This window comes from Ipomoea nil, unplaced genomic scaffold (assembly GCF_001879475.1).
Source record: "Ipomoea nil cultivar Tokyo-kokei standard unplaced genomic scaffold, Asagao_1.1 scaffold3251, whole genome shotgun sequence".
Classification (NCBI taxonomy): Eukaryota; Viridiplantae; Streptophyta; class Magnoliopsida; order Solanales; family Convolvulaceae; genus Ipomoea; species Ipomoea nil.
The window spans coordinates 982,025-1,054,113 of NW_017619679.1; the positions used below are offsets into that span (position 1 = coordinate 982,025).

General features: G+C 37.9%; 5 protein-coding genes and 2 non-coding genes across 7 annotated transcripts; 4 read left to right on the forward strand and 3 right to left on the reverse strand.

Moving 5' to 3' along the window:
* Positions 1 to 11,058: 11,058 nt before the first annotated feature.
* On the forward strand, positions 11,059 to 13,609 carry LOC109169134 (protein disulfide isomerase-like 1-4). Its single transcript, XM_019318009.1, has 6 exons — positions 11,059 to 11,306; positions 11,400 to 11,544; positions 11,678 to 11,758; positions 12,765 to 12,851; positions 12,958 to 13,032; positions 13,314 to 13,609. The coding sequence occupies exons 1-6, from the start codon at positions 11,059 to 11,061 to the stop codon at positions 13,479 to 13,481; spliced, it is 804 nt and encodes a 267-aa protein (XP_019173554.1). The 3' UTR covers positions 13,482 to 13,609.
* Positions 13,610 to 16,194: 2,585 nt separating this feature from the next.
* LOC109169135 (ankyrin repeat-containing protein NPR4-like) lies at positions 16,195 to 17,777 on the reverse strand. The gene is made up of 2 exons (XM_019318010.1): positions 17,109 to 17,777; positions 16,195 to 17,022 (listed from the first exon to the last, which is right to left on the reverse strand). Exons 1-2 carry the CDS (start codon positions 17,718 to 17,720, stop codon positions 16,195 to 16,197), a joined length of 1,440 nt encoding a protein of 479 aa, XP_019173555.1. The 5' UTR covers positions 17,721 to 17,777.
* A 5,817-nt stretch (positions 17,778 to 23,594) lies between these two features.
* Positions 23,595 to 34,227, reverse strand: LOC109169136. Its single transcript, XM_019318012.1, has 5 exons — positions 34,221 to 34,227; positions 33,913 to 34,122; positions 25,232 to 25,980; positions 24,471 to 24,847; positions 23,595 to 23,853 (listed from the first exon to the last, which is right to left on the reverse strand). The coding sequence occupies exons 1-5, from the start codon at positions 34,225 to 34,227 to the stop codon at positions 23,595 to 23,597; spliced, it is 1,602 nt and encodes a 533-aa protein (XP_019173557.1).
* Positions 34,228 to 38,461: 4,234 nt separating this feature from the next.
* Positions 38,462 to 40,649, forward strand: LOC109169137. The gene is made up of 4 exons (XM_019318013.1): positions 38,462 to 39,128; positions 39,223 to 39,489; positions 39,572 to 40,220; positions 40,346 to 40,649. The coding sequence occupies exons 1-4, from the start codon at positions 38,462 to 38,464 to the stop codon at positions 40,647 to 40,649; spliced, it is 1,887 nt and encodes a 628-aa protein (XP_019173558.1).
* Positions 40,650 to 41,246: 597 nt separating this feature from the next.
* Positions 41,247 to 43,107, reverse strand: LOC109169158 (ankyrin repeat-containing protein NPR4-like). Its single transcript, XM_019318029.1, has 2 exons — positions 42,397 to 43,107; positions 41,247 to 42,325 (listed from the first exon to the last, which is right to left on the reverse strand). Exons 1-2 carry the CDS (start codon positions 43,009 to 43,011, stop codon positions 41,345 to 41,347), a joined length of 1,596 nt encoding a protein of 531 aa, XP_019173574.1. The 5' UTR covers positions 43,012 to 43,107; the 3' UTR covers positions 41,247 to 41,344.
* A 9,643-nt stretch (positions 43,108 to 52,750) lies between these two features.
* On the forward strand, positions 52,751 to 52,823 carry TRNAA-AGC. The gene has a single exon. It is a non-coding gene; the product is annotated as a tRNA-Ala (tRNA).
* Positions 52,824 to 59,665: 6,842 nt separating this feature from the next.
* On the forward strand, positions 59,666 to 59,738 carry TRNAA-UGC. The gene has a single exon. It is a non-coding gene; the product is annotated as a tRNA-Ala (tRNA).
* The last annotated feature ends 12,351 nt before the right edge of the window (positions 59,739 to 72,089 follow it).

The following is a 72,089-nucleotide window of genomic DNA, read 5'->3' on the forward strand; positions in this document are numbered from 1 at the left end:
ACCATAATACTATTACTCACTTAACAAAGCCCACTCTCTAATTTAACAAAACTCAATAATAATTAGAGAATAAACAAAATTAATTAAATATTACCTTATTAATTATAATAAAGTTTATTTAAAATAACAAAATAATTAATGTTCATCATTGTGTGCCAACCCATTCACGATGGCGAGAACCCTTTGCAGGTACCGTTGAACACGCTCGATTACTAGGTTCATGTTTTTGACCTACCAATTGGCTTCTGTACTGACCGAGTCCTTGAAAGGGTGGGGGACTACCTCGGTGTATTGGTATGATTGGATGATAGGAATTTCCAAGGCCCTCTGAAGACTTTCCACAGAGTTAGGGTTACTTTGGATGTGACTAAGCCCCTGAAGAGGCACATGAAGTTGATAAACTGAGACGAATCATGGACCTGGGTGAACTTTAAATACGAGAGGCCGCACTTGTTTTGCTTCTTTTGCGGCTTGCTTAGGCATGCTGATAAATTTTGCTTGAAAGCACGTGCTGCTGCAGTTCCCCTTGATAGGACTGATGGTGGTCGTGGGGGGAGTGTTGTAGGCGACCGTTGGCTCTAGTTGGGGGAGAGTATGTGGTGGAATTTGGAGGCTGGCTCGCCTATCGCAGGAGGTCAGCAGCTGGGAGGTTCCTTGTTGGAATTGGGAGTAGGGGGCTCAGGCGGCGTGATAGGTGCCTCGAGTGGAGCTGGACAACAGCCGGATATTCGGCCCAGTCTGGACAGTTCTGTGCGGCCGGAGAGGGAAGAGGGTGTGCATATTGACCCCAAGAAGAGGAGGATGGGAGGTGGTGGGGAAACGAGTGGTACTGGTGTTATGATGGTTGATTCTTCTTCGTTGTGTCTGGCGTGACCTGGTACCCAGGCCCGCCCATCACAATGAGTAACTTAGCTTCGAACTGCCGTGGCTTGGGCAATCCACGGATATTTCGAGAGATTGTGGACCTGGTGTCCAAGAAGAAACGCGATTTTGTGTTTTTTATGGAGACGAAGGTGTCACGAATTCATGTGGAGGGTCTTCGTGTGAAGTTAGATTTTGATGGTTGTTTTTTTGTAGATAATGTGGGTTTGAGTGGTGGTCTTTATTTGCTTTAGTCTAAGAATAGCAGTGTTCGTTTGATTAGCTACTCTCGTAATCATATCGATCTCGTAGTAACCCTGCCTAGCAGGCTACATTGGAGACTAACATGTTATTATGGTTTTCCTAAACGGTCAAGAAGGAGGAGGCTTGGGATTTTCTATATCGCTTAAGGGAGCTTCTGATTTACCTTGGGTTGTCTTAGGGGATTTCAATGACCTACTGTCCCCGATGGAGAAGAGAGGGAGGCATCCGCATCCGCCTGGTTTGTTGGAAGGGTTTAGGGAGGCTCTTGATGATTGTGGTCTTTCGACTCTTCGCATGTCTGGCTACCCCTATACATGGGAACGAGGTAGAGGGATAGTGGACTGGGTGGAGGAGATGTTGGATAGGGTAGTTGCCAGCTCAGCATGGACTTCTATTAATGACAAAGCAAGAGTGTATAATTTACGAACCTATTCGTCTGACCACTCGACTTTGTTGTTAGACACTTATGGGAGAGGCGTTTCGATGCACCCTCGAAGCTTCAGATTTGATAATGCATGGCTGCAAGATGAGGGTTGTAGGGAGGTGGTGGAGATTGTAACACCCCGTGGTACGACCTTTAATCCTGGATTAATTATTTAATTAATTCCATAATAATAATTAAAAATGATTTAATTTAGTTAGGATTCCCTTTAAGTAATTAATGTGGTCCACCATGGATCGTGGACTTGAGTCTTAAGCCTATCATGAATAAAGAGCGTAAACCATTCACTAGTCAAATTCTAATTAGGAAACCTAGATCTATAAACCTGTTAGGAATAGAACATAGGTCTTTACTATTCAGACTCTGATTAGGATTCCTAACTCTATAAATAGGGGATTAGAAAGCAATTAGAACCCTGACCACCCATAGTTGCATTACACGAGATTATTCCCAGGAGATTCCCCACCACCGAGCCTAGGGAGATCGATCGGAGGGAAATCTTAGAGAAGAACCTTAATAGCCAAGGGAGGATTAATTAGGGTTAAGAGGTAACCTATGTCTTACAAAACCTATTTTCCTTGCTATATCTTATTTATTGGCTCCTTTGATGAATGATTATGTGATTGAGTCTTGATAGAGCCTTACCTAGGATTTATATTGTGTTTATGTGATAATATTGATATTCTTGATATTATGATCAATTATATGAATGATATTGTATTTTGATTATATCTAGAGCCCTAGGGTTTATATTGTGAATTTCGTATTATGATGTTATTGGTATATTTGGGTGGGATTGTGCATGATCGGGTGTTGAGTCTAGCCTATGACTTGTGTTTAGGACTTTGCATATAGATTTCTTGATGTTCTTGAGGTTCCGGATGCTCCTGAACCATTATATGATTTAATGTTAGGTCTTGGCCTGTTTAGGAATCATGTTAGAACGTTTTTGGTGTGATTCTTGATTTAATTCCGTTAATTGAATATGTGGTGTTGTCGTTATGTGTTTGAATGTGTTTGGACATGGTTTCGGGTTCCACGAGAAATCCCGGGACCGAAAGTTTCCTGTGAGTCAGTAGGGGGTAGGGGGGGCCGCCACTTACCCGCTGCCCCGCTGGAACTGTAGACCGTCGCCGGCGGGTGGTCCTCCACCCGCTGCCCACCCGTTGGAAAGTTGGTATGGTCCGTGGTGTTTTTTCCCGTTTGATGTTTCCCCATTTCCCGTTGTGTCCTGTTGTACCCCGTTTATGTGTATGAGTCTCGTTTGGTGTTTTGGGTATCGTTTTAGGAATTTATGTGTAATACGTGTCGTTGTTGTTGTGTCTTGATTGTTATTTGATTATGTGTTGCTTGATTGAATGGTGATGAGTATCGTGGTCATTGCGCAATGGCCGGTGTGACTGATGATGATGATAATGATGAGATTGTGATTGGTGAAAAAGAATTGTTGGAGATTGGCATCACTTGTGCCCGGTCATTGTACTAAAGGTACAGGTCATAGCGGTGATTGTGCTGAAGGCACACACCCACCTTCGACTAGCTTGTCGTTGAGCATGGGTCAGGTTATAAGTGCTGCGGTGTCATGTCTGAGCTATATGCGCTAACCCCTTGATATTGGCACTAGAGGTGCGGATCATGTGAATGGCACTGCAGCACCATCTTGATATGTTGGTGGTTGATAGCTGGTTTGTCGGTAGGGGCATGTAGTTGCCCGGAAGAATAAGGGGTGGTGATATAAGGGTGGCCTGGAGGAATAGGTTGGAACTGATATAAGGACGGAAGGGAGCTACAAGGTTGGAACTTGGTATAAGGTTGGAAGATGGATTGTGTGCTTTGATGACTACTTGCTAATTGATTGTCTTAAGTGACTTCGTTGCATCTAGTTGTTTATATGCTTATCTGCCTGTTATGCCTGGTATTGCGTTCTTAGGATGCATGTTAGTCCTTTTGATTATTCTATGCTGTTGAGTCTATTATTGTGTCTTGAGTCTTGATCTTGGATTTAAATTAGAGTCTCGTAAGTATATATGTATTCCAATTTCAAAATGAGTTTTCTTATATCTACCTATATGGTACTTAACGCGTTGGAGTGAGTTACTAGCATTATTCGCTGACGGTTGTTATACCGAATGTTTTCAGGTGATGAGCATTAGCTTCGAAGAGCACTAGTCAGGACCTTGGACTTAGCTTAAATAGCCTTAGCTCAGTAGTTGGTCTGTGTGCCTTGGGGTTGTATTTGAATATTGACTTGTGGATTCATTATGCTTGGTTAGTTTAGCCTGTGCATCTAGGTTCTCAAACCTAGGTGTGGCATAGCACCCCGACACTTATGGATAGCTTTGTGCTCTGTTTGGGATTTAATTGTTAGATTCGCCTTTATTTTATAAGTTTTAAATATCTCAAAATTTAGGGGTGTTACAGAGATTGAGTGGTCTAATTCAATGAACTACACGTTACCAGACATATTGACGAGGTTTGGTAGCGGTTTGAAGAAGTGGGGGTGACAGTTTTAACAAGTTTGGATCCAAATTTGATGCCTTGAGGAGCGAGATGAATGTGTTGAGAGGTTACTATGATGAATGCGCTACTGGCTCAAGAGGAGGCTTTCTAGAGGCAAAGGACGAAACAACATTGGCTGCAAGGAGCTGACAGAAATACTAAATTTTTCAATAGGTATGCTTCCTACCGAAGGAAGAAGAACAGTATTCTAAAGCTCAAGGATGGTAATGGAACATGGGTGGAGGGGAACGGTTTATTAGTATTGGTGGCTGGGTACTTTGAGCATATCTTTACTACAGCTAGGGACCTAAGTGTTTTCCATGTTGATACTTTACAGCAGCGTGTTACCACCTCGCAGAATGAGGATCTCCTCCGTCCCTTTGAACCTTGGGAGGTGAGGAAGGCTTTGTTATCTATGGGAAAAGCTAAATCACCTGGACCAGATGACATGAACCCGGGCTTCTATAAGCACTTCTGGGATGTGGTTGGTAAGGATGTTACTTCCTTTACTCTTGATTGTCTTTCTCAAGTTTATTTCCCACAAAGTCTGAATGATGCTAATATTGTGCTGATCCCCAAGAAAGTGGCCCCGGAATCTGTTTCTGAATTGAGGCCTATTGCCTTGTGTAATGTATTGTATAAAATCATAGCTAAGATGATTGCTAATCGTATGAAACCCCTATTGGAAACTGTTATTTCAGATTCGCAGAGTGCTTTCCTTCCAGGCCGGCTGATCTCAGACAATATCTTGATTGCTTCTAAGGTAGGCCACTATCTTAGAACGAAACAGTTGGGTAATGTTGGTTGGGCAGCACTTAAATTAGATATGGCAAAGGCCTATGACAGAATGCAGTGGACTTTTGTAAGACAAATGATGTTGGGTCTGGGGTTTGATGAAAGATGGGTCAACCTGGTTATGATGTGTGTGGAAACTATGAACTATAGGGTACTGATCAGTGGGAATCCTAGTCGTGTCATCACTCCTATTAGGGGATTGATACAGGGGGACTCATTATCTCCCTATTTGTTTATTATCTGTGCTGAAGGGTTATCATTGCTGTTAAAACATGCACAATCTAAAGGCATAATTCATGGATGTAGAGTGGCTCGCGGGGCACCACCTATTTCTCATATATTCTTTGTAGATGACAATCTCTTCTTTTCTAAAGCCAATATGTAGGAAACAATGGAGGTAAAGAGGTGTTTACAGGTGTATGAGGCCTTTTCAGGTTAGAGAGTAAACTTTCATAAGTCTAATATTTCCTATAGCCGAAATACAGGGGCAGAAAAGAAAGATGAGATTGCGTTGGCCTTGGGTGTCAACTAGGCTGAGGACTTTGGGAAGTATTTGGGTCTACCATCTGTCATTGGGAGAAACAGAAGAGTCATTTTTTCTTATATTGAGCAAAAGTTAAGACAAAGATTTGGCTCAAGGAATAAGCTCCTTCTCTCTAAGGCTGGCAAGGAAGTTTTGTTGAAAAGTGTGGCTCAGGCTATGCCGACATATACGATGAGTATTTTTCTCCTTCTAGAAACTCTGTGTATTGCATTGGAGAGATTGATGGGGGGAGAATGGCACAGTGGATAGCATTCATTAGATTTCATGGGATAAGATGTGTGTTCCTAAAAAGTTTGGTGGCTTGAGCTTTAAACTATTGCATGAATTTAATTTGGCTTTGTTGGGCAAGCAGGGGTGGCGTTTGTTGACTAGTCCCAATTCCCTAGTGGCTCGACTTCTTAAGGCTAGATACTATCCTAGAACATCCTTCATTGAGGCCTCATTAGGTGAAAATCCAAGCTATGTATGGAGGAGTATTATGGTTAGTCAGAATCTGATTAGGGCGGAAGTTTAGGCGTAGAATTGGGAATGACAGTGATACAAATATTTGGTTACCTCCATGGCTCCTGGATCCCCATGACCCATTTGTTCATACGGTTCCTGCTTTAGGGAGCCCAAATCTTTTGGTTATGGGTCTCATTAATCCCATTACACAAAGATGGGACATTTACTTGGTCTACCAACTTTTTGAGAATAGAGATGCTAATTTAATCATTCAGACCCCAGTAAGATTTGATGGAGAAGATATCTAGTATTGGCATGGTGATATTAGGGGATGCTATATGGTTAAGAATAGCTATAGGAAATTATGTGAAGTATCCGCCCTATCTAATGAAGTTTGGAACAACCTATGGAGTCTCCATATTCCCCCTAAATGGAAATCCTTCTTACGGAGGGCCCTGTCTTCTATCCTTCCCCGACAAACAATCTTATTAGAAGAAGGGTGGAAATTCCAAGTTTATGCCCAGCCTGTGGCTTATTTGATGAAGACACCAAGCATATATTGTGTGAATGTCTATATGCACAGCAGGTTTGGAGCTTGTCCAATCTGCTTATCCCGCAGGTTGACGGCCAAGATTTCATGTAGTGGACGGTCTCTTGGCTGGGGTCTTCAGCAGCTAATTTGCATGACATGGAAAGCTTGGCTTGTGGAACTATTCACGCAATCTGGACGGCCAAGAATCATGCGGTATGGGATGGATTCCTTCCGGCTCCAACTGTGGAATGGCGCAAGCTCCAGATACAGTGGGAGGCGTGGAATTCTTTAGGCAGACAGTAGCTACCAATGCCATCCGTTCCGGCCACAAACCAATTTATCCCCCCTCCGGAACGTCTCGTGGATGCTGGTCGTTTTTGTTACATTGATGCGGGATTTAATGGCACAAATAACCAGGCTGCTTTTGGTTTCCTTTTGATTAATGGTGACAGATCATTTGAGGCGGCGACGAACGGTCCTCTTAATTAGATTATTCGGGTGTCATTATTTATTCAGATGCAAATAACTAGGCTGAAGCTATGGCGGTACGGGAAGCTTTATCTTGGCTAAAGGAGCACGATTATTCGGGTGTCATTGTCTATTCAGACTGCCAGACTCTATGCTTACATCTATGTCATGAAGTTTTTGTTTAGTTGCCATGTCGTTCAGTCTTGTATTTGTTTAATTTGTTCTATTTTGGGTTGTTTTGTTAGCTTTATTAGTAGGGATGACAATCAGGCCACCCATTCTTTAGCGAAGGTTGTTAGTGTTTATGCCTATCGCTATGTCTGGAGAGGTGCTCCTCCGTTGTTTCTGAACAGTTTGTACGTTGTCTAAACTTATGTTGGTGTCAGGAGTCCTTGATAGGTGTGCCCAACAACTCTTTTCCACAAAGATCAAACTTCATTCCTAGTGTTATTAGATTATAGAACATCTACTGAAAGACCTTAACTCATGAATGATAATGGTCTACTCTTGTTGATTTTATTGGGCAATGTTGATGTCGGGTTGCAGCTTGGAGAAACCGAGTCCAACATCATGTCATTGAACCATGACGATGTCTGCTAGATGAGTATAAGAAAATAAAACTAGCTATTGCTTGAGGAATCCTGTCAAAGAACCGTCCATGCATATTTTCTTTTAATCCAAGTTGCTAGACATGTTCCTTTCTATTAACATATTATGATTTTCTTTTTATGCTTTTAATCCAATGCTTTTTATGCTAGTTGCGGTTCAGGGGACCGAATTGGGAGTAGTTATGCTGTGCATCCGTATGCACCATGCATGGTGCATACGGATGCAAAAACGACGTCGTTTTATTAAAAACGCGCGTCTCCCCTTAAAAAAGAAAAATTCAGGTTCGATTCCCAGCAACAGCATTATGTTGTTCATTCATTCTGGAATTTTAGTTCATAGATTATGGAATTATAGTTCATTGATTCTGGAATTATAGTTCATCGATTCTGGAATTGTAGTTCATCGATTCTGAAATTGTAGTTCATCGATTCTGGAATTTTAGTTCATTCATTCTGGAATTTTTAGTTCATAAATTAGATTCTGGAATTTTAGTTCATCGATTATGGAATTATAGTTCATCGAGTATGGAATTATAGTTCATCGATTCTGGAATTTTAGTTCATATGTTGTTGCTGGGAATCGAACCTGAATTTTTTTTTTAAGGGGAGACACGCGTTTTTAATAAAACAACGTCGTTTGCATGGTGCATACGGATGCACAACATAATTTGCCTCGAATTGTACAGTTTTGGGATTTGGAAACTTTTGAAATGATTGGATCTGTGAGATGTGAGGTATGCGAGACCTTCTTTTCACTTTGATCTGTATCTAAGATAACTATGAATTGAACTTCATGATGGCTGTCGAAACCAACAAATAATAAATTACTTACTCTATAATTTGCAATAGTGATGAGTAAGGTCGTACCCACAGAGATTGGTCAGACTTATTTTTAATCAAAGATTTAATAAAGAAAGAGATAAGATTTGGAAATTAAATAACAACCATAAAAGCCAAACAATATGAAATATCAAATAATATTAATAATCAATAGTAACTAGTATCCAACTTAAGGCATAATATCAGATCAATACTAACAAGACAGATCATTGATTTCCAAGAATAAATTATTCTACTCTTTACCAAATTGGTTATGGTTATTAACAAGCTCTAATAACCTATCCTTCCTTACTCTGTCGATAATCAAAACAAGCTCTTTGATTACTTCCCTAGTTAATAAATAATCCTAAACAGGCTCTTAGGATTTAATTTACTAACATCATTAAAAGAATTAGAAAGATTACCAATTCTAACCAACAAACTCAAAAGCATGGTTCATTTAAACTAGGCTATATATCTTCATAACACAAAATTGAAAATCCATATATAATCAAATTGTGCTGTTTGCTACCAATTTTAGAACACATAAACAATTACGGATTCAAGGTTCTAATTAGCAACTTAATAACTTGACAATTGAACAATGGCCCCGTTGCAACAATTAATCAAGCAATAATTAAAACTCATATAACAGGAGATATATAAATAATAAAGTGCAAAGAATAAAATTAAGCTAAATAAATCTCACTGGTCTTGTAGAATCAAACTTCAATAATCCTTGAGTTGGAAAATCAATACTCAACAGTACATTGCAGATAGTGTTTACAGTAAAATAAAGTGATTATGAAAAACCGACCATCCTCTAGTGAAAAATCCAGCACTATTTAAACTAGTTCAGGCTCCCAAATAACAGCCCTAATTTTCCTAACATCCACAAATAAAATCAATTTCTTCAACCACATAAAATCTAGAAAATAAATAATATTTATTTTCCTAATTTCTAAGAAACACAGAAACTCAGTAGAACAAGCTCCAACCTCTAATTCACTTCGTAGGAATTTGTGGATGTTGTCCGTAGAAGCTGTCTCAACCGTGGAGTGGAAGACGCCTGAAGCTGATGCACAAATGAGTCTATGGTCCGCAGCAGTCCGAGGAAGCCACTCGCGGTTCGCCAACAAAGTTGTCAACGTAGCAATCGCATAAGCCGATGCCGTCGCTGCAAATCAGGGACGTAGAAGCCGTCTGAAGTGAAGCTACTCTCTGGACCTCTATTTTGCGTCAATCAATTCACAGAAAAAAAAAAAAGAGGCAAATTAAGTTTATAGGGAGCGTTATGCCATGGAACCGTGTTCACCATTCATGGTGAACACGGTTCCAACGGTGTTAGTACACCGTTATCTTTTTTTTTTTTTTTTTTTTTATTAATTAATTGCGTGAGTTTTCTTCTTTCATTTTCACATTTTGCGGTTTCACTTTAATTTGAAGTGAACAATGATTTCGGACATTCATAAATTATCAATTCATGCCTGCACATTCACGTTGGAACCATGCCTACACATTCCCGTCCGAAATCACGGACATTCATAAATTATGAATCCATGCTTGCACATTCACTCTGGAACCATGCCTACACATTCACTTTGGAACCATGAGATTATGAATTTTCTGTTATAAGATTATGAATTTTCTGTTATAAGATTATGAATTTTCTGGAACCAAAGTTAATATTGACTATGTTTGATCAATTTTTCAATGATATTAAAGAAGTGCTAAATTCATCTAACGAATTCAGCTTCAAATTTGTGAAACAGTCTGCGATTCAAGTTCTTTGTAGTATTGCTCGGGAAGTTGTTTCTATGTCTGACTGTAAGGAATGATATACCATTCCGTCAATCCTATTTGTAATCGCTTCACCTTATGATTAAATATGAATGGTGATGGAAGAGCCAGAGGAGCTTAACAGATATGAGAATGGTGAAGTTGCATTGTAGAGAGAGAAAAGTGTTTCATCTTATTTGTCAATGGAAGCAGAGATCAGAGAAATATATATACAGAGGGAAGCAAAGAGATAAGGCACCAAAGTTGGTTACAACAAAAAAAAAAAAAAAAAAAAAAAAAAAAAAAAAAAAAAAGAGGGAGATAAAACACTAAGACACCCCTGAGGCTATCTTCTTCATTGAACTGCTTAGCCGGCTTCTGCTTCATTTTCTAATAAATGAGCTTCTTTATTAAAAAAAAAAAAAAAAAAAAAAAAAACTCCCTAATGAGAGCATAGGGCTTAGTTTGTAATGTTTACGCATAGTTTAATTTGATCATAATACCCAGAGCTTTATACGGATGGCTTTGTTTGTGTTTATCGATCATAAGTTAAAAACTGTTGTTTATGTGCATGACTTTTAACAACACCGGTTTCAACAATATTTAATAAACAACGGTTCAAAAACAGTTATCGTTTCTAGAAAAGACAACCGTTATCGATGCGCGAGACTTATAACAACGGTGAAAAACAATTGCTAGTACAAAAAACATCAATAAAATCAAATAATTCGCGTCCAAAGTTTGAACTTTGGACGCCAAAAATGTAGTGCGGTGACATTTTTGCAATTAAAATGTAACTATATAATTTATTTTTTATTTTTTTTTAAATTAAAAAAAATAGGCGTTCAAAGTTATATCCGTCAAAACTGTAAAATAATAGGCGTCCAAAATTATAGAACTTTGGACGCCTAGTATTAGGGTTAAAAATTAAAACCGTTCTTCTTCTTCTTATTCGTCGCAACTTCTCCAGAGCCCCAAAACCCTCGCTGGTCGTCTCCTCGTCATGTTGCCTTTCTCCAGCCCCGTTGTCGCCGCCGTCACTCGTCTGAGTCCTCGCCGCTGCCGCCACCGGTCTCCAAGGTCGTCGTCATCTTCTTCCTCCATTGCCACCGTTCTCCAGCCCCGCCGCCGCCACTCGTATGCAGTTCTCTTTGGTCGCGATGCAGATGATCCTAATATCGCGAAACTTTTCCACATTGAACCAGTGCAAAACGCCCCTCTTTGGTCTTACTTAAAAAGGAAGCAGAGAAAGTGACCCATTATGGTTAGTTTATCTTTTATTTTTTTCAATTAGATGCTAAAATTGGATCCTCTTAAATTTACGAAGTCTTGAAAGTTTTAAAGAAAAAGAGATGACTCATTTGATTCATTGGGTATCTTCACAACGTCTGCTATTGTTGGATTTATTTCTGCTAACAAGCTTCCTTTGGTGACAACATTTACTAGAGAAAGTGCACCTTCAATCTTTGAAAGTCAAATTAAGAAACAGGTAAATGTTTTTCAGGATTTTAGACTAAGTTTTAGTTGTGGTCATCAAGTGTAGAGATATCTTTCTTATGAAGGAATTCAGATGGCATAAATTGTCTTGCATATTGAACTGACTCAGACCATTGTATTCTCAGGTGATGCTATTTACCACATCGAATGATACAGAAAAGTTTTTCCCAGTCTTCCAAGATGCTGCGAGATACTTCAAGGAAAAGGTACTACAACACAATCTTGCCATCATACTACCTGTATAGAAAATTTATTCTTGATCTAGAAAAGATGTTCTTAAGAGATAAATTGTGTTAATGTTTTTTCTTCCTTCCTCCTATTTTCAGGATATCAAGACACATCACATCATTAGAAAGCCTGTTCGATTTATTTTCTTTTCCTTCTACTGCATAGGAGTTTGATATAAACATCATAAAGTAGTGCAACTTAAATCTGGAAAATACTTCTGCATTTCTTTCTTGCATTTAAGATTTTTAGGGAACTCTTAGGATTTTTTTTTTTTTTTTTTTTTTTTCTTCAGTACAGGGCATTGGGATTCATTTGCTTACTATTGAGTGTTCTACCGGATTATGTGTATTTCCATACCATTTAAGCAATACAGTGTAACTTTTAACATTCTGTAAGTGAAAATTATGTAACGTTCTTTTTTGCATGTAATTATAGTTAGGGAAATGATTTGTTCCCCTCCTGACATGGCTTATAACCATTGGGTGCCATGAATTGGTTGACCCCGCTAACTTGTTATCAAGGACTAAACCTTAGCCATCCAATAAAAAAGTGTCATGTCAGGGGGACAATTTTGGAGGTGTGTGTAGCATTACTCTTTAGTTAGTATGCAAATTAGATTAAAATTTAAAAAGACAATGACTAAGACAAGCTTTCCCATTTGAAAGATGTTGGTTACAAGGCCTGCTTCTAGAATGATGCAAATCCAACAAATGGAAATTGCATGAGTAATTGTTTATTTGTAATCTGGTTTGATCAGTTATGGCCAAATAAAATCCAACCATAAGCCACTTCAGTTTTTTTTTTTTTTTTTTTTTTTTCTATAATGGAACTCAAATTGCTGGTGCTTAGATGTCTATAAGCCCTTGCTTCAGTTCTGATTTTTTTTTTTTTTTATGATATTTTTGTAAGTTGAAAATTGCTGAAAGCAAAATATGCAAATTCTATTAACTAACATCATTCTTTTGTTTTCCTGACTAAATTCAGCTTATACTTGTGTATATCAAAATTGATGATGAAGATCTTGGTTGGCCTGTAGCAAATTACTTTGGAGTTGAAGGGGATACTGCAAAGGTTACACTTCTCACAAAACTTCATTTCCTATCCTTTGTTGCATGATTGTAAGGGTGGAAAAAAGGAGGCAGTAAGTGCATCTCTAATTTCAGTTTCTTTATTCTAGATAATTGAATACTCAGGACTTGAAGATGCTAAGAAATATATCTTTGATGGGGAGATTACAGTCGAGAAGATTAAGGTTTTAAGTGTCCACTCTCTTGCTCGTGTCTTAATCATTTGATCAACATTTTGTGTATTGGTTATTAAACTAAGTTTTTGTTCTCCCTGGCTCTCAATGTGTTTGTCTCTTGCATTTCATTCCATCAGGAATTTGCTGCTAACTTTTTGGAAGACAAGCTCAACCCTTGCTGCTAACTTTGAGTCTCTTGTCATTGCTAAAATGGATGGAACAACAAATGAACACCCTGGTTGCTCGTTTCATACTCTCTCAATTAACCGAGTTCCTCTTTGATCTGGCAGATTGCTGTCGACTCCGCCAGGACAGTGGTGGCGTTTTACAAGTTTATTAAGAATCACGCTGCTATCCCCTTCAAGCTCCAGAAGCCATCAACCACTACCTCGACTGAGAAGATCAAAGTCAAAGAAGACGTCAAAAGTTCTTCCGGTAAAGTGAAGGATGAATTGTGAGAGCAGACGTGTAACATTAATGTAAGTTTCTTCTTTAGTTTTTTTGTAACATTTGGAACAACAACATTCTATGGACTAATGTTTTCTGAAAATGGTAAATGAAAGGTCTCTTTCCCTTGCGTCTTCTACTTGACAAATGAGCACCAACAATTTTTGTCCTTTTTTCAAAAGGGTAATACAAATCCTGCACAGTGCTCATTATTGCCCTTACGGAATTATAGATGCAGTAATCTTATTCATTGAATTTTTTTGGGGGGCAAAAGGTTGGCAGTGATAAGGAACCAGTAATGGGGAGAGAAATCTTCATTGTGACACTGAATCAGTGTGTTGGCTTGAGGTAGTTTCTCCACATGCCTGTTCTATTTACTTGTTACTTTATTAACTGATTTTGTATTACTAGCTTTTTGAGTGTATGTTATTGGGTACGAATTTGATAGTTGTTTACTATTTCTATTTGCATTATGCTTACTACCTTATCATTGTTTATTTGATTTCTTTCTATGTTTCTGTAGAGATTCATCTTGTTGGCAAGAACTTTAAATGAGTCTTGACAGACCATAGCATTGGTTGTTTGCGTGCCATAAAGCTACATGCCAATCTGCTTATTCTATACCTTTGTTTGATTTTCTAGCATCTTTATATGCATGTCAGCTTTGTTAATATGCATCTGCCTTCATCAGATCATCATAATGGTTATTATTTGATATTTCTTTAGTGAAGCATTTTGAGAGATTGAAGATCAAAGGTTTCACTCTGGATGGCTTTCAGTCCTCAAATCTATTGATGATTAAATCAGTTGAAAATGGTTAATCTCTAGCTTCCTAGAAAATATATTTTTTTCCTACTCGTTATGACTATATTAGTTATTTACATTTTTTTTTTTTTTTTTTTTTGCAGAAAAGTATTGCTGATAAACTTACAAACTTGAATCGTGAAAGGGAAACCATTGAAAATGAGATTGATCGCATGAAGCCTGAACTTAAAAAGGTCTGTAGTGCTCTTTCTTCCTCTCTTTAGGAGCATGATCATGTTCTATGTACTTCTAGGTTGTACACTGCATTGGTGTAGACTAACTATTAAACATTATACTATAACCATAAAACTTGGCATAACTACCCACAAATTGGCAGAATTATTCTGTTGACTTGGTTGGAAAGACCAAATGTGGGTTATGTGGCAAAAATAATGCTTGGGGATCAAGTTTGATGGCAACCTAAGAGTCATGCGATAAAAAATGGAAACAATTCATGAACTTATTTATGTTGCTCTGAATAAGGTTCTTCTAGTTATTTCTTAGGCTTTGGCTATTGAGATCTTATGTACATGCATGTAAAAACAATTGACATTGAAGATATATAATGTACACAAATGCAAGCAGGTGTGCTTTAGTTTGAATAAAAATTGGAGATTGATGCTAAAAATACTCCATACAGATTATTCACTGTCACTTTAGCTATTTTCTTAGTTAATTTGACCAAAGGATTTATAAGTCCTATTTTTGTGTAGCGTGGAAATCCAAATCAGAATATTGTGAAAAGGAAATACAGGAATGACAGAAAGAGATATCTGTTGCAACAACAACCATTAGCTCGAGGGACCTTGGGTGATATTAACTCTAATTTTTTTTGTTTTTGAGTTCACTAGGGCTGCAGAATATAGATTAACCATGGATAGATGTTTAGGAATTTGGACAGTTTTGGTTTTTTTAACCCACTGGGATGAATGCAAGACTTAGGATACCACTATCCTAAGCACAATCCTATGTGGTTGCTAAAGGTTATCACAATATTACATTTTAAGTAGTTTATTTTAATTGTTAACATTTAGAATTTGTAGTTTATTTGTAGTAAAATGTTATTAGAATTGAAATTTTAGATTGGTGTGTTTTAGTTTATAGAATTGGTGTGTAGTATACATCTTAAATTGATTAATGTTGAAATATATTATTTGGTAGTTATGCTGGAATGTACAGGAAAATATTGGTAGTTTTATAAAAAAACAAAAAAAAAAAATTAAATTTTTTTTACTATTACGTGTCCAAAGTTTGAACTTTGGACGCGAATTATAATTTTTTAAATCAAAACGTTACCTTTGTGCCTCCAAAGTTCATGAACTTTGGACGCGCAAAGGTAATATTTTGTTTTTAAAAATGATAATTCGCGTCCAAAGTTCAAAAAGTTTGGACGCGAATTATCATTTTTCGCGTCCAAAGTTACTTTGGACGCTAATTGTATGTACAATTAGCGTCTCCTACATTCGCGTCCAAGCAACTTTGGACGCTTTATAGTGATAACCGTGATTGCTCTATGTGGATATATTTAAGAAAATAAAATTACACATTTACTACTAGCTGTAATAACTATATATAGCTTCAGTGTCTACTATACACTTAAGTCTTATTTTGGCCGGCCTTTAAAAGTAAAGCTATTACAGTACAATGATTATGAGGATTCTAAATTCCATATTTTTCAACAATGTGCATCGACTATCAGAATGTATACAAAGAAGAAAGTTCATTGACATATTAAACATGCATGCATGAAAGTTGCTGGAAAATGATGAAGGCCGGCTGGCCATGAAACTACAATACAATACAAGTACTTGAAAAATAATAATAATAATAATAATGTTTGTGATCTGATCTGATGGATCTTCTGTGAAGCTAGCTAGCCAACATATATAATTGCAGACTGTGGCTCGTCTCAATATAATGCTAAACTTGATGCTCCATTGAACTTGAAGAATTCTTCTTCTTCTTGGACAACCTTCTCTTTAATCTTAAAAATGCTGTTGGCAACCATTTTATGACCTTCACTGTCACCAAAATTATATGGCCAACGACAATAACCCCGATAACTGCTGTAAACAAATGGTCCCAGATTGTGGTCAAATATTTAGCTGTATTCAGATTATTCCAGGAAGTAATCATTTCCAGGCACATAATATAACTCATAAACGCTGAGAGAATTGCCACCCACATTGCGATCATGAATACGTACATAAAGAATTTATGCCATAGGGGTAATCCACTTATGAGTAAGAGTATGACACTGAGAGATGCCAGAAAGCTCAACGTGTTATACACTATGAACACTTCATATGCAAGTGGTTTGTAATAAGACATCACAGATTCTCCTACATAACCTGTCACCGGTTCAGGACTAGGCGCCAGTGCTGGATCATCATCCAGCTTGTAAGATATACCAAACATCCAAAATAAACGACTATCATTCACCCACGCTTGGTTGATAGGTTTAGTATCCTGCATTACACTGCCAGGGGGGCTAACAATGGCCTGAAATGCCATTGTTGCCAGCAATGAAGCTGCCACCATTAACCCCTCACGCATTTCATCAACCCAACTCTCTCTATTTCTCTTGTAATTCTCTGATTCTTTGTCCCTCAGAGCAATTACTTCTGCAATTTCTTTCTCATTCCCATTGTTATTTCTAGTTTGAAAGAGAGTTTCCATAGCTGTTAACCGTTTCCCATTTTCAGTCTTCACTTGTATTCTTGGATGTTGGACCAAAAACTTCACAGCCTACAACAATAATATATATATAGTGCCAAAACCATAGCTCCATGAACAATAATTAACCATTTTTTCTTGAAATAAATTAAGTTTACCTCAAATTGTTTATACTCCACAGCCACATGCAAAACTGTGTTACCAGAAGCATCCTTAGAATTCACAAAATCTGCGTCCTCTCCTATCTTCTCCACAACAAACTTGAGAGCCTCCAATTGCCCATGCTTAACACACATGTGCAAAATGCTCTCTCCCAAAATCTCACCATCCATCGCCATCACCTCACTTAATAATTTTTCACTACTGCTACAAATTTCATCATCACCATCACTCATCATCAGCTCCTTCAACACCTCAACTCTCCCTTTCACAGCTGCAAGGTGGATGGGAGTGAGCCCATCTCTGTCACGAGCCTTACACATCCCGCGATCGGCTACCAGTAGAGCTCGAACCACACCCGCATGCCCCATGGCAGCCGCGAGGTGAAGAGGCGATGATTGCTTGGAATTCAACTCTTTGGCTAGCTCCGGCTTTCTCCTAACGATTTCATGAGTTAAATCCTCGTACCCCAACATTGCTGCAACATGCAGTGGTGTGTAGGAGTACACACTAGTCATGCTTTCCTCCAGAAGCAGAGGATACTCATCCAATAGCCTCTTTAAGCTTTCTACATCTCCTTTTAATGCAACTTCGAAAACCATACTTTCCATTTTTGTTTTCAATTTTTCAGAAGAACGAGGCTGGCTAGCTAGCTAAAACAAGAAATGAAACCTAAGCTGGACACAACTACTCGTACAAGATGCAATAATGGTGTGTTCCCACACTAGATAGCCATGGGATGGGAATTGGGATGTGTCTTATTACTTGGCGTAGGAATATATTTATAGGGCAGGCTATAATGGAAGGTTGCATCGTTTTATTCGGATATTTTTGTTAAGGGAAAATAACACTTTTTGCCTAAATTATATACTTATAGCGTTTTTTCTCATAAATTATTTATGTATCTATATTACCATGACAACTTTTCCCCTCCCTTTCAAATATGCTTTTGGATTGTTAAAAATAAGGCTAAAATAGGAATTTCAAGTCATTTTCCTTCCTCAAGAAATTATTGCTTATATGTAAAAATCATAATAGACACTATTTGTAAATATTTTAATTATAATTTTAAATTAATACTAGCAATAGAATTAAGAATAAGCACCTAGTGTTCTGACCAAAAAAAAAAAAAAACAAATTTAGCAATAAAAAATTATTTGTGTTTAAGTCTTAATTATGTTACTAACATTAATTTTGTTGCTAACATTATGGCCCTGTTTGGTAAAATAGTTAGCCTATAATCTAATTTTGACTTATTTGACCAGATTAGTTATTTGACTTGGTTTACAAATAAATATAAATATTTAGTTAATTAGTTTTTTGTACTCCAAAATGCTAAAATTCAAAAAAACTACTCAAAATAACTTTTTCAATTAGCTTTTTGAGAAAAGAAATTATACCAAACAACTATTAGCTAACAACTAAGTTACCAAACACCTTTCTACAATCAGCTAATGTTATCAATGTAGACACAGAAAATTTGAACCCGACAAATGGACTGACGAAATTGTTATTGGGTCGATGTTGAGATTGTTATTGGGCCAATTTAATTAATTGGATCATAGAAATTAAATTGATTTAATTAGTCCAATTAAATTTGATTTTGGGCTATTGAATTAATTGATTAGTTGGCCCAAGCCCACTTCATATTTGAATTTAAATTATAATTATAATTTAAATATAATATTAATTTTATTATATTTGAATTAGATAATTATAATTTAATTTGAATATGAATTAGATTATACAATAATGAACCTGGACTTGATCTTAGACAAGGTTCATTTTCCTAATTAATTAATTAATTAATTAGTTAACTAAAAAGGGGAGTTGGTTGAGGAATTTTGGTTAAGCTTTTAGTATAAATAGGGCCTTCGTTTTCATTCCAAAACACACTTGAAAACTTGAAGAACTTGAAAGCTTGAGGAACTTGAAGGCTTAGAGCTTGAAGGCATTGAACAACTTGAAGGCTTAAGGAGTTGAGAGCATTTGAAGAGCCTGAAGGCATTGAAGAACGCTTGAAGATTTGAAGGCATTTTTGTTGATTTTGCAGGCAATTTGAATCCATTGCTGGTACTTTGGAGCTTTGCAGAATTGATTGTCTCGAAGATCTTGACGTCTTTTGAAGGCATTTGAGGATCTTAAAGCAGCTTGAATCCATTGCATGTGTTTTGAAACTTTGCAGGGTTGATTATTTCTAAATTCTTGACGCTCGTTGTTGGAAGTTACGCCACTTAAATCCCGGAAGCTACGCCACTTGAATCCCGGAGGCACGCGCCAATTGAATCCCGGAGGCTACGCTAATTGAATCCCGGAGGCACTTCCATAGATAACGTTAGTGAAGAATCAGAGGACTAGACAGAGATTTTGTACCTGCATTGAATTATACACACACTGTACAAGGAATTTTGTGAATATATACAAACTTTACTTTTTGTGTTTACAGATTTTGGCACGCCCGGTGGGACAACTCTGCCTCTCATCTCTTCACTGTTGATTCACGAGCTCTACAAGGAAGGAATCCAAATGGCATCAAGAAATCCCTCCTCCAAGATGACCTATGCTCAAGCTACCCGCTCCAAGGGATCATCCGTGGCCGGTTCCGGTGATAGCCAAAATGTGAAAGGAGCAATGACTCAGAGCCGAGTGAGGAACCTAGGGGTGCAACTGAACGAGACCCAGAACATGGTTCGTAACATCGTCCGAAGGATTGAAAGCAACTCCACCAAGTCATGGAAAGCTGCATATGACAAGGGTTCATCTTCGACGAGGGAAACTGTTAGCGACAAGAGTCATATGGGCCCTACTACCACAAAAGGAACTCCCAGCAGCGGGAGTATGACTCCCCCAAAAGGAACCCCTGGCAGCGGTAGCTCGTCTCCTACATCTCAATCATCACCTCTGCAGAAAACATCGTCGGAATTGACTCACAGTTACACAGTCATGCCCGTTATGACGACGAACGCAGCTTCGGTGGAGGAACAACTAGCAAACATCACCAAATCCATTATTTCTTCAATTCAACAACAATGGCCACACAGAAGTAGTAGACAAAATGCAATAACTTCAATCATAACAAATATATATGTGCTCGATTTTCCCCGTGGGGCAAGCTCAATTGATTTAATCGATAACTTTAAAGTTTTGTTCTAGTCACAGTGTAGAGGTTCGAATCCCACTAGCAACTTGAGGGTTATTGTGAGACCTTGACCGATCAAAGATAATGAAAACTCCTAGTGTGTAGAGTGTACAATATGCAAGAGGTGAGAACTTGGGACTGACGGGGCGACACGCAATTTACCTCATCTAGCAACTCTTGGACAATGTATTAAAAATATATACATGTTTGATATCTCAAATAAGATCTCAATTTCTCGAGGATGAGTATGAGGTGGGTTGAGACCATTTGGTGCAAAAGTCTATAGTGCCAAATGTATTGTAGTATGGTGGAATTGGAATGATTACCAATATTGATGTTAGGTTATATATGACCCTTAAATGAGGTTTTTAAAAAAAATAAAAAATAAAAGTAATTGGTCCTAATATAATGACTTCCAAAGCACCCATATGAACCAAAAAAAATAATTCAAAATCAAAATCTAAAAGTACTAATCCAAAGTTAAAAATCATATTATCATCTAATTCAATAAGACGGAATGTACCTGTTTTTAATTAGGGAATGTGATTTTTAATTGAAAGGGATAATCAAATCTCATAGTTGTGTTTTAATGACTTCTGTCTTCCCTATAAATCTCTCTCCGTCTCACTCTAATCTATTTACTTTCAGCTATTATTATCATTACTGTGCTAACCATTCATACTTTACACAGTACACTTAAGTATTCAAAACAAACCTATTTACAAAACAAAACAAAACTTAAACAAGTTTAAGACTTCCATCACATAAACAGGAAAAGATTCAAATTATACAAAATTAAATCTATTCAACCCCTTTCTACACTTTTACTTACATGGAACCTGGAAGATTTATTAATAGTATTCATGTAAACAATTAAGCGATTGAAATCAATATTTTGTGTAAATTAAGAGAAAATGTGTTATTTTTCTTTCGGTCCAACAAACATATGGGATGATGTAAATCACGGTGACTCAATGCCTCAGCAGACATGTCCAAATGCCAGTGCGCACAAGGGATATGTTCACTTTGGGCATAATTCCCATACAATCACTGTCCGAACTATTGAGATAAGTCCGTGCGGGTTGCTATAAATTAATCTTGAGGCTTTATGTGGTATGGTATATATTAATTATTCCTTCCTCTCTCAGAGTAAATAATTAAAGTAATATATATAGAGGAATATAAAGCATTAGTTATCGAGTAAGATTTCTTATTATAAGCGTGTTAGCTCATAATCCATTTTTTATTAGAAAGTATTTGTTGATAAAAATCACATATGAATTAATATATATGGGCAAGTTTAAGTGAGAACATGTCTTCCCTAAAAAATATAGACTAATCTCAACTGTCATCTAGGATTATCTGACAGACAATGCTGAAAATATGGGAAAGAAAGCAGTGGCATTTTCATAATTATTACAAACTTTGGATATGAACTGGGTAAAATTTGATAGTGAATCGGTTGAGAACTGATAGTGTAAAGATTATAAACTGTGCATTTATTGATGTAAAATAATGAGCTATAAATAGTGTGCAAGAGAGGGAGAATAGTAGGAGGTTGTAACAACTTGTTCAACACACCTATTCTACAGGAACATAACTACCACAAATATAAAGAGATAAAATGTCAGCCACACATATCCTTAACACGTCCCCGCAAGATTGAGGATCCGTCAGAGACTCCAATCTTGGAACGGAATAGAAGAAACAAAGAGCGGCCCAACGGCTTTGTGAGGAAGTCAGCTAGCTGAGCCGACGAAGGAATGTGCCGCACTACCAGTGAACTATTAGAGACTAAGTCACGAACAAAGAAGTAGTCCAGCGCCAGATGCTTCATACGTGAATGGAAAACCGGATTTCTGCACACATATGTCGCACTAATGTTGTCACAGAACATAACTGGTGGTTTCACTAGTTGCACCCGCAGCTCGTGAAGCAGATTCTTTATCCACATGTCCTCTGCAGCAGCATTCGCCAAGGCTCGATATTCAGATTCCGTCGACGAGCGTGACACGGGCTTCTGGCGGGTGGACTTCCAAGAAACAAGATTAGCACCAAGATACAACAAGTATGCAGTGGTAGAACGGCCATTGGTAGTGCAACTGCCCCAATCAGCATCTGTATAAACACTCAGTGACAGTGGTTGCCCAGTGCGGAGAAACAACCCATGACAAACTGTTCCTTTTAGATAACATAGCAACCGTTTGGCCGCCTGCCAGTGCAGCTCTGTCGGTGAATGCATGAACTGCGAGAGACGGTTAACTGCATAGGATACATCTGGCCTAGTGATGACCAAGTACTGCAATGCACCAAGGAGACGCCAAAATTGAGTGACATCCACCGCAACACTACCAGACTGCGCAGGTAGCAACTTGCCCGTAGTAGCCAATGGTGTCGAAACAGACTTTGCACCATCCATCTTAAACCGAACCAGAAGATCTGTGATATATTGACTCTGAGACAGGAACATGCCATTAAGAGTCGAGACTACTTCAATACCCAAGAAATGATGCAAGGGACCCAGGTCCTTAAGAGCAAACTGAGCTGACAGAGTTCCAACAAACTTGTCAAGCCACGCAACATTGTTTCCTGTTAGGATAATATCATCGACATACACCAGGAAATAAACAATAATATCATTAGCAAAATAAACAAACAAAGACGCATCTGCCTGTGACTTCAAAAACCCACAACGCAACAAGAACTGGAAAAGTTCTAAGTACCAAGCCCTGGGAGCCTGTTTAAGACCATATAAGGCTTTGGTCAGTTTGCATACATGAGACAGATCAACAAACCTGGGAGGCTGCTCCATAAAGACCTCCTCATGCAATGTTCCATTAAGGAACACATTATTTATATCTAGCTGGCGCAGACCCCAGCGATTACTCAAAGCAATGGTTAGAACAATACGGATCGTGACCGGTTTCATAACCGGACTATATGTCTCAAAATAATCCCGTCCAGCAGTCTGCAAGAACTCCTTAGCGACAAGCCGCGCTTTAAAACGATCAACCGACCCATCCGATTTGCGCTTAACACTAAAGACCCATTTGCAGCCAATCGGAACAGCTGCGCCACGGGGAACCAGTTGCCACGTGTTGTTATGTTGCAACGCTTCGAACTCCTCATCCATTGCTTTCCTCCACCGAGCGTCTTTAAGAACCTGGGCGACGGTAGAAGGTTGTAAAGTAGGAGGCAAGGGATGGGAAGTGGCTTGATTAATGACATAATCGGAATATCGGGGATTAGGACGACGCTCCTGGGTGGAACGGCAAACATTATTCAACGGTTGAGACGTGTCGGAGGTGGAGATAGGTTGTGAATCAGACACGGATTGGGCTGCATGTTAACCATTTTCTGAGACAGTGGGAGACGACGAATTGGACGCATTTGACGGTGATGATGTTGGAACTGGAGTTGGAACTGGACTCTGAACTGGAGTTGGAGCTGGTGTTGGAACGGGTGTTGGAACTGGTGTTGGAACTGGAGTTGGAACCGGTGTTGGGACTGGTGTTGGAACACCCACGGGCTCAACCTGTGTAGACAAAGGAGACGACTTGCACAAAATATTGCGTGATTCTGAATCATGAGAATCAGCAGGTAAGCTGTTAGAAGACTTTTGCAAATCGTTATAAGGAAACACATGGGGCACAGATCTCACATGCCTAGATACATAAATACGATTCGAACCAAAATCTAGACACTTATAACCGGATTGGCTGTTTGAGTAGCCAAGGAAAATACATGGACGTGACTTTGGTTGTAGTTTCTTGGTGTTATAGGGACGCAACCAGGGAAAACATAGGCAACCAAAGGGTTGTAACTTGGCATAATTAGGCAATTGTTGAAACAAGACAGAAAACGGGGATTGGTTACCTAAAGTCGGAGTAGGGAGCCGATTAATAAGATATACGGCTGTCTGAAAGGCGTAGGTCCAGTATGAGGACGGCAAAGACGTGGAGTGAAGAAGAGACATGCCAGTTTCCACGACATGCCTGTGCCGTCGCTCGGTGACACCATTGAGCTCAGGAGTGTGTGGTGGGGTGGTGAAATGAGAAATACCGTGAGTATTAAAAAAGGCCCAAGTCTCATGAACTCGCCCCCATTATCTGAGTAAACAGAAACAATTGACAGGCTAAAATATTTTTCCACTAGCTGTTTGAATTGAACAAATATTGGAAACACATCCGATTTACGTTTCATGGGATACAGCCAAATGTACTTTGAGAAGTGGTCTACAAAAATGACATAATAGCGAAATTCATCAATAGAGTACTCAGTAGGTCCCCATACATCAGTATAAACAAGTTGCAAAGGTTTAGTGCTAACAAGTGTATTTTTAGAAAAAGGCAGTTTATGGCTTTTATGAACATTGCAGGAGGAACAATAAAAATTTCGCAGAGATGACATGGAGACTGGAACATTACAGCGTTGCAACACAAGTTGCAACACCTTATTCGACGGGTGGCCGAGTTGTTGGTGCCACTGAGACAAACGAGCCAACTGCGTAGCATGAACTGTTGGGTGAGAGACAACTGGTCCAAAATAGACACCATTAATGTTCACGCCCCGTATCAGCGGAATCCCGGTTCGAAGTTCCTTAACCAAAAAATGAGAATCAAAGAATTCAACAGACACACGATTAGTCTTGCATAATTGGGAAACATAAACTAAATTAGTGTGTAACTGTGGGACACGCAAGACATTATCTAGAGTGAGAACATTAGAAGGAGTGGGAAAGACAGACTGGCCAATGTGGGATATTTGTAAGAAATTACCGTCACCCAGGCGTAATTCATCCGATCCATTGTACTCGGTGAAAGTCTACAGAGGAGCGAGGCTTGGTGTCACATGGTGTGACGCCCCACTATCAAACATCCAGGGAGGAGACGCCCCAGTCACAACATTGGCTGTAGGAGACATATATGGTTGCATAGGGACAACATTATGCTCTTTAAGAAATCTAGCTAGCTTGCGACATACCTTGGTTTCGTGACCTGTAAGATGACAAAACTTACAAATAATACTGGAGCGATTATTACCCCTTTGTTGCCAATTTTGTCGGTGGGCGCCATTATTATAGGCATTATTGCGGGCCCTCCGGTTGGAAGCTGACTGCTGGTTAGACCATGGGGGTGGCGAAGCACGGTGAGTCATATTGGCAGTAACCAGTACCGATTGCCGCGTCTCATCCGCTGCCTTTAGCTGACGTTCATGGTCAGTCAGCACGTCTGCCAATTCACCAAAGGAAATTGGCTTTTCACGAACACGGACGGCAGATATAATAGAGTTGTACTCCTCCCCTAACTGAGTTAATATATAAACAATTAGATCTTCATCCGAAACTGGACACTGAGCCATCGCAAGATCATCAGCTAAGGCTCGCATGTCATTGAGGTAAGACGTAATGGAACGAGACCCTCTCGGATTTTTCGTGAGCTTGGCCTTGAGGGATATGATACGTCCTCGAGAAGCACTGTCGTAACTAGCAATCAGACGTTGCCACGCATCGTGGGTTGTCGTAGCCGAGGAGATGAGGGGCTGTATGGTGTCAGTACAACTACCGAGAAGTGCACTGACAATGATTTGGTCTTGACGATACCAAATTAGATGGGCCGGGTTAACGGCAGTTTGAGCAGTATCAGTGAATTCGGCGGGTTCCGTGGTGGTACCATCGATGTAACCCAGAAGATTATACCCAATAAGTGTGGAGTGGACTTGACGTCTCCACACTGGAAAATTCGTGGTATTGAGTTTAATGGGAAAGTTTGTAGGGGCATTTAGTTGGATTATATCGTTTGTGGCTGTAGTAGCGGAAGCCATGTGGGTAGGGGAAAAAAAAAACTTCGTAGGAGATTCAAGGCTCTTGATACCATGTAAAGATTATAAATTGTGCATTTATTGATGTAAAATAATGAGCTATAAATAGTGTACAAGAGAGGGAGAATAGTAGGAGGTTGTAACAACTTGTTCAACACACCTATTCTACAGGAACATAACTACCACAAATATAAAGAGATAAAATGTCAGCCACACATATCCTTAACAGATAGTGTATTCAAAATATACGAATAAGTTTATTGCGCTAAGACATATCAGTGCACTTTAACATGTTAACAAACTTGAATGCATTATTCTTTATAGATCTTGAGTGTAATATCACTTATCAACATATACATTCCCAAGATTATCTTAATGCACAATAAAAATTTACAATATTTACCAAAATTTCATCGCATATTTTCTTAAAATTTCAGCTTTTAATTTGTCTTTCAACCTAGATAGATGGTCAAATTAGTCCATAAAAGGGGGTGGGGGGCTGAATCAGGTGAAAACTCGTGCATAGGTGCGATCCTGCGAACTCTAAAGTGCACCACTCAGAAAAATAAAGAAAAAATTAGAATTCTAAAAGTGTACAGCTCAAACAATAAATGTGTAAATTATGATAGTTACGAGTGCAATCCAAATGCATGTAAACATAAAAAATTATAAAATTATATAACAGAAACTTTAAATATGCAAAGTATAATCAATAAACAAAAGTGCAGCACAAACCTTCTAAAAGTGTATAATATAATTGTTTTAAATGCACAAGTTCACACGTTCGCCACACCTTGACACGAGTACTCATTTGATCATTATATGTGTGCGTGGGGGGGGGGGGGAGGGGTGGTTTACAATTTTATTATTCCAGAGAGACAAAAAATACTTGACATCAATAATTAAATGTTGGCATAATTTTAAGTAAAAAGAAAATATAATAACTGGCCTGGGACATGCATGGTCGCATGGAAGTGTTGCTACATGACTAATTGCATTCAGGGATGAGCTCGATCGGTTCAGCAGTGGAGGGATCGATACTGTCAAAATCACATTACTTTGTAAAAGGAATTAGAAGGTCAATTAATAATGTTTTTGTCAAAAGTTAAGTGATTGAAATCATTGTTTTATACAAATTAAGAGACAAAACAATGTTATTTTCTTTAATATTATTATTATGACACGATGGGAAACCCAAATGGCATTTGGTCGAAATTAATGAATTTTGTTTTCCACCAAATATCTTGGAATTTCCATATCTAGAATTTTTTTTTTTTTTTTACTATTTTCGTTCATCAAATAAGAAGTTTGTGACTTGGATCTAAAGCTAGCTTCTTTGTCATTTGTATTTGTGTCTAAAGTACATTTTGGAATTTCCTTATCTTGAAATTAAAGTTGATGCTTTATATGGTACGGTACGGTATATATTAATTATTCTTTCAGATCTGAGAGTAGAATAATTAAAGCAATCCATAAAGCATAAGGAAATACAGAAACTTGATTTGAAACCGTAAACTTATGGTATATGTTCTTTTTTTGAAAGGAATGGTATATATTCTTCATTCGTATATGAGAGGAGAACAATTAAAGCAATATATATACAGCTTCACTGTCAGAGACAATAATAAAGCAAGGAAAGAAGAAAATTAATAACACGTTCTGAAACTAGAATATATATAGGATTAGATGAACAGTTACAGTGATATTGATGGAAGCTAAGGGAACAAATTAAATCCATTATTTCTAAAATTCAACAACAATCCACACAGAAGTAGTAAACAAAATGCAATAGCTTTAATTATAACAAATATATATGTTTGATTTACCCTGTTAGACTAGCTCAGTTGATTTGATCGATTAGTCTAAAATCTTGCTCCAACGACAATGTGGGGTTCGAATCCTACTAGAAACTCGAACTAGGGGACTAACCCCTTGCGCTCTGAACCTCACTAGAAACTAGGGTGGAAACTTTGGGGATTGACTCTTTGTGCGACTGATGGAGACGACTCGGGATTTACCTCCTCTAGTGGCTTAAGCCAATAGCGCCCTAGTAGCTAGGTAACCTAGGTTATATATGGTTTAGCAACTTACCAGCCATGCACCATAGAATCATTGACTGCGGGCAGCACGTACAAAAGACCTGGGATCGGATGCATGAGCAAATGAAGCCACCGCGGCAATAACGACAATCAATCATGAACTTTAGATTCATATTTCAAATATTTAAGTGACGATATTGCAATTGCAAAATAACTCATTCAACTTTTGGTGACAGATTAACCAAAGATGAGAGGCTAGCTATTTATAGCACAATTCCCATTGAATTTTTCTTCAATTGTTTAATACAACTTGCAGGCATCAGAACTTGAACTTATTATTATGTTTTGTAAAGGCCAATTAATAATATTTATGTCAAAAGTTAATTTGTTGAAATTATTATTTTGTATGAATTAAGAGAAAAAATGTTATTTTTTTTTTCTTTAGCATACATTATTATTAAGGAAAAGGTCAAATAAGCACTCGAACTTTATCTTAAAAGTCAACAAGAGCATCTCTATTTGTGTATTTTGGGAAGATTTTAGAACAGTAAAATCCTAAGGTGAAGCTTTTGGACAAATGGGAAACAAAAGTTTTCATGGTTTTTTTCTCCTGCAACACTTGAGATTTTGCAGAGATTAAAAAAAAAAACGCAAAACAGGCGCTTGCAGCGCACTTCGCGCCCCAACGGGCGCGTGTTTCTCACGTGCCCACTGGGGCGGTTCAAAAAAAAAAAAAAAGACAAGTCGAATGTTAATTAAGCTTAAGCTTTGTAATTAAGATTATGATTAAGTGCTCGTCACATGTTCGAACCCTAGTGAGGGAATTGACTCTTTATGCTTTAGTAGATTGAGAAAGTATGTATGGACAGATACTCTACATTGTAATAGATCAGAGTTTGTAGTACTCAAAAAAATTATAATTAAGTGGTCCTTCCAGTGTTGTGTGCAATTAAGCATCGGAATGAGCTATGGCATTTGGCACCTTCCCACAATAGGAAGGTGCTATGTAATAATTAAGCACCTTCCGGATCAAAACTTTGTTGAAAGTTTATATAATAATGGAGATTAATGTTTCAGATGTACTACTATGAAAGATTTAAATAATATTTAGAGTTCTGGAATTATAAATATTATTTTAGTTTGGTAGAAAGTTAATTGAGAAATATGAATTTTGTGAAAGATTGAAACTGAAAAGTACTCGGTTCTGAGATCGAAAAATTAACTAATGAGAAGTTAATTTCCGAGTGATTGACTTTGAGAAGTCAAATTAACCATACGAATGGTTTTATTCGATAAGTATTTTAGCCATTCGAAGGTCATTTTATCATTTCAAGAAATTGATGATTCAGAGGCTTATCCTTTCGCTTAGTGGGGTGTGGCAAATTATTGTGTGGACCATATTGTGCGGATCATAATAAAATGTACATTTTTAATATACTAAATGTACATTATTTGTGTACTGAATGTACATTATACAATATAATGTACACTCAATACACAAATAATTTACATTTCTTAAATACAATATGTATTTTTAATATACTGAAAGCACATTATTTTTGTATTGAATGTACATTATTTTACACTATACAAAATATAGTCCACACAGCTTGTGTGGACCATGGTCCACCCGACCATGATTGGTGTGGTGCAACTGCATTGATGATATATATGTATTATATTATATTAATAACTTTTGCATGGTGACATGCATTAAAATTATAAATATAAATATAAATAAATAAATAAATAAATAAATAAATAAATAAATATATATATATATATATATATATATATATATATATATATATATATATATATACGGATGCATTCAGGTGCGAATAAGTGCCCAGCAAGGAATATGCGAACGAATCAGCGCGCGACACGTGTCTAGATCTAATAACTAAAAAAAATGCGGTGGCATTTTCGTAAATAATTGAACATTAAAGTGCAAGTAAAATCACTTACAATTGCACCTACTTTCACCTATAAGTGCATGTAATTTTGCCTTGTTAGCATCCACTCTCCGCAAACATTCATGCACCTGGGTGTGCTTATAACTATATGTGCAACTATTTATAACTATAGGTGCAACTACTTATAACTATAGGTGCACCTACTTTCACCTATAAGTGCATGTAATTTTGCATTGTTAACGTTTCATTGATCTGAGTTCAGCGGGTAGTAATACCCCTGAAAACCACTCGCAAACATTCATACACCTAGGTGCAACTACTTATAACTATGTGTGCAACTACTTAGAACTATAGGTGCAACTAAGTATTGATGCTCAGTGTAAATTTTTACTTGCACCTGTAGAAACTTAAATTTTGATAAATATTGATTATTTATCAATATTAGTATATTTAAATATATTTAAAATATTTTGGATAATATTGATATTATCTAATTTGTTAATTAGATAATATCAAAAGAGTTTGAGCTTATCAAAACTCTCTATCCTATAGCTATAAATAGGACCTTTCATTTCTATGTAAACACACAACCTAAGAAAAGCGATGTAAACATCTAGAAAAATATTATTCAGGATCACAATAAAAAAAGGATCACAATAAAAAATGTGATACTGAAAGTAGAAGTCCCTCCTCCATAATGCCTATGCATATTGATCCAAACCTCTATTGAAGATCAAGCCATTTGAACCCGGAGGCCCTTCAATAAGAACAAACTACATATATCAGCCCTTCTTTGAAGATCAAGCCACTTGAAACCCGGAGGCCCTTCAATGGTGGAGTGTTCAAGGCATCCAATTGAAGAATCAGATGACGTCCAGAGATCTTGTACCCACATCGCATTAATTTATACAATGTAATGAGAATTTTGAATATTAATATTATATTATTCAATTTTCTTTGTTCACAAATTGGCACACCTAGTGGGACCACTCTGCCTCTCATCTCTTCATAGGCACTTTCAACCGATATGGGGGCAAACCCTGTATGAAATTTGAAACGGAGGAAGCTAAATGATATTCCTTGGCACGAGTTTAAATGGCCTTATATTCAGACTCCTTGGCACGAGTTTAAACGGCCTTATATTCAGACTCCTTGGCACGAGTTTAAACGGCCTTATATTCGGACTCCTTGGCACGAGTTTAAACGGCCTCATATCTTTCAAGGTTCCTTGGCACGAGTTGAAACGGCCTTATATCTTTAAGTTGTAGTGTCGAGACTTTCTTGCACTACATACTTCCGAGTGTTATATGCTCTCAAGTGGTGTGCAAGCAAGTCTCGAGGGGGCATTTGTAGACACTTAAATTTTGATAAATATTGATTATTTATCAATATTAGTATATTTAAATATATTTAAAATATTTTGGATAATATTGATATTATCTAATTTGTTAATTAGATAATATCAAAAGAGTTTGAGCTTATCAAAACTCTCTATCCTATAGCTATGAATAGGACCTTTCATTTCTATGTAAACACACATCCTAAGAAAAGTTATGTAAACATCTAGAAAAATATTATTCAGGATCACAATAAAAAAAGGATCACAATAAAAAAATGTGATACTGAAAGTAGAAGTCCCTCCTCCATAATGCCTATGCATATTGATCCAAACCTCTATTGAAGATCAAGCCATTTGAACCCGGAGGCCCTTCAATAAGAACAAGCTACATATATCAGCCCTTCTTTGAAGATCAAGCCACTTGAAACCCGGAGGCCCTTCAATGGTGGAGTGTTCAAGGCATCCAATTGAAGAATCAGAGGACATCCAGAGATCTTGTACCCACATCGCATTGATACTTGATATGTAACCGAGAATTTTGAATTTTAAAATATATATTCAATTTTCTTTGTTCACAACACCTATAATACATTTTACATGCACTTGTAATACATTTTACTTGCACTTCGATGTTCAATTATTTACGAAAATGCCACCGCGTTTTTTAAAAAAATCAGTGTTTCTTATCCATTAGATCTGGACACGTGGACGGACAGAATCCATTCCTATTGCGCGCCTGGGCGAAGCATTCGCACCTAAGTGATATATATATATATATATATATATATATATATATATATATATATATATATATATATATATATATATATATATATATATATATATATATATATATATATATATAGGCTTTGGATCTGGTGCACCCCTCTATTAGATGAGCCCATGAGGCCTAATAATACCCATTGATTGAATTCTCATCTATGGTTGAGATTAAAAGAAATAATGTTCATTATTATCTATGGTAAGGTTAAATTAGTAATTGTAAGACTGATTTAATTAAGGACTTAAATTAAATGGAATATGAATCATCTTTTGTTGCTTTTGAGGATGGAAATTAAAAGATTCTATTAATAAAAAGATTAGAGGACATAATTAGCGTTAACAATGGGAGATGTGTGATGACGTCGCTGGTGATAGTAGGAGCAACAATTTCGGACTTTCAGCAAATGGATATTGGCAGTAACGGTAAGTGCATATTCACCTCTAAGTCTGTGCGCTACCATGGTTTTTCCCGAAATGGTTGAGGTCTGAAACGGGTTTGGGGGTGGTCGATAGCAGGCGTTCACAAATCGTGTGCGTACGGGTACACCTGCATGTGCGTACACCGTACTACGTTGTAGTGAAGGTAGTCTGTGTCTGTGTTGTTTTTGTTTTGCGTTGTACCGGTCAGTGCATATATACTTTTGTGTCCGTGCATATTCGGTGATTTTTTTTTTCGTCCTTGCATACTTCGTGTCTGTGCATATGCTGGTTTTTGTATAATGCTTATAAAATATACGCCGTACTACCTAACAAACAACCTACACTGTGGCCGTGTTTTTGGTTTTTTTTTTTTTTTTTTTTTTTTTTTTTTTTTTTTTTTTTTTTTTTTTTGGTTTGTACCAGTAAGTGCATGAACGGTTCGTGTCTGTGCATATGCTAGTTTTCGTAGAATGCTGATAAAATGTACGCCGAACTACCTAATAAACAAAATAGACTGTGACCGTGTTTTGTGTTTTTTTTTTATTTTGGTTTGGACCATTAAGTGCATGAACACTTCGTGTCTGTGCATATGCTGGCTTTTGTATAATGCTTATCTACTGCATATTTCATCTAATAAACCCATGCTATTGCATATACCTCGTATTGCACGGACTATAGAGTAAAATGCATACAAAATGCACAACACATGATGTATACCAATAGAACCCTTAATGCACATAGTATATATATATATATATATATATATATATATATATATATATATATATATATATATATATATATATATACACGCACGTACCGTAACCTACAGTCAGAAAATTAAAGCCCTAGGTGCATGTTACAGCTACAAAATACATAATATACATACTAAATATGCAACGCAAAGACCAACACCTCAAAAAGCACACACTATATATATACAGGCACATACCATACCCTACAGTCCCAAAAATAAACCTCCATGTGCATGTTATAACAATATAACCCTTAATGCACAAACTACATATATATATATATATATATATATATATATATATATATATATATATATATATATATATATATATATGCACATACCATATACCTACAATCATAAAAAAAAAACGTCCAAGGTGCATGCTAAAAAAAAGCAAAGAATACCCTTATATTTCACTTAAAACACACAAACTTAAAAGTACACTCTTAAAAAAACAGAAATAAAGCACAAATAATATAAAAAACTACTGCATATTTCACCTACTAAACCCATGCAATAGATATTATGTAAATGCACAGTAAATGACTGTTTTGTATCCATAGACCACTTTGCATGCCTGTTAACCAAACAATCGATCACAAATTTGCACCAATTCAGATTCTTAATCTCATCCTCGTCCGGAACACTATCCGGCACCGGGTCAGATGGGGCTTGAGCCACCTCGTTATCTTCATGTGGTGCCGAGGTCGGCGGGGGGTGGTGTTCTTCGACGGGGGGATCAGGCTGTAAAGTTGCAACCGGATCGGTTACACCAACTGGGGTGTGTCGGTCACCTTGACCTGCAAAAATCGAAAATAACACCATCATAAAAATATATAACACTGCATTTAACTACATCCCAAGCACAAATCACATACACTCCCCACAAAAAACATACTCGACATTGTAATCAGCACAAAAATGCACCTACCATACCATACATTTGCACAGACTTAAATAGACAAAAAAAAAAAAAACAGGATTTTCCACTGCGTTAGGCACCTATACTATCTCTGGTGCACATACTATATATTCCCCATGATATAATTAAATGAAAAAGATGTTTACATCACACTAATTAGCATAAAAAATGTGCATACCAGCGCATTCTACACTGTAACGCACACACTATACACCTACAATGTATACGTATGCACAGACTTAAAAAACAAAAAGAACTAAAAACCACATAATACCCATTGTATAATTAGATGAAAAAGATGTTTCAACACACTGCATCACCCTAAAACAAACTTTATAAATGCAAAATCAAGATAGTTAACACTGCAAACAAAAACTTATACCTAACCAAATTAAAACATATAAAAAACATATAGCGACATACTAATAACAAAAAAATGCACACACTCAGACAGCAAAATGCACAAAATGTTCATGTAAAAGATGGTAACATGGGGGCAATGAACATAAATTACGGCTAACAAGAAATGCACACGCATAGTCACTACTGCGCCCATACCCCTCCCATATTATTCATTTTTAATATGCTCAAAAATTAAAAATACAAAACCACGATACTAAATCTACACAAATATGTTTGAACATACTTAACGCAATTACAATATCCGCTAAATGCACATACTATATCCCACAAATTTATACTGGAACGCACATACTATATCCCTAAGATGCATAAATGATATAATTAAATGAAAAAGATGTTTACAACACACTAATTAGCATAAAAAATGCGCATATCACAGCATTCTACACTGTAACGCACACACTAAACACCGACAATTTATACTTATGCATAGACTACAAAAAACAAAAAGAACTAAAAACCACATAATACCCATGGTATAATTAAATGAAAAGGATGTTTCAACACACTGCATCACCCTAAAATAAACTTTATAAATGCAAAAAAAAGATAGTTAACAGTGCAAACAAACAATTATACCTAACCAAATTAAAACAAATCAAAAACATATAGCGACATACTAATAACAAAAAAAACAAAAGCACATGCTCACACAGCAGAATGCACAAAATGTGCATGTAAACGATGGTAACATGGGGGCAATGACATAAATTACGGCTAACAAGAAATGCACACGCATAGTCACTGCTGCGCCCATACCCCTCCCATATTATTCATTTTTAATATGCTCAAAAATTAAAATTACAAAACCATTATACTAAATCTACACAAATATGTTTGAACATACTTAACGCAAATACAATATCCGCTATATGTACATACTATATCCCACAAATTTATACTGGAACGCACAAATTATATCCCTAAGATGCATTTTACTTCATTTCAATCGCAGGCAATTACACCTATCCCCCCAAAACAATTACAAACAAAGCCCAAGCAAATATACAGAGAAAAAAACAAAAAAAAAAAATGGAAACAGGATAACAAAAAAATAAAAAAAAATGCTCGCCGGATATGTCTTTACCGCCGGAAAGATGTTTCCCAGACCCCGGCTCCCAGACCGACTCCCCAGTCCCCCGGCGACAAGACGCCGCCTATGCAGCGACCGCCCCAGAGCCCCGCACCCACAAAAAGAACCCACAACCCAGACAAAACCCCGGCGACACAATTTGACCGCCATTGGAGCACAAACCGGTGATAAAAAATGAGAAGACAACCATACACATGCAAGACACCCCCAAACTTGACTTCAAAACAACAATAATGGGGATTGCGATTACCTGCGATGGAACCACCGTTAGCCCGCCGTTGCCTCTTCGATCGGCGTACAGTAGGCGCCACCATGATGAACTTCACCCGCCGAGATTTTTGATGGAGAGGGAGAGATGATGGAGGTCAGCTATTGATGGGGAGTAAGAGAATGGCTGGAAGAGACAGACAGACATGGAATACAAAGGGTTGAAATACTCTCGCAGATTCAATTCCCAGGCAAAATTAAATACATCCTATAATAAAAGCTATTGCAAATTTACAAAAAAAAAGCCCTAATGTTAACAAAAGAGCTGCTACAACAGGTGTGAAATTTCCCAAATGATCTGGACCATTCATCTAAACTAATTAATGGTCAGAAAAGAGGCTCATGAGCTTATCTGCCAAGGGGGGGGGGTGTGCACCTGATCCAAAATCTATATATATATATATATATATATATATATATATATATATATATATATATATATATATATATATATATATATATATATATATATATATGACACTTTTGACCCTAAGTTGTTTACTTATAGTACATTTTCCTTTTTGTGTTATTTATGTAACCATTTTATCTCCTCAATTGTTTATAAAGTGGTTATTTTTTTCTCTTTCCATTAAATAAATGTTTAGACGGTTAAAAATGATGATAAAAATGATATTTCACTTTTCTTTTTTAATGGAGATGGAGAGGTTCACCGATATTACATATTCCTTTCCCTTTGCTTAAAATTTTTACAGCATTCTCCGATCAACTTCGGATTGTTATATTAGAAGTTATTTGGGGGTTATTGTCAGTCAAAAAAATTTGAATGGAGTTATTTAGAGATACTAGTATTTGTCCCGTGCGATGCACGGAAAATATGTTATAAAAATATACCCTATATGAGGTTTATTCATATATAAAATTTTTGTTATTTAATAATTATTATGTGTGAATTCCTATGATAAAATTATGAACATAAATATATTTATAATTAAAATAATATTTAAGGTGAGTGATTACTACAAATCTTAAACTATATTAAAAATTTAGTACATAGTATTTAATATTACAAATTTTTAAGAATTTAGTAAACTACAATAGTAATTGAATTACAATTTTAGAGTCACCACGGATCAAAATTTTTAGACCTTTGAGATTTCTAACTCTAGATGTAGCAACATACAATTGACTTTAAAGACCAAAATCACAACCTTAGTTCGAACATTGATTTTTTCTTCCAAATACTATCAAATTAAGTGTGTAATCAATAAAAGATGAGAACTAATAATTCGAGAATATAATCTTAATGTTACTAAACCTACTTCACGTCAATTAAGTTGGAGAGTGTTGTTGGATAGTATCCGATGAATCCACGAATAACGCATCTTTGTCTCCGTAGTCCTCAATATGCACATCAACAATCTTAAATATTAGGCCGCCTAGATATGCCATATATTAATTTCAAACTTATGAACTTTGGGGTTGCATGCAATAAAAAGTATATTTTAAATATACTAAGGGTACATTATATATGTATGTAAGGTACTTTCAATATAAAAATAATGTATTTTTAATATATTAAAAATGTATTTGATATTCATGATCCATACAATTATGTGGACCATCGTTCACACAATAATTTGCCAGTAGAAATTGAAATATATATATATATATATATATATATATATATATATATATATATATATATATATATATATATATATATATATATATATATATATATATATACAGGGCCGGATTTTAGGTTGTGCAAGCTGGGCTACCGCACAGGGCCCCCAGTTTTAGAGGGGCCCCAAATTTTAGAGGTCCAATATTTAATATTTACTGAGCTAGTTTAGATATAAAAATTAAAAGTTTTCAATTAAACTTAAAAGGTTCTATGAAGAGATGATAGCAATGTGTATTTATTGTATTTTTACTTGGAGGTTAAAGGTTCGAAACTTGCATATTAAAAATTATGATTTTGGAGGGCCTCAGTTATTTACCAGAACAGGGCCCCAAAAACCTAAAATCCGGCCCTATATATATATATATATATATATATATATATATATATATATATATATATATATATATATATATATATATATATATATATATATATATATAGTGGGCTCCTCTGTCGGATTGAAAGAGATGAATTATTAAAGCAAATATAAGTTACAGGATGAGATCGGCGCTAATGTGCATCCACCATCAAAATGTATACAATGCAATTCCTAAGTAACAAAAATATAATAATGGTGAAAATTCAAAGCTAGAACAAAGTTTATTGACATAAAATGATATAGGCCGGGCGAGAATTGGATCAAATTAAACATGTATGAAAGTTGTTGGAAAATGATGAAGGCCGGCAGGCCATCAATGAATGTAGAGTGGTGTAACCAATCTAGGTCAATCAAGTACCTATTCAAGTATGTCAACAAGGGCAACGACTGAGTTTTATAAGACTACGATGGATGAAGCTGGTAATGAGATTGTGGATGAAATAAACATATACTATGATTGCAGATACATATCTGCATGCGAGGCAGCTTGGAGGTTATTTAGCTTTGAAGTCCAGTACAGAACTCCCCCGGTTGAGCGACTAAGCTTTCACTTGCCTGACTGCCAATCAGTTGTTTTCCAAGACGATGATACGATTGATCAGGTTCTCAATAGAGAGATCGTTAGGCAAAGTATGTTTAATGCATGGTTTGTAGCCAACCAGAATTTCAAAGAAGCGAGCTTACTAACTTACATTGAGATGCCTACCAAATTTGTCTGGGAAAAAGACATCCGTGAATGGCATCCAAGAAAGAAGGGTTTCTCAATTGGTCGAATATTCTATGTACAACCAGCTTCAGGTGAAATATATTATTTGAGGTGTCTATTGAACATAGTCCGTGGTCCAAAAAGTTTCCAAGATATTAGGACAGTTAACGGTGTTGAGTACTTGACCTTTAGAGATGCGTGTTATGCTCATGGATTGCTAGACGATGATAAAGAGTACATTGATGCTATAAATGAAGCAAGCTACTGGTCAACTGCACATTCATTGAGGAAGCTATTTGTTGTTTTACTAACATCCTTCTCAATTATTAGACCTGAAAATGTTTGGAATCAAGTGTGGCTACATTTGTGTGAAGATGCTCAACACTATCAAAGAAGAATATTAAAACAACAAGATAATGTAACTTTTTTATGATACAATAAACTTTTCAATAATTTTCTTAGGTTATAATTATAACTATCTGGATGTTGGTATCGTAACAGATTTGGTCTTAACAGAGCAAGAGAAAAAGAACTTTGCATTGTTGGAATTGGAAAACCTTTTGGGGCAACAAAATAAGTCTTTAAAATACTACCCTCCGATGCCAATACCAACTACTGATAATTCAAGGTTGTTTCAAAATCGTTTAGTTTTTGAAGAGTTATGTTACAATCGGGAACAGTTGAAGGAAGATGCTGAAGTGCTGTGTGCCAAACTAACTGAAGAACAGAGTCTCATTTATGATACTGTTATCCAAGATATTGTAGTCAATAAAGGTGGCTTATTTTTTGGTTTATGGATACGGTGAAACAGGAAAGACTTTCTTGTGGAGAGCGTTGTCAGCTGCAGTCCGATGCAAAGGTCAGATCATTTTAAATGTCGCATCAAGTGGCATAGCTTCTTTGTTGTTACCAGGTGGCCGAACTGCACACTCAAGATTTGCAATACCTATTGCAATAAATGAAGACTCTACCTGTAACATTAAACAAGGTAGCGACTTGGCTGAATTGTTGATAAAGACGCGTTTGATAATTTGGGATGAAGCTCCCATGATGCACAAACATTGCTTTGAAGCGTTAGATAGAACTATGCGAGATTTGTTGCATTTTGTAGACCCTCATAGTGAAATGAAGACGTTTGGTGGTAAAACAGTTGTTTTGGGTGGAGATTTCCGCCAAATTCTTCCAGTAGTTCCAAAAGGTACACGGCAAGATATTGTTTCTTCAGCGATAAATTCATCATATCTATGGGATAGGTTGACTAAAAACCTCAGGCTAAGTTCGGTACCCAACGGTGGAAATCGGCAGGCATTACAAGAATTTGCTAACTGGATTGCTAATGTCGGCGATGGAAAGCTAGGTGGGCGGAATGATGGTTTCGCAGAGGTTGAAATACCAAAGCACATGCTACTGTCATCCGGAGGGGACGATATTAAAACAATTGTGCATAGTATATTTCCTATGTTTGCAAATGGATCGGAAACACTGACCCCGAGCATCTGCTAGGTCGTGCTATATTAGCACCAACGCTCGATGTGGTCAACGCAGTCAATGACTATATGACTGAGTTGCATAATGCCGAAAGCAGGTCATACTATAGTTCAAACGCAGTATGCAAAGCCGATGGCGACAACAGTATATTTGGAGATGTACACACACAGGAATTTCTAAACAGCATTAGGGTTTCAGGTCTACCAAATCATACACTGACTTTGAAAATCGGTTCACCAGTAATGTTAATGAGAAATATTGACCATTCTCTTGGTTTGTGCAATGGAACTCGGTTGATAATCACAAAGCTAGCAGACCATGTTATTGAAGGCGAGATTCTGACTGGTCCTAACAAAGGTACAAAAGTGTTTGAACCCCCGAATGTCAATGTCACCCTCTGATCCAAGATTGCCGTTCAAGTTTCAACGAAGGCAATTTCCATTGATGCATCATATGCAATGACCATAAACAAAAGTCAAGGTCAAACGTTGACTCATGTAGGTTTAATACTAAAGAAACCGATTTTTGTACACGGTCAGTTGTATGTAGCTGCATCTCGGGTTAACAATCCAGACGGTCTCAAAATATTGATAGTAAAAGACTCAAGTTCAACTACTACATCAACCACTAATGTTGTATATCATGAAGTTTTCAATAATTTGTAATTTTGTAAAGTTTTCTTTTTTTTTAGTACCATCACCTTGCAACTATTTGTAATATACCATTTTCAGATGGTTTTTGTTGAATTCCCAAATATATTTCATTTATATGTTATAAATTTTAACCGCATTAATTCACACAATTTGTAACATAACATACACACAATTAATACTTTTTAATTTACATACCGTGCATCGCACGGGTCAATTACTAGTAGTAGTAATAGTAGTAGTAGTAGTTGTAGTAATAATAATAATGATAATAATAATGATAATAATAATAATAACAACAACAACAATAACAATAACAATAACAATAACAATAACAATAATAATAATAATAATAATAATAATAATAATGTTTCTGATCTGATGGATCTCCTGTGAAGCTAGCGAACATAATTGCAGACTCTTGCTCGGCTCAATATAATGCTAAATTAAACTTGATGCTCCATTGAACTTGAAGAATTGTTCTTCTTCTTCTTCTTCTTGGACAACCTTGTTTTGAATATTAATAATGCCTTTGGCAACCATTTTATGAGCTTCACTGTCACCATAATTATATGGCCAACGCCAATAACAGCGGCAAGTGTTGCAAACAAATTGCCCCAGATTCTGGTCAAATTGTAAGCTACCATTATATTATTCCAGGAAGTAATCATTTGCAGGCACATAACATAGCTAACAGCCGCTCCGCCAATTGCCACCCACATTGTGATCATCAACACGTACATAAAGAATTTATGCCATAAGGGTAATCCACTTATGAGTAAGAGTATGACACTGAGAGATGCCAGAAAACTCAACGTGTTGCACATTATGAACACTTCATATGCAAGTGGTTTGTAATAAGACATCACAGATTCTCCTACATAACCTGTCATCGGTTCAGGACTAGGCGCCAGACTCAGATATGGATCCTGATCTACCCATGAAAAATCAAATATCCTTTGTAAAATACTAGCGAAATAACCAGATTCAACCCACATTAGGTTGATATCTTTAGTATCCTGCATTACACTCCCAGGGGGGCTAAGAATGGCCTGAAAAGCCATTGTTGCCAGCAATGAAGCTGCCACCATTAACCCCTCACGCATTTCATGAACCCAACTCTCTCTATTTTTCTTATACATGTACTGCTTTTTTCTTCTTTTTTCTTTTTTATCTTTTTTTATCTCAGATGATTGGCTCTGGAGGCTTTGCACATCACTATTGTTGTCCTCCTCATCATTTATTATATTCTTCTTTGATTGTTTAGCAGCTTCCTTGTCCCTCCTCACAACTAGTGCTTCTCCAATTTCCATCTCTTTCACGTTATTATTTCTAGTCTGAGTTAAGAGAGTGTCCTTAGCTGTTAATCCTTTCACATTTTCAGCCTTCACTTGTATTTTAGGATGTTGGACCAAAAACTTCACAGCCTACAACAATAACATATATGTCAGTGCCAAAACCTCAATTAACCATTTTTCTTGAAATTAAATAAATTTACCTCAAATTGTTTATTTTCCACAGCCAGATGCAAAACTGTGTTACCAAAAGCATCCTTAGAATTCACAAAATCTGCATCGTCTCCTATCTTCTCCACAACAAACTTGAGAGCCTCCAACTGCCCATGCTTAACACACATGTGTAAAATGCTCTCTCCCAACTTCTCACCATCCATCGCCATCACCTCACTTAATAATTCTTCACTACTGCTACAAATTTCATCATGCCCATCACTCATCATCAGCTCCTTCAACACCTCAACTCTCCCTTTCACAGCTGCAAGGTGGAAGGGAGTGAGCCCGTCTCTATCACGAGCCTTACACATCCCGCGATCAGCTAACAGTAAACATCTAACCACGCCTTCGTGCCCCATGGCAGCCGCGAGGTGAAGAGGCGAAGATTGATTGGAATTCAACTCTTTGGGTAGCTGGGGCTTTCTCTTAAGGATTTCATTGGCAAAATCCTGGTATCCCAGCATCGCTGCCACATGCAGTGGTGTGTCGGAGTAAACACCACTAGCCATGCTTCTCTCCAGAACCAGAGGATCTTCATCTAAAAGCCTCTTTAAGCTTTCTACATCTCCTTTTAGTGCAGCTTCAAAAACCATTCTTTCCATTTTTGTTTTCAATTTTTCACAATATGGAGGCTAGCTAGCTAAAACAAGAAATGAAAGCTAAGCTGGACACAACTACTCGTACAAGATGCAATGGTCGTGTGTGGGAGTAAATTAAACACTTGCCATGGGAATATATTTATAGGGCAGGCAATAATGGAAGGTTGGTTTTACTGGGATAATTTTGTTAAGGGAAAATAACACTTTTTCAGCTGATGAATATTTATAACAATTTTTTCTCATAAATTATTCATTTATTTATATTTGTCACCTCAATTATTTTAAAAGTGACAATTTTTTATTCCTTTTAAATATAATTTTCGATTGTTAAAAATAAGAACAAAATAAGTATTTCAATTCATCACTTTCCTTCCCCAAAAAATTACTGCTTATATATGAAAATCTGAATAAATGCAACAAATTAAAGAATACACACTATTTGCAATTTTCCCTTTTTTTATTGGCTAATTATTTGTCAAACCATTATAGTTTAATGAGAAAATGACATTTTTTTTTTCTGAGTTATATGCTTATAGCATTTTTTTTTCCTTTGAATTATTCATGTATCCACATTTACCTCCATGGTACATAAATAACTTGGGGGAAAAAGTGCTATAAGCATATAATTCAAAGGAGAAAATGCCATTTTTTAGGAGCTTAATTTATTTATTTAGACTATACTAGGCGTTAATGGTGCATTATTGGCGTGAAGTTTAAACAGACTTTGAAGGCTTCAGGAAGTTGGTTAAGATAGATGTCTTTCGTTGTTTCAAAACAAACTTGACTTCAAAACAAAACTTGGTCGGTTTATTATTATTATTATTATTATTATTATTATTATTATTATTATTATTATTATTATTATTATTATTATTATTATTATTATTATTATTATTATTATTATTATTATTATGACGCAATGGGAAAAACAAAATCTCGTTGGTCGAATTAATAACTTTTTTCTCCACTATATATATATATATATATATATATATATATATATATATATATATATATATATATATATATATCTTGGAATTTTCTTATCTGGAAATTAAAGTTGAGGCTATATATATGGTGAGGTATACATTAATTATTCCTTCAAATCTGATCTGAGTAGAATAATTAAAGCAAGAAAGAAATACATAAACTTGATTTGAAACCGTAAGCATATGGTATATATTCTTCAATTCTTATCTGAGATGACAACAATTAAAGCAATAAGTAGCATCACTGTCAGAGAGAATTAAAGAATAAGGCACGAATTGAAAGAAAATTAATAACACGTTTTGAAACCAGAATATATATAGGATTAGATCGATGAACAGTGATATTGATGGAAGGTAACAAATCCATTATTTCTTCAATTCAACAACAATCCACACAGAAGTAGTAAACAAAAGGCAATAGCTTCATTCATAACAAATATATATATTTGGAAGAATAACAAATATATATATATATATATATATATATATATATATATATATATATATATATATATATATATATATATATATATATATATTTGCCCCGTGGGGCAAGTTCAGTTGATTTAATCGATCACCTTAAAGTTTTGCTCTAGTCACAGTGTGGAGGTTCAAATCTCACTACCAACTTGAGGGTCATTGTGAGACCTTGACCGAGCAAAGGTAATGAAGACCCCTAGTGTGTAGAATGTACATGCAAGAGGTGAGAACTTGAGACTGACGGGGCGACACACAATTTATCTCAATTAGTATGAGGTGGGTTGAGACCATTTGGTGCAATGTATTGTAGTATGGTAGAATTAGAATGATTGCCAATATTGATGTTTGGTTATATACGACTATTTAATGGGAATAAAGATTTTAAAAATACAAAAATTAAAAATTAAGGAAATTACTCCTAATATAATGACATCCAATCACCAATATAAACAAAAAAAAAAAAAAATCAAAACAAAAATCTAAAAACACTAATCCAAACTTAAAAATCATATTACAATCCAATTCAATGAGATGGAATATACCTGTTTTAATTAAGGAATGTGAATTTTAGATGAAAGGGTAATCACATCCCATAGTTATGTGTTTTAAAAAGTTGTCAACTAAATACTAACTATAATTTTGATTTTCTTTCATGATGTGTAAACTCATCAATCAAACACACTCGGAGTCGTACTAGGTTATTGACATTCACAATGGTGACGGTTGATCCAAATGAATTTGATGTGTTTCCAATTAAGCATGACTTGCATTGGATTTTTGCATATTTCCCCATTCACAAACACAGCAACACTAATTGCAATGACTGTAAATATTGCATGCGTTAAATGACACTTAAATATCATTGATGAGAAAAAATAAAATCCATTTTTAGTCTTCGATTATTGTCGCATTGTCACATTTAATCCTACTCTTTTCATTTTTTCATATTACATTCTTGACTTTAATTTAATTGTCACTATTGATCCTCCGTTAAAATTTTCGTTAATCTACCGTTAACAGTAAGGTCAATAATGTAATTGAATCATTTGTCTCAAATATTATAGATCAAAATTCATCTTTTTTTCCCCTTTTGTTACTTGTCAATTCTAATGTATTTGAAATATGAGAAAAAAAATCCTGACACATTATTATGTTAATACAATTAATTCAATTCACAGTTTAATAACAAAACATACATAGCAATAAGATTTGATACACTCTTGCGAGCCAAGATCATAGAATAACAGATTTGATGGAGATTTTGATTCTTTTTAAATTAACACAAAGAGAGTTAAGAGAGAGGAAATATAATAAAAAAGATGAATTTTGATTTGTATTTGAGACAACCTTGCGATCCTTTCTCTAACATTGGGATCTTTGTCATTATGACGTACATCCTTTCCCTAACATTGAATTAGATGAGTTTTCTTCTAAAAAGTTCAACCCCAACCCTAAGGGCCCCACACTCCAACCCGACAGAGTATTTGGGAGGATGTAAATCATGGTGACCTAACTGCACATGAACTACAGAGGCTAGACATTTGTTCACGTACTGCGCACAAAGAGCCCCGGCCCCCTCACTTTGAGAGGTTGCTCCCACATTGAATTAGATCAGTTTGTGTATTTTAAAGTATGACGTACAAGTTGTTAATAGTGAAGATTTATTTATTTATTTAGACAAGTTGTTAAATTATATTATTGACCTTATTATTAACGGTAGATTAACGAAAATTTTAACGGAAGATTAATAGTGACAATCAAATTAAAGTCGGGGATGTAATATGACAAAATTAAAAGAGTATTATTAAATGTGACAATGCCACAATAGTTAATCACTAAAAACGGATTTTACTTGATGAGAAACATGTAAGATTTTCCTGAATAATATATATATATATATATATATATATATATATATATATATATATATATATATATATATATATATATATATATTATTAGAACCTTAATTAAGTGAATTAAGTTGACTAAGTTTATTAAGTAGTTTGATTGAACTAAATAACTATAAGTTGTTATTAAACCCGACTCTATCCTCCTTGTGCTTAATATAAACCTAAATTGATGGGATACATGATATTCATTATATAGCACATTACTGTACTCATACTGAGCAGAAAATACCAGTACACCATCTAGGGTATGGGACAAATATGGGTAACGGTACCGTGGAGAGATAACACAACAACAACATCAACTATGGCTGGAGATCAATGTTACTTCCGCTTCTATATATGAGGTTAGATTATTATTCACTATTGTTAAATTATTTATATCTAACAAAACACTCGTGTACAGTTGAAGGTCATATTCAATTCATCTTTGATGAGATGATCTTCAATTAAATAATAAATAATTAACATGAATACATCGAAATATTAGCCAACAATCATGATATATGGTTTAGCAACTTACCAGCCACCATAGAATCATTATATTGACTGCAACAATCATGATATATATATATAGAGGGTCGCACTCAGGTGTGGCGACCCCTTCTCGTGTGGTCATGTGGCGATTTTCAGAATACACTAATAGTTAAGTAAGATATACACCATCAACTAGAGCCGTCAAAAATGGGTTTTACCCGCCGGGTCGATCCGTCCCGTATCGCCGTAGGTAGGGGACGAGTTCTTCAAATTTTGATCCGCCAGGAGGCGGGCCTTTTTGCCCGTCCCGCCTGGGTCACGGGTCCAGGCAGGGCGGGTCAGGCGGGTCACGGATTTAGCCCGCGACCTGCTAATACATATATATTTTGTATATATATTTAGTGTTTAATACATGTTATTTTGGTTTGTGTAATTGTGTTAGTGTGTTATAACTTATAGGATTATAGATTTATAGGAATACAATACTAGGTAGTGTTACTATGTTAGTGTACTGTACGTCTGTACAATGATTTTTTTTTTAAGGATAATGTACAGTGATTTTTAAAAAAAATAAAATAAAATTTACACATCGAAAAAATTGATTGGCGGGCTAGCCCGCCCCGCTAGCGGGCTTTGGCATGACGGGGCAGGCCGGCCACATTCCAAGCTCGCTAAGAGGCGGGCTTTTTAGCCCGTCCCGCTACGAGGACGGGCTTTGGTGTGTTTTGCCCCGTCCCGCCCCGCGAGACCGTTTCGACGGCTCTACCATCAATATCAGAAAATGCACCACAAAATATGCACACAAATTAGGTACGCATCACCAACAACACACTATTAGGTGTGAGTAAAAACACCATACAGTGTTCGGAAATATACCATTGGGGTTGGTAAGTTATATGGTGTATTTTTTGGGTTTCTTGTGTATTTTTTGGTGTTTTTTTTGCATTTCATTGTGATGTGTTTCCCTTACACTATTGGTGCATGTTGTTAACACTGTTGGTGTATTCTGAAATTCAGCCACACGACCACTTTAACACTTTAACAAACTTGAATGCATTATTCTTTATAGATCTTGAGTGCAATATCAATTATCAACCTAAACACTCTCAAGATCGTCTTAATGCACAATAAAAATTTACAATATTTACTAAAATGTTGTCATATATTTTTTGAAAATTTCAGTTTTGTCTTTCAGATCAACCTAGATAGATGGTCAAATTAGTCTATAGGAGGGGGGTGGGGGTGAATCAGGTGCAAACTCGCGCATAGGTGCAATCCTGTGAACTCTAAAGTGCACCACTAAGAAATAAAGTTAAAAAATTAAAATTAAAATTCTGAAAGTGCACAACTCAAACAGTAAATGTCCAAAGTGGACAGATTCCTTGTGTGCACCGACATTTGACCCTGTCTGTTGAATCATGATTTACATCCTCGAAAATACTCTGTCGGACCAGGGTGTGGGACCCTTAGGGTTGGGGATTCAACCTTTTGGGAGAAGAATAAAATTATATAACAGAAACTTTAAATATGTAAAGTATAATCAATAAATAAAAGTGCAGCACAAACCTTCTAAAAGTGTATACTGTAATTGTTTTAAATGCATGCACAAGTTCACACGTTCTCATTTGATCGATCAGTTTATATATATGTGTGGGGGGTGGGGGGGGGGGGGGGGGGGGTTTACAATTTTATTATTCCAGAGACAAAAATACTTGACTAGACATCAATAATTAAATGTTGGCATAATTTTAAGTAAAGAAAATATAATAACTGGGATATGCATGGATACTGTCAAGATCACTTTACTGTGTAAAAGGAATTAGAAGGTCAATTAATATTGTTTTTGTCAAAAGTTAAGTGATTGAAATCATTGTTTTATACAAATTAAGAGACAAAACAATGTTATTTTTCTTTATTATTATTATTATTATATTATATTATTATTATTATTATTATTATTATGACACGATGGGAAACCGAAATGCAGTTGGTCGAAATTAGGGTGTGTTTGGAAACCTGGAAAATGAGTTCTGGAAATCATTTTCCAAGTTTTCAGTGTTTGGATGTGCCTGGAAAATCAAGTCAACGGAAATCATTTTCCGTTGACTTTGAAAAATAGACTTGTTTTGGAGGAAAATGACTTCCCCTTTTTTTGGGGGGAAGTCATTTTCCAACTTTTACACCAACATCACACCACCACCAACATCATCAACACCATACCACCATCACCACCACTATTGCCGCCGCCACCACCACTATACCCCCGCCACCATCACACCACCACCACAACCACCACCAACACCGCAACCACTACCACCACCACCACCACCACTACCACCACCATCGCCGCCGCCACCACCACCACATACCACCGCCACCACACCACCACCTTCACACCACCGCCGCCGCCACCACCACCGCAACCACTGTCGCCGCCACCACTACCACCATACCACCGCCGCCCCCATCACCATCATACCACCGCAACCACCATCGCCGCCACCACCACCACTACCACCATACCACTACAACCACCGTCGCCGCTACCACCGCCACCACCACCATACCACCACAACCACCATCGCCGCCATCACCACCATACCACCGCCACCACCACCACACCACCTCCACCACACCACCACCTTCACACCACCGCCGCCGCCACCACCACCACCATACCACCGCAACCACCGTCGCCGCCACCACTACCACCATACCACCGCCGCCGCCACCATACCACCGCAACCACCGTCGCCGCCACCACCACCACCATACCACTGCAACCACCGTCGCCGCTACCACCGCCACCACCACCATACCAGCACAACCACCATCGCCGCCACCACTACCACCATACCACCGCCACTGCCATCACCACCATACCACCGCCACCACCACCACACCACCGCCATCACACCGCCGCCAATTATTATTATTATTATTATTATTATTATTATTATTATTATTATTATTATTATTATTATTATTATTATTATTATATAACGAATAACACCACTACCACTACACCACCACCATAATATTTTTGATATATTATTAATTTTTTTTTTGAAAAACTTAGCTATTTTTTATTATATTTAAAATTAATATTATATTATTATATATTATTATACATGTTGTAATATTCTAAATAAAATAATTAAAATGTTTAGTTATACAATTCTACTCATTTTCCAGAAAATGAACCAAACACAGAAAAACAGTTTTCCATAATGCAACCAAACACTGGAAAGAAAAATGTTTTCCGGAAAATGACTCATTTTCCAGAAAACATTTTCCAGAAGTCATTTTCCTGCTTTCCAAACGGACCCTTAATGAATTTTGTTGTCCACCAAATATCTTGGAATTTCCATATCTAGAAATTTCCATATTAATTAAGAATTATTCTAATTCCTATCTGAGACTGAGAGGAGAATAATTAAAGCATCCGGCAATTTATATCCTGCACCACGGCGCGTGTTGCATTGTGCGCCCTGATGCAAAACGACGTCGTTTCAATTTTTTTATTTTTTTATTTTTTTTTTAAAATTTGGCTACCCAGTGTTTGGCAGTTAATTTTCCTTAAAAAAAATCTCATGTTCAAAAATGTACATAATGTTATACTAGAATACACATAATTGTATACATGAATGTACATAATTATATAACAAAATACACATACTCTTTTTTAAAAGTAATACACATAATCTAACATAATACATAATAAACATAAACTTTTAACATAATACACATCAACTCTTAACATAATACACAAAAATTTCCTGATTCGGATGTACATAATTGTATAAAAAAAATGTACATAATTGTATAAAAAATGTACATAATAAAAAATATACATAATTGTATAAACAAATATACATATTCATGTCAACTTCTTACCGCGCCTCCCAAAACGACGTCGTTTTGGGAGGCGCGGAGCGCACAGTGCAGGGTATAACGATTGGCTGACTTCAAATTTATCATGAACCAATTTTGTGAGTGTGACATTATCTCCACGTTTTTCGTGAGAGAAATCAATATGCCGATTACTATGGGGCAAGGCAGCTACTGAGAAACAACGGTCCTGGTTCACCTCCTGATGGCCTGAGAGACATCCTAAAGTATGATATTAAGAACATTGCTACAAGAAGAGTTTATTAATCTTTGGGACCTCCCGGTCCCTCCCGCGCACAAAAAAAAAAAAAACATTTAATAACATGTTTTGAAAGCAGCTGAATACATACAGAGGATTAGATGACAGTGATATTGATGAAAGCTAGGTAACAAATCCATTATTTATTCAATTCATCAACAATCCACACAGAAGTAAACAATATGAAACAATAACTTCAATCATAACAAATTTATTATATATATAGTGCGACTACATCGGGCTTTTTTCTTTTCTAAAATTAAATATTTCAAGAAAGTCAAAACCCTCTAGTTGTTGTTGGAAAACATTCAATAATGAAGGCATGTTGTTTATCATTTATTTATTTCCTTCGTATGCCTGAATTTGTTCTTCTTGTCCGCCAAACCTGTTGAGACCTGGCAATGGTCAAGATCCACTTCCTCATGAATTGCGCAGTTTGTGTGGGGTAAATGAGGTGGTTTGTTGGAGCTTACCACTACATATTATTCCTCCCATAATGAGCAGAGAGAGGCCTTTTTCTCATTGCAGCATCACTCCTCTCATTCTTACTCGGTCTGAGCCAAAGATACAAACCGTGTTTGCCTGTCGAAAGCTTGTCGGTCCTATTACCAAAAATTTTAAGCTTTTAAGGTAGTGTTCGTCGTAACACGGCACGGAGATTAAATTTCGTATTCTGTTCAAACTCATTTACTACCTTCGGCATCCGATCCTCATTTATGTCGTACACAAAGAAGCAGAATATTTTCCCAACAGTTATACCAAAATTGAGCTTGGAGATAGTTAATCACATTATGCCCGGCCAACTTGGAATCATGAAATGCTTTAGTAAGAACTGTTAAATTTTTTTAGCAAAATTAACATTTTATGGTATAAATATATGTAGAGTTCATTCCGGATTTTGATTAGGTCAAAGTAGGTTCAAATTCTTCTAACTGAAATGAAGAAAATTGATATATTGAAATTATATTGATTCCCAATGGCCAAGTAATCTGTCCACTTTGGACATAATCACCACACAACCATTACCGACTAGAGGTGGAAATGAGCCGAGCCGCTCGTCAAAGCTCGGTTCGAGCTCGAACCGAACTCGAGCGGCTCGTTTAGTAACCGAGCTAAGCTCGAATTCAAATATTCTAGGCTAGTGGCTCGTCAAGCTATACTAGTATAAGTTCAGCGGTTCAACTCATACCCACATTAATGGGGGTGTAGCTTACAAACATACTAGTATACCCACATTAATAGGGGTGTAGCTCACATGGTAGAGCCGCCAGCCCCCACATTAATGGTGCTGTAGCTCACATGGTAGAGTCGCCAGCCCCCACATTAATGGTTTTGTAGCTCACATGGTATACCCACATTAATAGGGGTGGTTTTCAATGTGCAACGACGTACCGACCATAGTAACACTCCAATTGACAAACATACTAGTATAAGTTCAGCAGCTCAACTCATACCCACATTAATGGGGGTGTAGCTCACAAACATACTAGTATACCCACATTAATAGGGGTGTAGCTCACATGGTAGAGCCGCCAGCCCCCGGTTCAGCTCATACCCACATTAATGGGGGTGTAGCTCACATGGTAGAGCGCAGGCACGGGGTTTGATTCCCCAGACCTCCAGGTGGTTGGTTTTGTCGACATTAAATCGAATTAATTAAATTTATCTATTTAAAAGTGATTTTGATTCCAATTGACAAACATACTAGTATAATTTCAGCTCATATCTACATTTATGGGGGTGTAGCTCATATGGTAGAGCGCTCGCTTAGCATGCGAGAGGTACTGGGATCGATACCCCGCATCTCCAATCATTCATAATAACCAATGGTTTTCAATGTGTAACGACGTCAAACCTAGACAGACCGACCATAGTAACATAAGTCCACATACACATACTAGTAGCCCCCACATTAATGGGGGTCCACATACACATACTAGTAGCCCCCACATTAATGGGGGTACACATACTAGTAGCCCCCACATTAATGGGGGTGTAGCTCACATGGTAGAGCGCATTCCCCAGACGTGGGGGTGTAGCTCACATGGTAGAGCGCATTCCCCAGACCTCCCGGTGGTTGGTTCTGTCGACATTAAGTCGAATTAATTAAATTTATCTATTTAAAAGTGATTTTGATTTCAATTGACAAACATATTAGTATAATTTCAACTCATACCTACATTTATGGGAGTGTAGCTCATATGGTAGAGCGCTCGCTTCGCATGCGAGAGGCACGGGGTTCGATTCCTCGCACCTCCAGGTGGTTTGTTTATATATATATATATATATATATATGGGAGTGTAACTCTTATTAGTATAATTTCAGCTCATACCTACATTTATGGGAGTGTAGCTCATATGGTAGAGCGCTCGTTTCGTATGTGAGAGGCACGGGGTTCGATTCCTTGCACCTCCAGGTGGTTTGTTCTATATATATATATATATATATATATATATATGGGGTTCTTCAAGTAAGAACCCTTTGTTAGGTATGAACTTAATAACTAATCCAATCCGAATTAACATTTTTATGTGCATCTTAAACATAATTAATTACAAAGGATTATAGTGTAATTTTGTTTAATTACCAATTGTTATAATAATAATAATAATAATAATAATAATAATAATAATATTATTATTATTATTATAACACCAATTAAAATCAAATATTATATTTGGATTCTTTTCAAGATTTTAAGATGACAAGATAGGGAAGGACTCCAATTGTTTTGTGACTCTGCATCCGTGTGATTTCCAACAACGAAGGACATCTGCCGTTCGTCTGACTTCCGAGATAGACGCTGACCACCAATCATCGACAACTGCTGGTGAAGGACGGAAAGAGGCGATAGTGAATTTAACACTAATATTTGACCCCTTATACATGTGCGAACTTCTAGTGGGAATAAAATTCGATACATGCATTTGTACTGTAATGTGGAAGCCAAGAATTGGTTGAAAAGTGATGTTGTGTTGTGTTGTCACTCTAAGTTAGTAGGGGATATTGATCCCACAGTTGTCTGTACAGTAACCTACCATAATTTTATGTTTTTGGAATATTTGAAAACTGGCCTATACGTGACGGAACACACTAAATAACCCAAGTGCACAATATTGTCTTTACTATGAATTCGATTCTCGAGAATTCTTTAGTTACCTATACAGCACAAACAACACAATCTAAGTGCACATCGCAATGTTAATCGTCTTTTCATACACACTAATAATTCTGCATATAATGGCACACAGTGCGCCACCAAAGTACACAAGCGCTCCTGCCACATCCACCTAGTTCATACGGGGTAATGAGTGTGCCGCACATGCTACAAGACCCTGCAGTGTACATTCACACATCCCATTCTCTGTAGTCGTGAATTTCGTGTGTGCATTTACGGGGTAATGAATGTGCCACAATGGCCACGGAAGCCCTGAGCTCATGCACCTCGATCGGTCCTAATATTTTTAGAGCCTAAAAACTCTTCTTTAGTGGTTATTTGAGAGCTTCAAAACTCTCATTTTGGTATCCATTTCTCCTAGACGCTATTATGGGCATTTTGAAAATATGACAAGTTTGGTTAATTGATTACGAAATGCTTTTCTCATGTGGTGTGCGCTTTCGTGAAAATGGTTGTGCCATAACGTACAGACTGATAACGGTTGGAAAGATGAAACTGAAGTTAGTGTGCCCCTAAGTTATATTGTGTGTGCCAACTTTGCAGTGGTACTTACTAATTTTAGCCTCAAAAACTAGGATTAGGTGATGCACTATGGTGAGCACTTAGGTTTCTTGTGTGTGCCATACTGGGCGTGCTAAGTTTCTGCACGAAAAGGCATACAAGAAGTTGGTGTGCATGTGCGTTACACCATGTGTGCCATAATGTGTAGTATTAGTTGGACCATGTTCTCGCATGCTCTTACGTTGATCTGGGTGTGCCATAATGTGTAGAGTTATTTTGGTCTTGTACTGACGTGCACTTATGTTGATCGTTGTGTGCCATAATATAAATTGTAATGGATTGAATAAACGAAAACCATGATGATGTTATACACTTCTTTGTGCACTTGCATAAGAATGACGTAGCCATAACGTAGAATATGAGTGTGCCATAACATATGGAAAGAGCAACACTTATGTGGATCTGTGTGTGCCATAATGTGTAGAACTATTTTTACCTTGAACTGTTGTGCACTTCTATTGATCTATGTGTGCCATTATGTGCACAAATTCAAATAGATTGAATACACGCAAACCATGATGATGTTTTACACTTCTATGTGCACTTGGGTCAAAATGATGGTGCCATAATGTAGAATATGAGAGTGCCATAATGTACGCAAGGAGAGTTTGGATGAATAAACAAAAAAACAAATTAAAAGTGTAAATCAACCAAGGATTAGCTATCGAATATCATAATCAGAATACATAAATTTACCCAATTGAACTAAAGTAAAGTACTAATCAACTAGCTCCAAATGAGCACACGTAGCTACGAATGATCTTGAAATGAGCATATGTAGCCAACATTGTTAATCCGCCTCATGGTATTCAACTGCGCTACGGATGTTCTTGGCTACGTCATGCTAGAGGCTTCAGCTCCTACGCCAGCATGGCCACCATCCGTAGCTTGCATCCCTGATTGCTCACCAACCACAACATGAGCTGCTCCCCTGAACAGTACATTACACCAATAACTCAAAATAAGCAAACAGAGACCAAATGCGAAGATAGAAAAAATGATCAAAACTAAACACAGTCATATATCCAGAGTTCACACAGCAATTGTGCACATTATGGCACACACAACGTAACCCATATGCACACCACTTGTTTTACGCCTATTCATAGACACAATAACTGTGCAAATAATGGCACACACAGTGTTACCCAAGTGCACACCATATACTTACACATCAAGCAGGTACCATTCTGTTGATCTATGTGTGCCATTATGTGCACAAATTAAAGTAGATGAAGGAGGGAACAATGATTCTATTTCAATTGTTGGTGCTTAATTATTTCCAGCCATAACCAACAGTTAAGAAAATATATAAACTAAAATAACATAGAAAGATTTTAATGGAGCCTCCAAACTAAAATAACATACAAGCTAACTGTGTAGTAGTGTAGTACACACTATGCAGATGAAACAAATGATAGAATTGTATAAATATGTGGCACATAATCAAATGTGGGATACTGGCTAGATATTTTATGTAATCATCCTAGAATATGGATGGTATATCCACCTTATTTTTGTTTTTATTTTTTGTATAGGTGGAGATATTATAAACTGATTCCATTCTGTGAAGCAACAGAATAAAACCAATAGATGTAGCAATATAATAAAACCACCAACAGTGGCCGGCAAACTGAAAAGAGGAACAAAAGAAAATTAAAAATACATAAAAAAAAATATGATAGAAATACGGTGGCTTCCAAATGTTCTCATCAGATGACAACATAAAAAAACACAAGAAATACCTAAAACAAGCCAGAATCTCCAAAAAAAAAAAAAAAAAAAAACCATAGCCACCGTCGACGAACACAAGCGTAAACCCACACAGCCCCACACCCTATACAACTACACAACCACACCCCATAATAGACGACTACCAAAATCAGAACAAAAAAAAAAAAAAAACAACAACAACAACACAAAAAATACTGCAACCAGTGCAAAAACGCAGAAAAACAAAAAAACCCTACCCCGAACGGACGCCCTTGCCGCCGGACGAGAGCGCTTCGAACTCCGACCACCAACTATGGTCATCTCCCTGAGAACTTGAAGCAGCAAAATGGGAGATAGGACATCAGAAACAGCGTGCAGCAGTTGACAATGCGAAGGAGTCCAAGTGAGTTCGAAATTAGCGACTGAGAGAGAGGAAAAACCGAGTATTACGCGGATGCACCCTTTCATCTGCTGTTGCAAAGCCAAATCTACCCCAAATTGCCTTTAATAAAATCCTCTAGCGTAAAATAACATATTAAAACTACATAAAATATGGACCATTGATTTATCTTGATAAAAGGCTAAGATTAGTTCCTAGGTTCCTACCCAAAGATGGGTTCCTATATATATATATATATATATATATATATATATATATATATATATATATATATATATATATATATATATATATATATATATATATATATATATATATATATATATATATATATATATATATATATATATATATATATATATATATATACTATGAATGAGATTGCGGTCGGGGATGTAGCTCAAATGGTAAAGCGCTCGCTTAGCTTGCGAGAGGTACGGGGATCAATACCCCGCATCTCCAATCATTCATAACCAATGGTTTTCAATGTGTAACGACGTCAAACCTAGTTAGACCGACAATAGTAATACTCAAATTGACAAACATACTAGCCAGCCCCCTGTGACCTCCATGTGGTTGGTTTAATCGAATTAATTCAATTTATCTATTTAAAAGTGATTTTGATTCCAATTGGCAAACATACTAGTATTATTTAAGCTCAAACCTATATCTATGGGGGTGTAGCTCATATGGTAGAGTGCTAGCTTCACATGCGAGACGCACGGGGTTTGATTGCCTGCACCTCCAATCGGGTTCATAACCAATCAATGTGCAACGACGTCAAACCTAGTCAGATCGACCATAGTCACTCCATTTGACAAACATACTAGTTTAAGTTTAGCGGTTCAGCTCATACCCACATTAATGGGGGGGGGGGGGGGGTAGCCCACAAACATACTAGTATACCCACATTAATAAGGGTTGTTTTCAATGTGCAACGACGTAGACCATAGTAACACTCCAATTGACAAACATACTAGTATAAGTTCAGCGCTTCAACTCATACCCACATTAATGGGGGTGTAGATTACAAACATACTAGTATACCCACATTAATAGGGGTGTAGCTCACAAGGTAGAGCCGCCAGCCCCCACATTAATGGGGCTATAGCTCACATGGTATACCCACATTAATAGGGGTGGTTTTCAATTTGCAACGACATACCGACCATAGTAACCCTCCAATTGACAAACATACTAGTATAGGTTTAGCGGTTCAACTCATACCCACATTAATGGGGGTGTAGCTCACAAACATACTAGTATACCCACATTAATAGGGGTGTAGCTCACATGGTATATCTTCCAGCCCCCACATGGTAGAGCCGCCAGCCCCCACATTAATGCGGGTGTAGCTAACATGGTAGAGCGCAGACACGGGGTTTGATTCCCCAGACCTCCAGGTGGTTGATTTTGTCGACATTAAATCGAATTAATTAAATTTATCTATTTAAAAGTGATTTTGATTCCAATTGAAAAACATACTAGTATAATTTCAGCTCAAACTTACATTTATGGGGGTGTAGCTCATATAGTAAAGTGCTCGCTTCGCATGTGGGAGGCACGGGGTTCGATTCCTCACACCTCCATGTGTGATGTTATATATATATATATATATATATATATATATATATATATATATATATATATATATATATATATATATATAATGAATGAGATTGCAGTCGGGGATATAGCTCAGATGGTAGAGCGCTCGCTTAGCATGCGAGAGGTACGGGGATTGACACCTCGCATCTCCAATCATTCATAACCAATGGGTTACACTCCAATTCACAAATATACTAGTATAAGTTCAGCTCATAGCCCCAGGTGGTTGTTTTTGTCGACATTTAATTCAATTTATCTATTTAAAAGTGTTTTTGATTCCAATTTACAAACATACTAGTATAATTTCAGCTCATACCTATATCTATGGGGGTGTAGCTCATATGGTAGAGGGCTCGCTTCGCTTGCGAGAGGCATGGGGTTCGATTCCCCGCACCTCTAATCGGGTTAATCAATCAACATGCAACGATGTCAAACCTAGTCAGATCGGCCATAGTAAAACTTCAATTGACAAACATACTAGTTTAAGTTTAGCGGTTCAACACATACCCACATTTATAGGGGTGGTTTTCAATATGCAACGACGTACCGACCATAATTGCACTCCAATTGACAAACATACTAGTATAAGTTCAGCGGTTCAACTCATACCCACATTAATGGGGGGGGGGGTGTAGATCGCAAACATACTAGTATACCCACATTAATAGGGGTGTAGCTCACATGGTAGAGCAGCTAGCCCCCACATTAATGGGGATGTAGCTAACATGGTATACCCACATTAATAGGGGTGGTTTTCAATGTGCAACGACGTACCGACCATAGTAACACTCCAATTGACAAACATACTAGTATAAGTTCAGCGGTTCAACTCATACCCACATTAATGGGGGTGTAGCTCACAAACATACTAGTATACCCACATTAATGGGGTTGTAGCTCACATGATAGAGCCGCCAACCCCCACATTAATTGGGCTGTAGGTCACATGGTAGAGCCGCCAGGCCTCACATTAATGGGGTTGTAGCTCACATGGTAGAGCCGCCAGGCCCCACATTAATGGGGTTGTAGCTCACATGGTAGAGCGCAGGCACAGGGTTTGATTCCCCAGACCTCTAGGTGGTTGGTTTTGTCGACATTAAATCGAATTAATTCAATTTATCGATTAAAAAGTGATTTTGATTCCAATTGACAAACATAGTAGTATAATTTAAGCTCATACCTAAATTTTTGGGGGTGTAGCTCATATGGTAGAGCGCTCGCTTTGCATGCGAGAGGCACGAGGTTCGATTCCCCGCACTTCCAGGTTGTTTGTTTAAATGTGATGTTGAATATATATATATATATATATATATATATATATATATATATATATATATATATATATATATATATGTGTGTGTGTGTGTGTGTGTGTGTGTGTGTGTGTATATATATATATATATATATATATATATATATATATATATATATATATATATATACACACACACACACACACACACACACACACACACACATATATATATATATATATATATATATATATATATATATATATATATATATATATATATATATATATATATATATATATATATACACACAATGAATAAGATTGCAATCGGGGACGTAGCTCAGATGGTAGAGCGCTCACTTAGAATGCGAGAGGTACAGAGATTGCAATCGGGGACGTAGCTCAGATGGGAGAGCGCTCACTTAGCATGCGAGAGGTACGGGGATCGATACCCTGCATCTCCAATCATTCATAACCAATTGTTTTCAATGTGCAACGACGTCAAACCTAGTCAGACCGGCCATAGTAACACAGTTCAGAGCTCTCGCTTAGCATGCGAGAGGCACAGGGTTCGATCCCCCGCACCTCCAGGTTGTTTGTTTAAATGTGATGTTGAATATACACACACACACACACACACACACACACATATATATATATATATATATATATATATATATATATATATATATATATGAGATTGCAGTCGGGGACGTAGCTCAGAAGGTAAAGCGTTCGCTTCGCATGCGAGAGGCACGGGGTTCGATTCCACGCACCTCCAATCGGGTTCATAACCAATCAATGTGCAACGACGTCAAACCTAGTTAGATCGACCATAGTAACACTCCAATTGAGAAACATACTAGTATAAGTTCAGCTGTTCAGCACATACCCACATTAATGGGGGTGGTAGCTCACAAACATACTAGTATTCCCACATTAATAGCGGTGGATTTCAATATGCAACTACGTACCGACCATAGTAGCACTCCAATTGACAAACATACTAGTATAAGTTCAGCGGTTCAACTCATACCCACATTAATGGGGGTGTAGCTCACAAACATACTAGTATACCCACATTAATAGGGGTGTAGCTCACATGGTAGAGCAGCCAGCCCCCACATTAATGGGGTTGTAGCTCACATGGTATACCCACATTAATAGGGGTGGTTTTCAATGTGCAACGACGTACCGACCATAGTAACACTCCAATTGACAAACATACTTGTATAAGTTCAGCGGTTCAACTCATACCCACATTAATTGGGGTGTAGCTCACAAACATACTAGTATACCCACACTAATGGGGGTGTAGCTCACATGATAGAGCCGAACATACTAGTATACCCACACTAATGGGGGTGTAGCTCACATGATAGAGCCGCCAACCCCCACATTAATTGGGTTGTAGCGCACATGGTAGAGCCGCCAGGCCCCACATTAATGGGGCTGTAGCTCACATGGTAGAGCCGCCAGGCCCCACATTAATGGGGCTGTAGCTAACATGGTAGAGCGCAGACACGGGGTTTGATTCCCCAGACCTCCAGGTGGTTGATTTGTCGACATTAAATCGAATTAATTAAATTTATCTATTTAAAAGTGATTTTGATTCCAATTGACAAACATACTAGTATAATTTCAGCTCAAATTTACACTTATGGGGGTGTAGGTCATATGGTAGAGTGCTCGCTTCGCATGCGAGAGGCACGGGGTTCGATTCCTCACACCTCCATGTGTGATGTTATATATATATATATAATGAATGAGATTGCAGTCGGGGATGTAGCTCAGATGGTAGAGCGCTCGCTTAGCATGCGAGAGGTACGGGGATCTACACCTCGCATCTCCAATCATTCATAACCAATGGGTTTCAATGTGCAACGACGTCAAACCTAGTCAAACTGACCATACTAACACTCCAATTGACAAACATACTAGTATAAGTTCAGCTCATAGGCCTAGGTGGTTGGTTTTGTCGACATTTAATTCAATTTATCTATTTAAAAGTGTTTTTGATTCCAATTTACAAACATACTAGTATAATTTCAGCTCATACCTATATCTATGGGGGTGTAGCTCATATGGTAGAGGGCTCGCTTCGCATGCGAGAGGCATGGGGTTCGATTCCCCGCACCTCTAATCGGGTTAATCAATCAACGTGCAACGACGTCAAACCTAGTCAGATCGGCCATAGTAACACTCCAATTGACAAGCATACTAGTATAAGTTTAGCGGTTCAGCACATACCCACAATAATGGGGGTGTAGCTCACAAACATACTAGTATACCCACATTAATGGGGGTGGTTTTCAATATGCAACGACGTACCGACCATAGTTGCACTCCAATTGACAAACATACTAGTATAAGTTCAGTGGTTCAACTCATACCCACATTAATGGGGGGGGGGGGGGGTGTAGATCACAAACATACTAGTATACCCACATTAATAGGGGTGTAGCTCACATGGTAGAGCAGCTAGCTCCCACATTAATGGGGCTGTAGCTCACATGGTATACCCACATTAATAGGGGTGCACATGGTATACCCACATTAATAGGGGTGGTTTTCAATGTGCAACGACGTACCGACCATAGTAACACTCCAATTGACAAACATACCAGTATAAGTTCAGCGGTTCAACTCATACCCACATTAATGGGGGTGTAGCTCACAAACATACTAGTATACTCACATTAATGGGGGTGTACTCACATACTAGTATACTCACATTAATGGGGGGGGGGGGGTGTAGATCACAAACATACTAGTATACCCACATTAATAGGGGTGTAGCTCACATGGTAGAGCAGCTAGCTCCCACATTAATGGGGCTGTAGCTCACATGGTATACCCACATTAATAGGGGTGCACATGGTATACCCACATTAATAGGGGTGGTTTTCAATGTGCAACGACGTACCGACCATAGTAACACTCCAATTGACAAACATACCAGTATAAGTTCAGCGGTTCAACTCATACCCACATTAATGGGGGTGTAGCTCACAAACATACTAGTATACTCACATTAATGGGGGTGTAGCTCACATGATAGAGCCGCCAACCCCCACATTAATTGGGCTGTAGGTCACATGGTAGAGCCGCCAGGCCCCACATTAATGGGGCTGTAGCTCACATGGTAGAGCCGCCAGGCCCCACATTAATGGGGCTGTAGCTCACATGGTAGAGCGCAGGCACGGGGTTTGATTCCCCAGACCTCTAGGTGGTTGGTTTTGTCGATATTAAATCGAATTAATTCAATTTATCGAATTAAAAGTGATTTTGATTCCAATTGACATACATACTAGTATAATTTAAGCTCATACCTAAATTTATGGGGGTGTAGCTCATATGGTAGAGCGCTTGCTTCGCATGCGAGAGGCACGGGGTTCGATTCCCCGCACTTATAGAGTGTTGTTCAGGAATGGATTGTATTTAAAATGTGGACTGATAGCAGCCGTTCATCTTGTTATGATCAACGCATACAAACGCGGGTGCACGGTGTAGTGTGTGCATCTTATAGAGTGTTGTTCAGGAATGGATTGTATTTAAAATGTGGACTGATAGCAGCCGTTCATCTTGTTATGATCAACGCATACAAACGCGGGTGCACGGTGTAGTGTGTGCATCTTGTATCTCACTGGATTGTTACCCGTATATGTGTGGTTTTGTGTTTTAGTCCTTCTCCGACTCTTCCACTCATTCAACTTTACTCATCCCGCGTCGGACTGTCAAGCTTGCTTCGAACACACCGCAATCATACTGCAAACTCAGTCCGAACAGATTGCAGTAATGGCGAGGTCTAATGTGGGTGATCGCCGCTAGACGCGTGGAAGGCCCGGCCGTCTATTGCCGCCTCTGGCTTCTCCGTCCGCCAGGTTATTCAAACGCCGTTCGCGATGGCGGACTACTAGCTCCCATTCCAACGGCGGTTGCCGCGTGGGGGTCGACTGGTCTGCGTCGGGGGTAGCATCCAGGGTTTCGGCACGGAGGAGGGTGGCGCATCGACTGGGGCAGAGAGGTGAGTTCCGTGTATTTTTCTCATTTGGTAAGGCCATGGGGGGGGGGGGGGGGGGAGGTAACGTCTGGTGCAGTAAGGGGGTTTTGCCCAAATCAATTTCAATTTTGTTCACATCAAAACCTGGGGTGTAGTGGTGGCAGTGGGCGGGGTAATTACGGATTGCAGCTGGGGGTTGGGGGTGGGGAGGGGGAATGAATAAATAATATTGAAAAAATTTATTATTAGCATAAATTTGGACTGTTGAGGTATTGATTTGCTTCCAATCTGATCATTAGCTGTTCTGCTACTGTTCCGGAGCATGGTGCATGAATTGTAAAAAATTTATTATTAGCATCCCAAACATAGATAGGCAGAAACATAAGTTCAAAGTGGAAACTAGCATCAGTCCTTGAATTAGTGGTGATTGAATTGTACTTAGGTACTTTCTACTAAATTAAAAACCCATTAGCTTCATAAGAAACAATGACTCAATAAAATTATTATCTAGCAAAGCATAATCTGTGAAACACATACAAGGATATTGGAAACAGAAATATAGCATGCTCACTCTGATAGACAATGCAACCAGTATCAATTATGAAAACGTAATTTTTCCTTGCTCTAGCTTCCCCAGGAACTTAACTGTCACTATTATATCTGCAATTCCATCAAATTTGGACCTAAAATCTTAACTATCTGTGCTTGAATATCAACATTGCACAAGACAAAAGCTCATGTGGACAGACCATTTTAAAACAAAGAAAACAGACCAATTTCAATTTTGTTCACACCATTTTGTGCTCTGTGTGCTATCATGTAATTGTATAACACTTTGAAACTGGATTGCTGTTAATTTGACTTCGGCTATGGGTTGCAATTTTGGCTTACAATGCATTTTTATTAGCTTGGTTGTACTATGTGGTTGTACGCATGCTAAACTGATATATAATTATTCATATGATTCTGGCAACAGAAGCAGCAAGCTGTAGCCGTATTGTGGCTTGTTTTTTGTGTGTGGGGGTGGGGTGTAATAGGTAATAATAATTCGTTGATAGTAAGCATACTAAAGTACCGAACACTACATTTAATTCATTCACTGAAATGCTTTATATATATAAAGAAAAATGCTTTGCGTACTATATATTGGACACTAATGCTTGGCGTTCGTTTATTCTGTCCTTATTTAAAGGAAAAAATTGGTGGCTTCACTATTTTTTTCCCGGTCCAAATGTGGCAGTAATTAGTACTATTAATAGTCTTTACTACATTTTAGCTTCCTGAAGTGCACCGGTGGCTTATGATATACTGCCTGCTATATAAAAAATATTAAATACTATACTGTTATTGTAAGATGGTATTGTTGTGCTATTATAATGGACCTAAGCATTCGTTGTTTATGTTATTTCCGGGAATGCATGTGTGGATAATAGTTTACATATAGTATGTTGTGGTTCTCATGGCCTCTCGTTTGCTGTGCACAGGTTCTGATGACTGTCGTGTAGTTCTGCTAAGTGACGGTGAAAGTGGGGAGGAGGTTGTTTTCCAGACTCCGCCGCTGGTGTTGGACGAGGATGTGGAGATGGAAGCACCCCGTGTGCAGCGTTCAACGAGAGGCTAGTTCAATACACGTGGGACGCCGAAGGACCTCGCAAACTTCATGGGAACCTTGACTGAGAGGCAAAGGGAGGATGTTCTGGTGATTGGCCTTGGTGCGCTGTTGGTGTAACACCCCGTGTTATGGCCTTCAATCCCAGATTAATTATTTAAATTAATCCCGTTAATAATAATTAAATATGATTAAATTCGGTTAATAAATTAATAAGGTCCACCATGAACCATGGACCCTTGCCTAAATTAGAGTCTTAAGCCTATTAGGAATAAAGAAAGTAAACCTTTTACTATTCAGATTATGATTAGGATTCCCTTTAATCAATTAATATGGTCCACTATGGACCATGGACCCTTATCCCTAAAACAAGTCCTTAGTCCTATAAGGAATAGAATTAGTAAACTCATACCATTCAGGCCCTAATTAGGAGTCTTAAATATATAAATAGGGATATAGGAGCCACCTAGATCTTTTACCACAATAATCTCTCACCACCCAAAGAGTTCCAAGAATTCCCTTAGAAGAAATCAAGAAAGCAAGAAAGCTTAAAGAAAGACCCTTCATAGCCAAGGAATTAATTAAGGCTAAGAGGTAACCCATGTCTCAACAAAACCTATTTTCATAGCTATGATTCCCCTCTTAGGATTTCCCCATATTATTGTGTATTGATGATTTGTGATATTATTATTGATGATTGGTGGGATGATTCCATGGGTGATCTTGATGAGGAGAGGTTCTTGATAATTATGGTGTTCTTGACGATTATATAACGTTCTTGATAATTATATGGTGTTCTTGATGTTCTTAATGATTATGTGAGGTTCTTGATAGTTATATGATATTCCTACCGAATCTTTATTTTGGAAGATGAATTGTGTTCTTGTTGATTTAAAAGTAATTAGAACCCTAGGTATATCGTGGAATTCGTACGGTATTATTCTTGGTATATTGGGTGGGAATTCGCATGATTGGGTGTTGATTATGTTTAGAAAAGCATGATAGGTTATGTGCCATCTGTTCCTTGATTCTGATCCGTTAATTGTCTACGTGTGTTGTCAATTACGTTTGAAAGTGTCTAAGCATGGTTCCGGGTTCCACAAAAGTTCCCGGGGCATTTTTGGTGATAATGAGTCAGTAGGGGGTAGGTGGGGGTAGGGGACCCGCCACCTACCCGCGGCCTATTTGGGCAACGCCGGTAGCGGGCAGCCGGCGGGCGGGCAGCTGCCCGCCGGGCACCCGCTGCCCGGAACAGTGCCGCCGGCGGGTGACCCCTCACCCACCGGCTACCCGCTGGATTGTACCCAATTTGGGATTTTGGCTTCCCCGTTTGATGTTCCCCCGACCCCCGTGGTGTCCCAACGGACTCCGTCTATCGTGCCTATGTCTAGCTTGATATTTCGGGTACCGTTCGTAGGTTTTATGAGTCTTATATATTGCATGCTAGTTGAATTGGTATCCCGTTGACCTAGGTGAAAGAAGTATGAACCCTTTAGGAGTATTCTTAGTATGTGAAGGATCACGCATAGGTTTTGTTTTACGTTTTCTCCCCCTTTCCAATGTGATAATGTGGGTTGCATGTGCTTGCTATGTGTTATGTGCGCATGATACCCCAATCCGGTTGCGATCGGATTGGTTATTCCTGAGCTGCGGTTCAGAAGCTGGCTGCGGTCAGATTTACAATCTTTGGCTGCGGTCCACCGTTTGGTTACGATCAAACGTTTCTACATGAGCCGCGGTTCATTTTCCTCGTTGCGGTCAGATGACATACTCTTGGGCTGCGGTCCACTGTTTGGTTACGATCAAACTATGATGAGCTGCGGTTCATCGGTCGGTTGCGATCGACCCCTCCGTGTTGCGATACGGGGCAGGGTGCTGCGGGGCCGTGTCAGAGCTATATGCGCTGACCCTCATATATGGGCATGCGATTGGTCTTGTGGCGCCAACAAAGTGTGCTATGTGATGAGATATGGATGAGTTGTTGTTATGAGTATCTTGGGGATGTGACTATGGGATTTATACTGGGAATCGTATATGTTGGATTATGATTATTAATTGTGCTTATCTTACCTGTCTTGCCTGTTGTAAACTGTATATGCTTGGTATAACTGCTGTCTGTGCTTAGCCCTATCTGTGAGTCGATCCCTGTTTTAAAAGCTAGAGTCTCGTAGGATATATCTTCATGCTTCAAATTGGTTTTCGTATATCTATATATATGTCTATATGTATTGTATTTCAACGCGTTGGAGTGGGTTACCAGCATCTCTCGCTGAACAGATATATTTGGCTTTCAGGCACAGACGAGTAGATCACTGGAGCGCGCTAGAAGCTTGGGGCGTAGATTAGATAGTTTTCCCTCTCGGCCTGCGTGCCATGACTTTGTATTGATATTGATTGAGGTTTTAGAATTTAGCCTGTGCACCTGAGTTCTCTAGCTCGGGTGTGGCATAGCACCCCGTACTCTTGTATCGTATTTTGGGATTTAATGAGATTCTACCTTCATTATATAAGTTTAAAGTCTTGAAAATCTGGGGTGTTACAGTTGGGGTTTAAGATTACTGACGTACCGCTGCGTATGGGTCATTGGTTGGTCACCTGTTTTGGCCCGGTTAAGAAGAGGATCAACCTGGGGGACGATCGGTACATTCCTGTCACCAAGGAGGACGTTGCCGCCATCTTTGGCTTGCCGTGTGGACCAATACCGACTGCTGAACGGGATAGCCAGGGGGTTAGCCTGGAGTTGCGGGACTGGAGGCACGCGGTGAAACAACGTAGAGGAAGGATTACAGCTAGGGGGTTATGTGCGCTGTTGGAGGAGTTGAGTGATGGTGGCCGGTGGTTCAAAATCCATTTCAGTGTTGTAGTGATGACCACCCTGGTTGCGAGCACACCTAATGGCTATGCAAACCAGAAAACCGTCCACATGTTAAGTAGTGTGGACACGATAAAGGACCTTGACTGGTGTGAGTATTTGATTCGCTCGTTGGTTACTACCCATCGAAGTTGGACCGAGGGTTCGAATCGCAAATTCACTGGCCCACTTCTGTTCCTAACTGTAAGTGGTTTTGGTTTTGGTTCTGTAGGGGGTATGTTATTTTATCTTGGCTAACAGTGGCGCGTTTGTGTGTGTTCAGCTTTTGTATTTGGATAGGGTCGTGGTGGGTGTGCAAGAGGTCCCTAGGACGATCCCGCTCATGGTGGGGTGGACAACGGATCTCATTAAAGCACGTGAGCTGATTGAGCTTGATTCTGGGGGATTCGGTAGGGGTGTGGTGGATGGTCCTCCTTGTGCGTCAAATCCTGGTGCACCGCAACTTGGGGCGGGGGTGGGACCACGCCATGGACAGGCTTGTGCCGAGAACATGGTATGATTTTTGATGTAGCCATTTTCTTTTCCAATCATTATATAATTTGCATGTTAACATCCGTTGTGTGTGTGGTGGTGAGGGTGGGGGGTTGCAGGGGTTTGGCCAAGAGTTTGCAGTAATCACAGCTGAGTTGCAATCGCTCACCACACGGGTTGTTGACTTGGTTTCCAAGCACCCCAACGAAGTGCAAGAAGATTGTAATTTCCAAACAGTGGTGGATTCAATCAAACAGTGGGAGGTTATTGTAAAGACAGCAGCCAAGGCAATTGAGGCAGCTCCTAAACTGCCCGCCCTGTCGCCGGGTCGCGACGAAGGGCCTCTGTTGTATGATGCAGACTTTTTAAGGGAGCTTGACCGGGCTGAGATGGCTGCTACTGGGGTTTATGGCGTGTCTGATGTGCCAAGTTTCAGCTTAGGGTTGACGCAAGAGTTTGCAGCGCATAACCGGACAAAGAACATGGTTCAAGAGCCGGTCTTCGCTGCACCACCTCCTCAGGTATGCTAATGCATATTATTCTGCTAGTGTCAGTTTCAAATGTTTATTTGGGCCGACATTTGCAGGAACTAGGTAGCGCACGTGTTGCATCACATCCCGCTGCACCGGTTGACGGCCCAAAGGGCAAAGAGAACGCTGCATCGTGCACAGCTCCAGTTGACGTGTCAAAGGGCAAAGTGAACGCTGCACCGTGCACAGCTCCAGCTGATGGGCCAAAGGGCAAAGAGAAGGAGCCAGTTATTCATCATGCCCAGGCGCGGGGGATTTACTTCAGCCCCATGCTTGGTTACCTGACTACTCCACTACCGCACGTGTATGTCTTGTGGAGGTGGGTTTTTAGTTGCCCCCAGGGAGAACGATAAGTGGCTTTTAATGCGATTGAGCTCGGGTGTTCGGGGTGCATTCTAATTATTATTGGAAGATGTGGTTGGGGTCTATTATGAAAATATTTGGTTTATCGTTGTTAACCTGTAGCGATGAGGCGTTATTCCAGTATGCTGAGCGGACGGTAAAGTGGGCACAAATCCAAACACTGAGGGAGGGGTCGAATGTGTCCAAGCCTGTTGTTGATGCGGGAGGAGCTGAGCACAGATGGTGGCGTGACGCGGTTGTTTCTTCCTACTAGCACAACGGTATGCTTTTGTGTGCACTCTAGCAGAATACTCTATATACCATGTTTTCTGGTGCAAACCCCTTCTAATTATTAACTGGTATATGCAGATTGGGATGGTTGTTGGAACATCTGTCAGCGAGGACGCGAGGATCAGTTGGTTCGCGAATCGCATGGATGCTGAGTTGCAGAGAATAGGCCGGTGGTGGTACTGCCGACATAGATATGGTGATGTACCCTTAACTAGTATGACATTGCACTAACAACTACCCTCCATAGACTAATACTCCTTTTTTTTTTGGATGCCAATGCAGTTTATTTTCCCAATTTTCACCAAGGGCACTTATTACATGATGGCTATCAGCTGCAAGCCACCCCGTTTTGACATCATTGATAGTTCGTCTGTGAAGAAGACAAACAGAGAAATGTATGGTGGGGCTCCAGAGGAGCTGGTATGTGTCCTTAGCTCCATACTCTGTTTATTAATTATTACATATGCATCTTCCCTTTAATCCTTTATATTATTCCATTTGCTCGTGTCAAACTTACCAGTTGCCACTCACGTTCACTTTAGTCAAACCAACTAGCTGTTACAGCTAAGGCTTACGATTATACTAGCAGATAAAAATGGAGCACAATACTCGCAAACTGCAAAATGGAATAATTTTTACTGTAAAATGTAAATTGACGTGTGAGCTTACAAAGAATGATTGTAACTGTGAATAAATAAAGGTCAAGGAGATTCTTTATCACAGTATTGTTTGGGACTGAACATTCTTCAGAACACTTTAATTTACAAAATCCTAAATAGTAAGTCTCCTTTGGTTATGTTTTAGACTTCTGTTAACTATTGATCTTCCCAAACCTTGAAAAACATCTCTTCTACACGATGTATCTTGTAAAGAAATAACCCAGGAGCTGGAAAAAATGGGAAATGTGTCCCGAGGTGGGATGGTATGTTCGTCTATGTTTCTGTTATTCCAGTGAGGTGGATCTTCAAGAGCTATGGTTTATCTTGGGTATTATAATATATATATATATATGTATATCTTAACTATTCTTCCTCTGTACAGTGATGAACTAGTGAAAGACTTGAGGTGAAGCATAGTACTCGCTTTCATTAAACATGGGCCTTAGGTCTTCTCTGGACATAAAATCCAGTGGGAAAGAATAATTAACTGCTACTGTAACATATCTTATGCAGCATATGTTATTAATAGTCATGCGTTTTAGGCGTGTGCCCTTCTTATCCTAAGTTGGTCACAGCAGTTTTAATAATGATTTCCATGCAGATGATGTGCCTAGTGCTTACTTGGACTCCAAGGGGCAAGGACTTCGTGCTGCACGCATACAAATGTTTAAACCAAAGAGGATGCAGATGGCGTGGAGGGATACCACCTCAACGTTGGATTCTGGGGTGTTCACGATGCGCCATATGGAGGCATACGTGGGACAGGGGTGTGCGAGTTGGGATACTGGTCTGCAGCGGGGGGATGCCATGCAGATGCTCAACCTACGCAAGCGCTACATGCACAATATCCTGCTTAGCGTGGTAAACACCCATACAACCAGTATTGCTGCGCGCGTGTCAGCTTTTGAAAGTAAAAGATTGGCACAAATGCATCGGTGAGTAGGATGGGGTGCCAGCATGGAAGAAGATTTGATCATGATTACACCTCCAATCTGGGGTTTTGTTTTTTGGTCTCAGCAGTTATGGTCTAGCTCAAGTGCTGTGGTTTAATTTTTGGTGTATATTATCTTAGGTGGTGATGGTCAGTTATTAGGTAGACTTTTTTAAATGCTTGGGCAGTGCAACACCGTTTTAAATTTCGTTAGTCGGTTTGATCTATTTTCGTTGTTAATAAATTATATTTGGGGGATCCCTGTAATCTATTTGCATACAGTTGCAGAGGCAGTTATGGGGTAGCTCAAGTGCTGTGGTTTAATTTTTGGTGTATATTACCTTAGGTGGTGATTTTTAGTTATTAGTTAGACTTTTTTAAATGTTTGGGGCAGTGCAACATGGTTTTTAGTTTGGTTAGTCGGTTTGATCTATTTTCGTTGTTAATAAATTATATTTGGGGGATCCCTGTATTCTATTTGCATACAGTTGCAGACATTGCAAACCATAAGGATATCTCAAATAAAAATAAAAAAATAAAATAAAAAAAGAGGTGGACAAAAATCGTAGCAACATAAACCAAAATAAACCAAATATTTGCAATCGTAAATCATATTCTTATGCCATAATAAACCACATAAACCAAAATTGG

Excerpts from the sequence above, each read along its gene's own strand:
- LOC109169134 (XM_019318009.1), top strand. The coding sequence starts at position 11,059 with ATGTTGCCTTTCTCCAGCCCCGTTGTCGCCGCCGTCACTCGTCTGAGT. Across the intron at positions 11,307-11,399 it reads TTAAAAAGGAAGCAGAGAAA|AAAAAGAGATGACTCATTTG; the intron begins GTGACCCATTAT and ends AAAGTTTTAAAG. Across the intron at positions 12,852-12,957 it reads TTGAAGGGGATACTGCAAAG|ATAATTGAATACTCAGGACT; the intron begins GTTACACTTCTC and ends TCTTTATTCTAG.
- LOC109169137 (XM_019318013.1), top strand. The coding sequence starts at position 38,462 with ATGGATGAAGCTGGTAATGAGATTGTGGATGAAATAAACATATACTAT. Across the intron at positions 39,490-39,571 it reads CAAACTAACTGAAGAACAGA|GAAAGACTTTCTTGTGGAGA; the intron begins GTCTCATTTATG and ends ACGGTGAAACAG. Across the intron at positions 40,221-40,345 it reads GTGCATAGTATATTTCCTAT|GTCATACTATAGTTCAAACG; the intron begins GTTTGCAAATGG and ends TGCCGAAAGCAG.
- LOC109169135 (XM_019318010.1), bottom strand. The coding sequence starts at position 17,720 with ATGGAAAGTATGGTTTTCGAAGTTGCATTAAAAGGAGATGTAGAAAGC. Across the intron at positions 17,023-17,108 it reads TGGAGTATAAACAATTTGAG|GCTGTGAAGTTTTTGGTCCA; the intron begins GTAAACTTAATT and ends TTATTGTTGTAG.
- LOC109169136 (XM_019318012.1), bottom strand. Across the intron at positions 24,848-25,231 it reads TTACAGGTCACGAAACCAAG|GAACTTCGAACCGGGATTCC; the intron begins GTATGTCGCAAG and ends TTTTTGGTTAAG. Across the intron at positions 23,854-24,470 it reads TTTGTAGACCACTTCTCAAA|CTTACCTGCTGATTCTCATG; the intron begins GTACATTTGGCT and ends GTCTTCTAACAG.
- LOC109169158 (XM_019318029.1), bottom strand. The coding sequence starts at position 43,011 with ATGGAAAGAATGGTTTTTGAAGCTGCACTAAAAGGAGATGTAGAAAGC. Across the intron at positions 42,326-42,396 it reads TGGAAAATAAACAATTTGAG|GCTGTGAAGTTTTTGGTCCA; the intron begins GTAAATTTATTT and ends TTATTGTTGTAG.